This window comes from Ruditapes philippinarum, unplaced genomic scaffold, assembly GCF_026571515.1.
Source record: "Ruditapes philippinarum isolate M1 unplaced genomic scaffold, ASM2657151v2 ctg4919_1_1_1_1, whole genome shotgun sequence".
NCBI lineage: Eukaryota > Metazoa > Mollusca > Bivalvia > Venerida > Veneridae > Ruditapes > Ruditapes philippinarum.
The window spans coordinates 1-72,089 of NW_026864312.1; the positions used below are offsets into that span (position 1 = coordinate 1).

Consider the following 72,089-nt stretch of genomic DNA (forward strand, 5'->3'; position numbering starts at 1 on the left):
CCAAAAAAATTAAATGTAAAAAAAAAATTTCTTTTAAAAATCTTTTTAAAAGTTAAAAAACCCTTTTCGGGAAATTTAGATCAGATTTTAAAAGCAAAAAATGTAATGTTTTTAATTTTTTCCAAGCTCCCGGAGTGACTTCAAAAAAAGTAATCCCGGGCGAAAGCCCCCAACTACTCGCCTTTTCCGGGCAGTTTTTTAAATATTATAAAATAATACCCGGGCCCAAGCCGAAGGTAATCCCAGCGCCATTTATTACACCCCTTTTAAAAACCCATATACAACCCAAAAATAATAATAAAAGGGGCCCCATAAGGGGTTCAAACAGTACCGACACCCCCAAACCCATTTAATTTAAAATAACTCTACTTTATCAATAAAAAAATAAAATTAAATGCGTATTTTTACCATAGGAAATTTAATTACAATTTTTCCAAAAATTAATAAAAATTTTTCCCAGAAATAAAGGTTTTGGGCGCTTGGGGAAATTAAAAATATAAAAAAAAAAACTTTTTGATTCATAATTTCCCCGGGCCCCAAAAAACCTTTAAAGAATAAATGCAGACCCAAAATTTTTTCACTATCTCGTCATTTTAAGAAAAGGGAAACGTTAGGCCCATCGTGGTTATCCCTTTTAAAAAACCGGGGGCCCACAAGCGAAGTCCCGCCCCATTTGGCCCGTTTGGACCCCCCAATACCCCCAGTGCGATGAGGGACAATGCACAACGCCCCAATACGACATGGGGAGGCGAAAATTTGCGATAACGCGAGGGCAGGGGAGACAAACAGAGCGATGGGTTATCGCACTTCGCCTTTCGCACGGGCGCTTTGGGTCGTAAAACCCCGAACTGTCCGCCCCCTTTTCGCTTTTTTCTTTCCCTTTCGTCCATCGATTACGTACTGTCCCGCCATCGCACTGTTCTCGCACTCGCGTTATCGGCATTTGTTTCGACTATCGCCTTCATGGTGGACGGTTCTAAACTGCTGGCGAATAAGCTGACGGTATTAGAATATGGGATAAGTTTGACTTTTTTCCCTCCCAATAATTTTTTTCTTCTTGTTTTTTCTTAACTTTTTATTTTTTTTTGTTTGTTTATTTTCTGTATTACTAATAATGTTTTAAATCAAATCCAATAAATTAATAATTAAGCAATCATTTTATATATAAAATAACTGAATAGAGTTAAATAACTTAACAGCAGATGCCTTTACCTATAAGTTTTAATGGTCAGCATATTTGTACTAAGCCAACTGATTCCGCTCGGTGGACATAGTGAGGACAAGATGGTTTCAATGTTGAAAACACACCTACCATTAATAGTTAATCCAGAAAAATTTTCTAACTGTTTATTTTTTGTTGTTGTTGTTTTTTTTAAGGGAAACATGCAAAATTGAATTAAAACTACCTGCCGGTAAAGGTTAGTGGGAGGATTTAAGAAAACCAACTACCAGCTAGTAGGTAGTAGGTCACTATTACTTTAAAACTGAAAAAACCCCCTTTTCCAGAACACCAACTAAATTTCTAAATTGCGCCCAAGTTTTTCAAGCTTAGGATGTTTCTCCATATATTGGATAGAAAGACACCTGATTGATGTTGGCGGTCAACAAGGTCAAAGTTCAAGGGTCGCCTATTTTCCCCCAAAAACTGAAAAACATTTCCAGAGTATAACTTAAGTTTCCATTTTGGCCCAAAAATTTCCCAAATTTATGGAGGATGCGTTTGTAGGGGGTAAACTTTATTTATTTAATGTATAAATTTATTGTAAATGTCTTACAAATGCTTCAATCCTTACTAAAAAAAGCACTTTTCTGGGCATATAATTCTCCGCCTAGAGCGGTGCTCTTTTATATATGTTGTTACCTTTTAACTATATAAGACGGTTTTATCACGCCTTTTCACTCGACCTTTTGATGCCTAATAGTTAAAAACATGCCACTGTTATGCAGATATATTCGGGGTGCCAGAGAGGGGGGTACCCTCTTCTGCACGGGGTTTGAAGGGTGAACTGCCGCCCTCAAACTCCAAGAAAAATTGGACGTTGTGAGAGGCCTCAAATGGCATCAGTCGATCTTAAAGGGTAACGTGTAACTAAACGCTGAAAGAATTGCATTCTATCAGCCGACATCGGAATTTAGCAGCTTGATGGAAACATAACACGAACAGAGTGTATTATTGAAATGTCCTTCGTTGTCATGGTCAACAGGAGAATTAAGATACAATGCATATTCGCTCAGTAAACATTTTGGCCAATTTTGATCAGAATTAAAGCTTTTTTCTAGTTTCATAGTTGATTTGTTGATTGGGTTTTACGGTCGCACTCGAACACAGGTATATGGTCATATGGCGACGTTCCAGCTTTAATACTGGTGGAGGAGGATCTCAGGTGGCCTTCCGTGCATATTTTAGGCCAGCGGGTACCTGAGTAGAACACCGGAATTAGAGTTTCATAGCATAATTTGAACTTGTGTAACAGGGGGTTATTCAATCTGAAACAGCCATTTTTCAAAATGCTTATGCGGAGAATTGGGTTAACTGTCGCGACTTCTAATATTACATGTGTACCGTAAAGCACGTACGTCTAAGTCTGCTGATCCATAAAGTTAAGAAGAAAATTAGGCTTAAACATATAGCTAATTTTTTACTAAACAGTTGGCAAATAAATAAAAACTTCACTGCAAAATACAATTTTCCTCTGTTTCATACAGTTTCTCAAGGGTTGACTAAAATCACTTTGTAATTAAAACAAAAGGACACAGAATTTAGTAAATCTATTAATTTATATTTCTTTTCTTTAATTTAATCAGATTATTTACTTCCATTTAGAAATATAAAGCGCTATGTTCACACAACACCAAAAATGCTCGATCTTAATCATTGATAAAAATCTAAAGAGCGTCAATTGAATAGGATAGTTGGTAGTTGATATTCAATACCTACTACCTACTAGCTGTAGTTGGTTTTTATCTCTTAATGCCCCACTACCTACCGCAAGGTAGTTGGTAATTCGAATTTTGTCAAATTTCCCTTAAAAAACAAACAACAAGAAAACAACAAACATACAACAGTAAGAATATTTCCTGGATTAATATATAATGAAATAGGTGGTTGTTTTTCAACATTGAAACATCTTGTCTCACTTTTGTCACAGCGGATCAGTTGGCTATTAATATGCAGAAGGTTTAAACTTATGTAGGATCTGCTGTAAGGTAATCTAAATGTGAAAATTTTTGTACCACTTATATTGAGACTATATAGAACAAAATTATGTGTTGAACGTAATTTCTAATTACCATTTTTTTATTTACCATGTAAGTAAATAATAATTATAACATCTTTAGAAACAATAAAACCATGATGAGATCTATGAATATAATTTGTTTTGTAATTTTTATACAAATTATAAGCACTGATTTAATTTGTTTGCATCTTTTTAATGGTCAACATAAGATCATACTCATTGCTGAATTTCTATTAACAGTTGTAATATTTAAGTTCACAACAATTATTGATTTTCCGCCATGTATAACTGCTTATTCAGCATCTTATGATAAATGATTCTTATTATTAATTTATTGATTTCAGTCTTAAAACATTATTAAGTAAACAGAAAGAAACAAAACAAAAAGAAATAATAAAAAGGGAAAAAGAAAAAACGAGAGAAAAAAAAATATTGAAAAAGTAAAACTATCCCATATTCTATACCGTCAGCTTACTCGCCAGCATGTTTAGAACCGTCCACCAGGAAGGCGATAGTCGACAATGCGATAACGCGATGACGACAGTGCGACAGTGCGATGGCGACAGTGCGATAATGCGATGACGACAGTACGACAATGCGACAGTTTGATGACGACAATGCGACAGTGCGATGGCGACAGTGCGATAACACTATCGCTCTGTCGTCATCGTACTATCGCGTTATCGCATTGTCGCCATCGCACTGTCGCATTGTCGTCATCGCACTGTCGCATTGTCGTCATCGCACTGTCGTATTGTCACCATCGCACTGTCGCACTATCGCATTGTCGCCCTCTGTATTTTAAAGTTGTTGTTTCTAATTATCTCGATTAGGATTTTAAAATATTTCAAATATTGAACTTGTACCTATTCAACCTTTATTATGAAAAAGTTTTGTAATATATACATGTAATCACAAATGCATTCAAGAAAAAAATAAGGGGAGTCAAAATTAAGAATGCTGAGAAAGAAATAAGCCACTTACAAACGAAATTTGTTAAACAAAAGTAATTAGCGATGCTTTTTTTCATTTTTTGGGTTTACCAAAAAAAATTTTATTAACAAAACTGGGCAAATTCGCATTTGTAAACATGTAGCTTGGCTAAAATCCGCCAACAATCATCTTATCTTTTTGTCGAAACACATGAATGCCGTTTAAAATATCAAATGGCATTTTATTAAGTCTGGTTTTTTTCCATTATAATCAGCTGATGAAGATTGTTTGTTTCATCTAATACAAGAACAATTCCTTCACCAGCAATACATATATCACGTATGTTACAATCATCAAATTGTGAACTGATATGATTTCTCTTGGCATCTATTGTAGTTAGACCTGAATTTGCACTGAAGTAGATTCGCTCACTATTGTCACTTATAGCAATAGGGTTTATGCTGAACCTGGTCCGAGTTTCATGAAAATAATAGATAACTTGCTTTTGGGTACATTTTTTGTCATATTTGTAAATTGCGTCGTCACTGCTAATATAGAGTGTGTCACCGTGACAAGCAAAACTGCAACATTCATGATCTAGCGTCACTAATTGTGTTAGGTTTATATCACCTGACACATTCACGTACTGTATTGTATTGTGCCATAAACTAGCAACAGCTGTATTGTTGCCTATATAACATACAGAATAGGGTTTTTCAGTTACATCACAGTGATTTATTATCTTGTACGAACTATTCAATTTCTTCAGTCTTTTATTCCAACTATCAGCAAGCAGAACTTCACAATTAGGAAGCATACACATACTAGTGATACAACACATACCTTTATCATTGTTGCCTCTATTAATTAAAGTATTATCTATACTAACGTTATAAGATCCTTTTAAACTTTTGATGGCTAGACGACGCTTCTGTTCATCATAAAGCCTTTCAGATGTACTCTGTTGTATTCCATGACATGTGCTTTAAAAAAAGAGAAAAAAACAACATCATTTTATTGATACAAAAAATATCACAGACAAAATTATTGACCAACACTAGCAATACAATTATCTAGCATTTAGCAAAAACTTCTATGGTCTTTCACAATGGTTTAAATGATATTACTTTAATTGTAGACATTTAATAACATTGCTCATATTTCAATATAACGATTGTGTATATATGTTGTGTATAAATGGTATATATGTAAACTGTTGAAACATTGTAATTGTGTATTTTTGGAAGATCGGGAAACCGAATGTGAAAGCCTCGTTATATAAAGGCGCTACTTACTTACCTACAAACAACGGGTTAACTTCAAATAAAATCAACTATAAACAATAACTAGTTGTTTAAACGTATTAATACTATATTCATTTAAAGGGTGTGTATGTTAAGATTTGTACAAAAAAGGGAATATCCTCAAATATATTCTGACATTACAACTAAAGTTTTCTATTGATAACTTAAAATTACCAATCGAATATCATTGTTGTTTCCTGATTTATTAATGATATCTAATTATTATAATATAATATTACTATGATTTCTCCGCTTGAGCGGCATCGGTGCCTATGGAAGTATAAAGTCTATGTAAGTCAGTCCATTATTATATAATATATCCGTCATTACTGGAAGGAATAAGTGCATTCTATTCTACAATAAGAATGCATATTTAACAAAGTTTATTAAACATTAAGAGTGCGAACCATTCTTGAAGGTACATGTGTATACATGTGCCCGAAATAATACATATACTCAAGTTTGTTAGAAAGAAAGCGGTTATTGCAATTCTGTCCCGCCATTTGGCGATAAAAGACACAACTTGTCTTAGGTCCTCAGGTCATTTTGGACATCATCAGGCCTTAAGCAGCAAACATGTATTGGCCCCTAAGAAATCCGTTGACCCAAAACGATGTGCGAAATAGTCATCATGTTCAGGGAATGGTCGTCACTTTTATAAGCTGTAAGAGTTATCAGCCCTTTTATAGAAGGGCCCTTTTTGATTACTGATTCAATAATGATTAACATGCAATTAACGTTAGCATGTTTACATAATATAATGACTATGATCAGTTTCAAGAAAAAAGTATGTATTATCGCAAAACATATACCAGCAATTACAAGTTAATAAAAGAAACGCAATGTCTATATTACAATTTATTATCACACAAACTGCGGCTCATAAATGAAATAAATAGAAGATATTTGTTTAGTTCGTTACCACTAAAAGTTCATATTTCATGAGTGGCTTTTGGTGATTACTCTATCAACTCAAATATATTTCGGTCTTGCCCTAATCTAAACAATTTTTTTTGTTATATGCAAAGAAATGTTTGGAAAAGACATTTTAATCTAATACTTAATGTAAAGCGCGCCAAATAATAATGCAACATGACGTCATTTACGACGTCATGTCATTTAGTAGTGGTTTTTAGTACTGTGCACGCTGGTATTTCACTGAAACATCGTATGGGGCTTAAATTCATAGCATTGAAATTATCAATTTGAAAATGATCATTTCACTCTTTTCAATATTTCACTGAATAAATGATATATTTCTATAAACAACCGAAAAACATGTAATAAAGCAATTCATTACAATTCATGCTTTTCGGTGGTTTATAGAAATATATCAGTGATATAAAATTGATAATTTCACTGTTTAACCCATTACGCAATATACACGCCTTTTAACGCCTTTTTCACCCCACCCCCCTTTTTTGTTGTCTCAAATGGTAAAAAATGCCTTATTTAGGCCCCAAACACTTGTTTTTGTTTGAGAAATGTTGTTTAAAAAAGTGACCACTTTTTCGGCGCGGCCCCCCAACCAAAAAAAAATTTTTGGACTTGTGAGAGGATATATATGACCCTAAATTGATCATAAGGTAACGTGTAACTAACGCTGAAAAGCATTTTACTCTATCTCAATCCATTGAGAAGTTGCAGCACTTTGAAATCATTTTTGATGGAAAAAATCAACGCAAAATTGTGATTTTTGGCAATTTTGAGATTTCCCCTCGTTGCCATGGAAACAGAAAATTTAAACCTGAGCATGTTGTTTCAAGGGCAATTGTCCAGTTAACATTTGTGCCAAGTTTGATTAGTGTTGAAACAGTGTTTATAGTATCATATCAATTTGAACTTGTAACGGGAGACATTTCAATGAAAACAACCATTTTTCACAAAATGCTCATGAAGTAATGGGTTAAAACAGTGAAATTATCAATTTGATAATTTAACTGTTTTGAATTTAAGTCCCTTTAAGTTGTTTCAGTGAAAAAACAGCGTGCACAGTACTGGAAACCAACCTTATTACGTGACGTAGTAAATTGGCGCGTTTTTATTTAGAAAAGTTGTTAAGTTTAGTGTAAGATCGAAATATATTTCACCTTGTGAACACCAAAAGTTCATATTTCACTCGAGGCTGCGCCACTCGTGAAATATACCTTTTTGTGCTCACTCGGTGAAATATATTCCGATCTTACACTGCAATTAACAAAAATCCTCTATTTAATACAAACAATATTACACTTAGTTTAGTGTAATACATTGTAACACTTTGACGTGACGTCATTTGCGCTCTATTAAATATTGTCTGACTTTATTAACCTGTCAATTATGAATACATTATAGTACTCATTTAAATATTCTATCCCACTCCGGGTTTGTCTGTGTATTTTACGAGAATTTATCTGGAGTATATAACTAACATTTGAAGAACTCCAAATAGCTTAATGTAGGTTCTCGCAATATTCGCAATAGCACAGTCGGTTAAGTGATTACCTAACGTATGAGAGGTCCGAAGTTCGATCCCTTCGTTTGACATTCTTTTTATGTTTTGTTATTTTTCGTTATATTTTAGTACATTTTAATGATGAAAATTGTCAAGCGTTTGCAAAATTGTTTACACTGATATGAAACAACTAAGATACGTTAAATTGTCACTCTTTGTATTGTATTTTACGGCACTGAAATGACATTTATTTATTTTAATCCGAATGAATTTTGAATATTAATTGTTTAACAAGAAGAATCGTTTTTACCCAAAACTTGAAAAACATATTAACCATAACTTCAAAAATGTTGAAAATAGTTATGAATAAGAAAAAAAACTGGACATACACTGTCTCGATCTTACAACACTAGCGCATTTAGATATTACATACCCTTAGTTTACCCTATTTCGCTATAACGGTCAGTGTAACTAATTCATAGTAACAAGATTAATTCATAGAAGTTTATGGTGACATAAGGCTTTTATGTCTTTGTGCATTCATTTTATATTGTTTTGCGGACTTTAGTACGGCTTAAGACACAGACTTTTGTAGAATTTGTTCAGCCAATCAACAGACCATGTTTTATTACGTTGTCTGATTAACCAATCAAAATTAACAAGCCATTAGTCTTTGTTTACTTGGCGTGCGTGAAACGCTCCCTAAAAAATTTCTAATAATTTTGAAAAACCATCTCCTCCCAACGCCTCCTCCTCTAAAGTTATTGTCAAGTTTCATTTAAATTTATTTAATTTTCAATGTAATTTCTACAGTGAAGAACAATTTTGAAGCTTTCGCCTTTGTTACATACATTGGTTACAAAATTAGATGTTAACAATGAAGCCGATACTTTACAAGATTTTTTCTGATCAACATAAGAGCCGCGTCACGACAACACCAACTTAGTGCGTTTGCGAACATCATGGATCCAGACCAGCCTGCGCATCCGAGCATTCTGATCAGGATCCATGCTGTTCGCTTACAAACCCTATTACAAGTAGAGAAACTGATAGCGAACAGCATGGATCCTGATCTGCGCAGGCTGGTCTGGATCCATGCTGGTCGCAAACCCATTATGTTGGTTTTGTAATGACGCGGCTCATATGAGGATGTGTTCAAAACAATTTATTTTGTTTGAATATTGTCAAATTTATCTGTTCGTATTGAGACGGGCGGTTTTTCCTCCCAGTTATGTTCTTGTGAAAACGTTTTTTACTTGCTATGCATTTTATGGCATTTAATAAATGCCCTAATCACATCTTACTGCCTATATCTCACGGAACTTGCGAACATTTATCGGATATTAAATATTCTGAACATTGACCGTATTATCAGTATGGAATTGACAGGTTAATAAAATCAAACAATATTTAGCGTTGAAATATAAGTTTATGTCAAATTTGCATTCAGGCCAACGGCCCATACAAGTGAATACATAAAATATATATAAACACAATAGCATATTGTCATGGCAGCTTGTTAGGATAATATTACACAACATAATATACATGAGAGTTGTATAAAGTACTAAGAGGATATTTTTCGTTTGATATATTTTCAAGAAACATGTTAAAATGACACATTTTTTCACGAGCCAGGACGGCGAGTAAAAATATGTGGTATTTTAACGAAAAATGAAACTTTTTATTTCATTTTATTATCAAAGAAAGTGGTAAAACCCCTTACGCTACGCAACTGCAACTGTAGCGCGCAGTAATATTTTGTATTGACTGATTTTGCACGCGATATTGAGGCGTCACCTAAACAACTCTTTAAACGTCTGTACAGCGGTAATGAGTAATTTAAAGATATTGGTGTTCGGATTTATTTTCTTAAAATATTTCCCTTAAAAAATATGAGTTTAGACACCGCCCACTTTCATTTTTATATTTCATATTTATTTTCAACAAATATAAAATATACTTGACTGATATAGCACCATATTTCATGGTTAAAATTAAAAAGGGACATATTGTCATAGCAGCACTTTAGCCATTTTTTTTTAAAGAAAACATGTAGTTGCGAAATGAAATTTAGCAACAAACAAAGACGTTTAAGATATAAATTAATTACGCAGTCTAAATGCATAATATAAAAGCACTGATAAGTTTCGTATTGTCTTAACACTTTTGTTTGACATTGATAAGTTAAACTTATGATTATTTGGATGTTACTTATTTGGTATAAATTGTTGACATAAATGTTCAGTTCATATAAAGCGCGCTAATGTTAGCGTTACACTATAGGCGCGTCAATGAAAATGTCTCTTTTTAACTGTTTACCTTTCTTATTTTATGTATGTGACAAATATAATATTATATTCGTGTAGATTCAGTACTAAATTTATTGAACTCGTTGAATAAAACAATATTATGCTCGCCAGAGGCTCCCATATTATGTTGTTTTTTAACTCTTTCAAAAAATTTCATTTTAAACCAACACTCATCCCAAATATTCTATTTATGAGCAATAAATTGTACATTCTCAAGAAAAAAAAAAAAAAACAAATTTGAAACAATTATCATTATTATTATGTTCAAATAGATCTTATAGCTGATAATACGAATTAAGATAAAAGATTCCGATTCAAATTTGATCATAAATAATTATTCTTAATTCATATAAGAAAAGTGCCTTATCAAAGAAAATTTAGCGGCTAAAAAAATAACAGGCAAAATTTCAGATATAAATGAATTCACGGATTGCTCTGTTAACTCTTAAATAAATAAAAGAAACTATTAAAGTGCTGAAATTTGTCGATTTGAAAATGTTTTATTTTTGGTTTACGGCGTACTGGTCAACACAGTTTAGGTCATATTGCACCAAAACAGAAACGGATAATTTTGGCTAACCTCGGATGTTACAATCTTCAATGCAGCGCCAAGGATCAAACCACACCACCTTCTGAATAAAACAACTCCGGTAATTCGAAATCATTTAGTCGCTCACTGTACCTGAATCTCAGTGTATACCAAATGTAAGTTTACAAAAAGTCTTATTATTCTGCCAACAATCGAATAGTTATCAAAGGTGATGACTATATTATGTTTCATTCGTCTTACTAACCAAATAAATTTAGATTATTTCAATATGCTAAAATGAGGAATCAAAATATCGGATCAATTAAAGTTGTTTTGTCGTATGAAAGAGGTTTAACTATTGCTGACATTTTTGTTTTCATTAGTCATGTTTTATTAGATATGTCTCAATAATAAATTTCTGAGATACAAGGATCCTTTATGGCAGCTAGAAATATTTTCAATTAAAGGTATCAAAATAATGATTATTTTTAGTCAAATTTTACTTTTTTCTATTTTTTTTTCAAGTAATTTAAGAGAAATCCAACTTAAATGATTTTGATAGATAAGTTTACAGTCATTGTTAATTCGTTTGTTTAATATGATACCTTTTGTACCATATTAACCACTATAAATAACTGATTGTATGATTACCCATGTCTTGATTCCCTGCATGCTGTACATAAAAACGTGTCATGGTCAGGACAATAGAGAGTACATTGTGTATTTTGATGCTCGGCACAAGTCATAGTCCTGGTTACGTCAGTAAAATCTGAAGACAGTAGATTTACGTACATTTTTTTGTGTTAACAGAAGAAAAAATAACAACGTTTTAAATTTTTCAATAGTCTTTTGATATCTTAACGATAAAGAGCAAAATATTTTAAACTAATTTTGATTTAATCAGTCAATTAATACCTTTAATATGTACTGATAACAAATGCACCGACTGGAGCAGTATACACTGTTAAATAAAAAAATATCATATGTCATTATTATTCATGTTTTACTTACGCAGACGTTGTTTTGCTTTCTCTATGCCATTTGATGAGCAACTGGCAATTATGTCATGGGATTCAATGCCATATTGCACTTGTAGCCATCGTCTAAGCTCAAACAGTTCTTGTTGAAATTCGTTACTGGTGATGGACTTAAGAAAATCTTCCATGGCTTTCGAACTGGTGCAGTTGATTTGTATGTCTGTTGACGATTGGTCAGTGGGAGAAATATTAACGATACGGCAATTCTTTATGGTTTTGATGAAACCTACGAGGTGATAGACTGGTGTATCAGTTGAACCTTCATAAAAAGGCGAACCAGTTATATCATCGTTATTGAGAATATAGTCTTTCATTACTACATAAACTCGCTGATTCCCTTCAGCATTTTTTTCACCATTCTTAGCAATAACTTTTATCTGTAGATCAATCAAGAAGTCCTCTAAAAAGAAATCATATTAGAGAATCAAATGCACGGTTGAACGTGTATCAAAATATGCAGGTGTTATTGACTCACAAATTGTGTATAAGCGCTAGTCTTAAATAAGTTTCATTTGCGTTTCATTCTATTTTTTATAAATGTAACACAGGTTTCGTCAGGCTTTCCTGTTCATATCCGTTATACATGGCGCCATGAGTCATGTGTATTAAAAACAAAGTACATGCTTGCGTTATTATACATGTAAAAGCATGTTTCCATCTACGTTACAATTCACCTTACGTGCGCAGTTTTATTGCAAGAACAACAAGGAAAGTTTAGAAAACTGGCATTTTGACTGTGAATTATTGATATATTTCGAAAATAGCTAGTTCAACTTAAATTCTCATTTTAGTCTTCAAACAAGTACATGTATAAAATAACAATTATGTTCTTTATCTGTTTTCCTTTTGTCTTCTGTTCAATGTTAACATGTCTTTATTGAAAACAGTTGTAAATTTTCAATTATTTTTTTTCATTTAGTACCTTTAAGATTTTTTTGTTTTCCTGCAGATCTAAGATTAAGCATAAACCCAAGCTCATTTTCTTTATCTGTAAATAAAAACACAACTTGAACAATTACGGAAATTTATGTAAATGATATTCAATAATGCTAAACAGAGTATATGCGTATCCTATTTTTAAGTTATTCGGCATGTATATGAATGGGAAAAATACATCTTTAGACCAAACATTTTGCAAGATAATTTCGAAAGACCGACACTTGTGTGTTTTTACTTTTAAAACAACTACAACACTGTTTCTGTTCATAGTTACAAGCTTCTTAAAAGAAAAAGTCTGCAAACTCTGGAATGTTTTCTATTATAGATTAAATTACTATAAATATTTTTTGATTATTCTTTTACAAGCAATACTTTTTTAGAAATCTGATCTTCTTTTGATTGAATAAAGAAAATGTTTCTTGCATTACCTCATTTATATAACTTTATCATAGTGTCAAATCCTCAAACAGCTATTTCCTGATAAATGTCTATTCAAACATTATTTTCATCTCAAAATCTGATTCTCATTGTAGCTGCATTTTTTTTTAACTCTTCTTCTCTTTGTAGCTATTTATATATTTTGTACGAGTAATCAGTATAACATATGTTATAAACTTTATGCCAATTATGCATTATAATACTGTTTGTCAAATCCAACCGTTCTTTTATAAAAAGGAACCAATTTATGAATGTGTGCAATTTAAGGGAATAAATGTAATTCTTTTCAAACGGATACAGGATTTTTGAACTACACTGTTACGTATCTCGATAATACTTATGTTTGATTTTAAATCATGATCTAATGACCTGGTAGAATTTTCGTATAAGGATAAGCTCTTATTTTATCAAATTAAGATTCAAGGACAAACCTTTTATCTGTTGCTCTATCAATTGAAGTTTCAATTCATACTGAAGAAAAAAGTTTATAAAGTGTTGCATCATATAAATTATTCGAACCATTCGCTTATTGTGCATAAACATAACGAAGAAGGAACTAAAATTTAATTATATCTATTTTGGTAATATCATTTAATTCCTTATTTTCTAAAACCCAATATAATACTAACAGAACACTGGAATAGTTCGGATACCATCGTCTAAATACTACATTTGATTACCTAAGATAGAAGTCAGTAGGTAAGAACTGACCACAAAGTATATGTACGTGATAACACTTTTATGTCATTCAAAATTGTACTCTTTTCCAATAGTAACGAATGTAATGTTCAAGGAATCTAAACGAGGATATATTTTCAAGCGTGCATGATGGTTAACAGAGAGACATGTAACAATGACAGGGAAAAGGCATATGTTTTAACATCTCTTTCTCAGTAATGATTCGTATACAATAAAAAGACTAGCAACTTTAGAATCGCAGTATTTTTAAAATACCTTTTGAACTTATTATCCATTGTATTAGATTTGGAAATCAATATTGCCTTACGTTAATATTGCCTTACTCGGTCTTGAAAACTTGTTATAACAATACTCAAATGCATTAGCTATAACACTTGCCTGTTTTTGTGCTGTTTGGTATTTCTCTTCTAATCTAGACATCCCATGCTCTCTCAGCTCTCTCATCTCATGTTCAAGGTTAATCTCAATCTGATTTTGTTGCACCTGTAAGAAATTTATGATAGGACTCCGGTCCGTAAACTCATTTGACGAATTTGTCTTTTTCATACAATACACACATGTCTGAATGCATATTAGGCCCATTTTATTTCATAAGAATGGAAGGACCTTTAGTATCACTTGACATCAAAGTATGTACTACAAGAGAAGGTCAAAATGAACTTACGTTTATCCAGGTTAATTTTTTTTACAACAAACTCCCGAATTATTTTCATGTAATAGGCTTTGTTGATAATTTTTTACATTCTGTATTGTTGCAATCTTGTTAATACTCAAATATTTGACTGTGTATATGTGTGAAAAGCCTAGAATTAACGAACTCACGTTTGCAAGATGATACAGATTGATCCACTACAATGTTACAACAGATAAAGTTATTGTACTTACTATTATAGACAATAATGTTCTCACTATTATAGTCAATAAATGTGTTTCACAATTATGCAAAAGGACCTGAACGCACTATTACAAATTATACATGTATTGCAAAATAACAAGTTGTTAAGAATTTAGAAATTGCTAAAGTATATTTTGCAACAAATATTACAAAATTGATCAATATATTCTTAATTAATACATTTAGAAAGGAGACGATTTATTACATAAAGAACCAATATAATGTATCCCAATTCGGCTTATTTTGTCTTTATAAATACTGTCAAAGTATAGTTACCATATCTAGTAAATCTAAGGCATTTGCAACGCCTGGCTCCCCTTTCAGAGGTGTATTGCCATGTTTGTCCTTGATTTCTAGTACTTCTTTGAACATTTTGATAAACTTGATTAGTTGATTTTCAGATAGTTCATAGTTTGGATTGTGAAGAATATCATTCCGCGCTTCCCGTGCCTATAAAAATAAAACTTCAATATTTAAAGTCTCATTTTAATTTGTTGCTTAAACACTCCATTTATAAATTAAGCAACTTTAAAGCCAATTGGAAAAGGCTGTTCTAGAATTGCACTATAAAGGCTAAATATCAAAGAATGTTTAATTGAGATACATCCATCAATAGGTGATTACTATGGTGAAAATGTTTACCTGTGCAAACGCATCTATTTTCCCATCGATGATAACTTCTCCAAGCATCATTTCTATATAAATGTTGTTTATACACATACTAAGTAAACCAGAGCAGTCGACATCTTTAGCTGATTGCTTGCCTTTGTAGCCGGTAGTATTTATAAAGCATGTAGCAACACTCCATGGATCACTGCTCCATTTCTGGGCATCTGTGTTTGTGAATGATGGATCTTGAAAGCGATGTTTACAAATTATTTCTGTATAAACGATGCCACAAAATCCCCCATTTGGACACATTTGTCTTGACTTTCTTTTCCGAATGTTAACACATAAACATTGATGTTTTCCTTGCCGTGGGCATTGATCTTTTTTATGTGGGAGAAGACTTCTCTCTGTACAAGTGTTGCATGTGTTTCCAAGTCTTTTCATTAGATCATCATGTTGTTTGGTAACAGCCTTGTCGGAAAAACCCTCTAAACCTATTTTCAAATATTTTAACGCTAAAGCTCCTCTCATCCAATTTCTGTACAATTCGTGTGTTATCTGTTTTCTATGAATATGGTTTGTCTCCCCTAAAATTAATTTAAGAAAAAAAAATCACCAATGATATGGCATCTGGCAGTTCGGTATGAAATTGATAGCATTGTTTGCTTTTTATATTGACCAGTCTTGATCAAAACCAAATGAATAAACTCATGTTGTGAAAAGAGACTTACAAAAGGTCGAAATGTAAACCAACTCACAATTAGTATCAATATTTCCCAACCGAAAAAAACTTCCAAATATGTTCATTTTACCTTGTATTTGAACTGTTGTTTTAGATGAGACATTCCCAAAGTCAACTATATATTCACCCTCGTCGCCTAATGTTACATTCGTGATCATCAATTTATGTGTAGTTCCCTTTGCTAGCATAAAATGTCTACCAGATGATTGTAGAAGTTTCTCTTTGTGTCGCCAGACAGGTCTACTCGTTAGCAGGTTCACCTTACATTCTATATCAATGTTTCTTTTCTCAATGACCTCAATCTTGACAGGCAAATCAACGACCACACTCAATGCTTCATCTGTTGGATAAAATAAATTTGAAAGAATTTAATTGAATTCTATATCGCCATATCAGATAATTACATTCTAAAAGATCAATAGCATGTATAATAAACGCATATACATGTATATTGATAGCTAGATTTTAAATAACATTTTGTAAATAGCAAGCATTTGTCCGATTTATCTATTTAAATAATACATGAATACCTTTTATTATGTAAATATTTTTTACAGACGAGTGGCCTTCATAGTCATATTTTTATTCAATGCCTAAAAATGTAGAGCAAATTAAAGTAAATTCATTACTCATGATCTGCACGTATTAGTTATCGGTAATTGCTCTACACACATGTGAGAGTTACCACCCGTTGTTTCAGTGCGACCTTTAACCGGAAGTGATGTTTTATATACCTGTCTTAAACATTGATAGTCAATGATAACGCTATTATGCAGTGTTGCATGTAAAATGATTTGCATACATATTATGGAAGAACTTCGCTTATGTAAACCCTTTTGAAGTTCAATGTCATATGTTTGAATCACAGCCACAGACATTATTACTATTTAGTTCCAAAAAATGTAACGATCTCGACGACCCTAGCTCTTTTGCAGTATAAAAATTTCACAAATAGATGTTCAACCAGTGAGGTTAATAAATGTACTTAAGATTATCATTTACTTTAAATATCAATGTATCTATTTCTTTAAATTTATCTGATAAACCGCTTGTTTTTTTAAATGTCACTGTGCATGATTTTATGTTGTATTTTTTCATTTGATTCTTTCGAAATACTTTTCGTAAAATTATAATATTTTTATGTTTATATTATAAAAAGTTATTTTTTTAATAATTAAAATTCAGAAATATAAAAATTATCAATTAGCCAGACCCCTTACATGTTTATTACATTTAACGGATCTGACATATTTATATTTATTTACGTCAAATGTATGACAACATGCATATTATAATGGATTTTATCCAAGACATTTATTTGAAAGTTTCTAATCTGATTATCTGTTTGACTTAACGAAAGGAATAAACATGCCGCTGGCTGTTGACATCTAGCGTGTTTATCAGTCTAAATCGAACCATTTTGACTGGTCAAATCGATAATTTCATAATTGATCAAATGTTTTTTCATTGGTTAATATTTTCTTGTTTAATGGTCATTTTTTCATCGGTTCATTATCGAATCCTTTGTAACAATTATTCTTATAATAAAAAAGAAAAAGGCTTTTTATATAGAACTATTTAGACGATAGACAGACAGACACTTTACATGTAGTTGTGTCAGTTTAAAGCTTGGGCACCGCAGTTTTCTAGGTTGCAATTTAATGTACATATATTGCTGTTTTCAACCTGTTGGAATTGTTGGGAAAAACTGTATATTAAAAACGGAAAAATGGACTGAGTTTCTGATTTAATTAATCGAAGGGTTAAAAAATGTGGACATAAATAATTATTATAAGTAAACGGAGTAATTACTAAATACAGAAAACTATGACACAGAATGTAAAATAATATTATTATGACAAAGAACCACTCCCTCACCCTAAAGAACCCCCGCACCATAATTATTTTAGTTCCAAATAAGTAAGTCCTCTTACACCCGATCTTTATCTAATAAACTGTAAAGGATATCAAACGTAACTGAATCAAATCATTCTAGAACGTTTTCGATTCAAAAATACATTCTAAATCGCGCGTTTACACAGTGTGCATTTTGTACTTAATAGAGATACCGAATATTGTCTAGAGAATAAACACCAATATGATTCTTGAACATTGACGTTGATGGCAAAATATCATGTTGGTAACATTCATGAAAAAACATCATTATGCAATATAGTGGAGCTGGGTGTGGTTTACGCGGTTTTTAATTTTCTAATTACCAATGAATAAAGAAAGTATCCTTCAAGTGACATTTTGATTGGATTACAAAATAAATAAATATAAGGTATGATTGGCTTCAAAAATAACTCATGTAAAACATTAATAGTCACAGGTCATGAGTTACGTAACATGTTACGCTACATGGGATGACCAGTTTATTGCCCATTAATTGCAGCGAGATAATTGTATTTCACGATGAAAACCGTCTTTTTGTTTATACAAAGTAAAGCAAGCGGATCATTTAAATGTTTACAGATTGCTTTGGAAAGCCTATTACTGCAATGGAAGTCACTTAATGCCATGGGAAATCACTCTATGTTAAGGAAGCCGATGTTTGCTGTAGACGGTCAGTAATTTCTATGAAAATCAACGGTTGCTATGGAAAAGTAGTGGTTGCTATGGAGGCCACCGGATGATATGGAAATTCAATTGTTGCGGTTGTAGATTATGTCGCATCTTTTCTATTCGTTTTTCGAATATATCTAACAGTGATGATGTCATATGGTATATATAAAGCGTCGGTGTAAGCCGACAAGCTAAAAATTGCTTACCAGTTACCAGCATAGAGGTTTTGGAGAAGAAAAAGGCATTGATAGAAAAAAAATGTCAAAAAGGAAAAAGGCAAAAAGAAGCAGTGTACTGTCAAAGACATATAAAACTGAAAAAATAACTGAATTTTGCATGAAGATTAATCCTGATTGAATTATGAACACATTTATCTAAAAAAATCAACTTCCAAAGAGGTTTTAATACCAAACACTGAAAACCTTTTTGACTGCGAGTTTTATTTTGTACAGATAATTTCGATATTTGTGTATTTGATATTAAAGTCTAATAGGCATATATGTATTACTTGCTTATAGTTATAATGGTACTTAACGAACAAATTAATTGGAATATTTATACTAGATGTAAATATTTGAGTTACAATATTGTAGTAAATGCACACATTTTATAATGTTTTTTTTAACGACCTGTATATTCGCTAAGTAATATGTCCGTACCACCTGTCCGAATTTTCAGAACTGTATCCGTATTTAACAGTTTCTACATGGAGCATAGAAATATTAATACCGCAAAGTTTTGGTCCAGAAACCCATTGATTTAAAACGATAATGACTGAGGAATATATTTTACAAATAGTAACATCAACGAATAACAGATAACTTAACTATTCTGCCTATCAGAAAGCCTCTAAGGAACGTCATTTAGAATATGTCCGTATTTACTTGGATTTACCTATTTACTCAAATAACTGAATGGCTATGTTCCAAATCGGCGGCATTATTGAAAAATCGTGATCAGTTACAGCACTTTAAAGAAATTCCTGTACATAATCTTCGTGTACGACATAACCTTTTGAAACGCCCCAAACAATACAATACAGTGTATTTTTTATGCATTTATTTTGGGAAATATAACTGAAAGGTAAACAGACTAAGTTAGGGATATTTTATGTCATCAGTAAAAATGGCTACATGTACGTAATTACCGATCGCATTACGGAAAGAACGTCTTTCTAAATTACTTTCCAGTATTTCATGCATAATCATGGCCGAATACCATCAAACATTCTGATAAAACATTAACACAAGTAGTGTTATTGGTGACTTGTTTATAATTTGGTACCTATAACAGTTAGATCAGCAGATGTTGAAATATGGCCAAATACACACGAATAAGTTCCCGTGTCTTCCAATGATGCTTGAGTTATCGCTAACCAGTGGGTGCAATGGTTGCTCATGAAAACCATATTGTCTGTAATTTTGATCAGCTTGCTATCTTTTCTCCACTCAACATTATCACCCACTGGAGTGTTGAGTTTACATCTTAAAACGACCGAATCATTGACATAGACATTCTTGTTCTGAAGTTCTTCAATGAAGATTTGGTCTGAAGTATATTTGTATTTTGTTTATTTAATCATAATTCATTTGAATCAAGTAATTGTACGCTGTGCGTGTAATTGTCAATACCATTTGATATTTCATTTTAAATTATCACTCTTATCAAACCATTCAAGCCATTTGAATTTAAACTCTGAATGAAAAAGACAACATTGATAATTCAATGCACAAATAAATACAAGAGATTATGGCACTGAGTCGCTCACCAGAAACAACGGCTTAACAGTGTTGGAAATTATTTTTTAAAAGAATTTGCTGAAAGGCAAGTCCAGCTCTTTCGGCAAGTTCAGCTCAACTTTAACTTGCCCCTCTAGTAATATACTTTCACAACACTGATTGTTTTAGCTTTTTTTCTTCATAATAACAAAAGGGTCACTAAGATGGCCCTAGATCACTCATCTAACCCATCATTTCATTATTCACAATAAAAATTGAAATATTTTGCCCTAATATTTTGGAAAAGCTTTGTTAAAAATATGTATGTTGCAAGTGTGTTCCTATGAGACTATGTAGAATAAATGCAGAATAAATGACCACTGGAGCAGGATTAATTTTGACTAAACAATTTTTCTATAACTTTTTTGAACGAAAACACAAAATGTCACATGCAAAACATGTAAGGTGTAGATGTTTGAGGACAACAAATTTTTAATACATTCTGTATGGTAACATAACTGTACCTCAAAAAAAGACAATAGATCAAACATTGTAAAAAATATGAAAAGTAGGCCAGTTGATATCAAAATTCAATTCAGCATCAGAAATTACAACTCTAGTCCAAATTTTAAGTATGTATGTCAAAAAACACAAGAATTAAGGTCAAATTATATCAAAAATATCAAAAGTAGGTCAGTTGGTATCCAAATTCATTCGGCATCAGAATTTACAAATGTCAAAATACAAGAAAGTAGGTCAAATGGTGTCAATAATACCTAAAGTAGGTCAGCTGGTATCAAAATTGAATTCAACATTAAAAATTACACAAATTACACCCCTGGTTCAAATTTCAAGCCTGTACATAAAAGACAAAAAAAGTAGGTAAAGCGATATCAAATATATCAAAAGTAAGCCAGATCATATCAAAATTTAATTCAGGATTAGAAATTAAACCCCTTGTCCAAATTTCCAGCAGGTACATCAAAAAACGACAAACTAGGACAAACAATATCAAATAATAATATCAAAAGTAGTCAGTTGATATCTTAATTCGATTCACCTCAGAAATTGCATTCCTGGTCCAAATTTCAAGTTTCTGTACATCATTCCAAATTTCAAGTCTCTGTACATCAAAAACAAGAAAGTATGTGCAATGGTTTCAAAAATATCAAAAACAGTTCCACTGATACCAAAATTCAATTATGCAAATGAAACTCAGGTTCAACAGTCTGTCCCAAAATTTATTGAAATGTGCTTTTTCTAAGTTAAAATCCAATTCAAGAAAAAAATGAAAAAAATGCAATTTTTTAACAAAATTCAATAACAAAATTGAGCATACAAACTCATCTTTGTTAGTCAGGTACAGGAGAAACAAATTTAATGTTTCCTTAGGCCTATTTCTTTCCTGGTTAATGACCTACATCTGACCTTACAATGATGCAATATGAAGGCCGATTTCTAGTGCTGTATCATAAACAGGTCATGACATTAAAACTTTCTCCAAGCAATTGAACCTCTTTTGGAAAAGATTTTTAAATGACACTTATAATCATTATATTTATATTGTGACGAGTTTAAAACATAACATATCTTCTTTGTGTGAAGTCAAAACACGTTTATTTTATATTTATAAAAAGACTGTGTATCCATTGACAATATTTTTCAATATTACATTTGAGCATAGAATATCTTTAAACTATAATTTGAAGATATGCCCTGACCTGGAGAATTAAAGCTTTAGCTTAAACAGGGTAAATCAAATTAATATGACTAATGAGCAAACTTGTTATAAGACTACCTAAGAATGCTACAGACAAAGTTTGGTGATCATCCATCAAATATTTCAGTAGGAGATGATGTTCAAAGGTTTTTCTATATTTAGCTTTAACGGCCCCTTAAAGGGGTCATTCAAATTAATATGAGCAAACTTGATAAAAGACTACCTAAGAATGCTACAGACAAAGTTTGGTGATCATCCACCAATTAGTGCTGTAGAAGAAGACATTTAAAGGTATTTCTATTTTTAGCTTTAGAGATCCCTTAAAGGGGCCAATCAAATAAATATGAGCAAACTTGATGAAAGACTACCCAAGAATGCTACCGACAAAGTTTAGTGATCATCCATCTATTAGTTCTGTAGAATGAGATGTTAAAAGATTTTTCTATTTTTAGCTTATTTAAGCAGCCCCTAAAAGGGGCCAATCAAATTAATATGAGCAAACTTGATAAAAGACTACCTAAGAATGCTACAGACAAAGTTTGCTGATCATCCACCAATTAGTTCTGTAGAAGAAGATGTCTAAAGGTGTTTCTATTTTTAGCCCTAGAGACCCCTAAATGGGGCCATTCAAATTAATATGAGCAAACTTGATAAAAGACTACCTAAGAATGCTACAGACAAAGTTTGGTGATCATCCACCAATTAGTGCTGTAGAAGAAGACATTTAAAGGTTTTTCTATTTTAAGCTTAAGAGATCCCTTAAAGGGGCCAATCAAATAAATATGAGCAAACTTGATAACAGATTACATAAGAATGCTACAGACAAAGTTTGGTGATCATCCATCATTTAGTTCTATAGAAACAGACGTTTAAAGGTATTTCTATTTTTAGCTATAGCGGCCCCTAAAAGGGGCCAATCAAATTAATATGAGCAAACGTGATAAAAGACTACCCAAGAATGCTACAGACAAAGTTTAGTGATCATACATCTATTAGTTCTGTAGAAGGAGATGTTGAAATGTTTTTTTCTATTTTTAGCTTAAGCAGCCCCTAAAAGGGGCCAATCAAATTAATATGAGCAAACTTGATAAAAGACTACCTTAGAATGCTACAGACAAAGTTTGCTGATCATCCACCAATTAGTTCTGTAGAAGAAGATGTCTAAAGGTTTTTCTTTTTTTAGCCATAGAGACCCCTTAAAGGAGCCATTCAAATTAATATGAGCAAACTTGATAAAAGACTACCTAAGAATGCTACAGACAAAGTTTTGTGATCATCCACCAATTAGTGCTTTAGAAGAAGACATTTAAATGTATTTCTATTTTTAGCTTTAGAGATCCCTTAAAGGGGCCAATCAAATAAATAAGAGCAAACTTGATAAAAGACTACGTAAGAATGCTACAGACAAAGTTTGGTGATCATCCATCAATTAGTTCTATAGAAACAGACGTTTAAAGGTATTTCTATCTTAAGCTATAGCGGCCCCTAAAAGGGGCCAATCAAATTAATATGAGCAAACTTGATAAAAGACTACACAAGAATGCTACAGACAAAGTTTAGTGATCATCCATCTATTAGTTCTGTAGAAGAAGATGTCTAAATGTTTTCCTATTTTCAGCCCTAGAGACCCCTAAAAGGGGTCAATCAAATTAATATGAGCAAATTTGATAAAAGACTTCCAACGAATGCTACAGACAAAGTTTGGTGATCATCCATCAATCAGTTCTATAGAAACAGACGTTTACAGGTATTTCTATTTTAGCTATAGCGGCCCCTAAAAGGGGCCAATGAAATTCATATGAGCAAACTTGATAAAAGACTACCCAAAAATGCTACAGACAAGGGTTGGTGATCATCCATCCATTAGTTCTGTAGAAGAAGATGTTTAAAGGTTTTTCTATTTTTAGCCCTAGAGACCCCTAAAAGGGGCCAATCAAATTAATATGAGCACACTTGATAAAATACTACCCAAGAATGCTACAGACAAAGTTTGGTGATCATCCAATACTTAGTTCTGTAGAAGAAGATGTTTAAAGGTTTTTCTATTTTTAGCTCTGCTGACCCCTACAAGGGGCCAATTGGAATGACATGAGCAAATTCAAGTGTGAATGTCACAAGGATGCTACAGACCAAATTTGAAGTAAATCTGCCCAGTAGTTTCAGAGAAGAAGACGATTGTTGACGCATGACGCCAGAGCATCCCCCTTTGATACTAATAGCTCACCCTGAGCCTTCGGCTCTGGTGAGCTAATAAGACAACAAGAAAAAATAATTCGTAGATACTCCAGATCAATTTATAGAAGATTCAGTATATTGTTTGATTGTCTATGAATCTTATCAGTTCGGATCATACCAAATAGAAATTTAAAATATAAAATATTAAGTATTTTGATATTCGATGCAGACATAACTCAAACTTACAATTTTGCAAAAGCGTAAGATATATGCATATTGACAAGTTACAGATGAAGTTATGTAATTGGATGCATTACAAACATATGAATAAATGTTCATGCTTACCATTTGCCTGAAGCACTTGTGTGTTCTCCTCACCAGTACATGTATTCTGTGTCACGAAATTTACTTCAATAGCAACTTGAAGATGAGTTTTGGCATCTTGTGTACTTGTTAGTTTGTATATCAGCCTTTCGCTTAAATTCATCGATTCAGGTTGAAACGAATACATCACACATATACAATTATGTTTAGCGTTTCGGTCTATGGACGTTATCAACTGGAGTAAATGATGGTGCAATAGATGTTGTTTTTTGTTGTAGGTTTTGAATGTTAGGGAGGCACATTTGGTGTACTGTTCAAGATCTTGTCTCTGATCGTATATACATTGAATGGCTTTAACTTCTGGTTCAGTTAGATCAGATTTAAACAAAACTAATGTCACAGCACATAATTGAAGTGTGCCCCACGTATCAATATCGTCATTGACATTATCTTCTTGAAATAATTGAAAATACTCTGTTTCGTACTGTGCTTTGATTGTATGTCTATTCTCATTTAACAAATCACGTATACCGTTACCACATTTTTCCTCTTCTCGTTTTATAATGTTCTTCAATGCGATGGGCGAAGCTTGTTCCAATAATGATATATGACTAAGGTAATATTCATGTCCCCTAGTTATCTCATATTTCTTCTGTAACGTGAATAATAATATATTGTTTTTAAATAATATTTAGGATTCTGTTTGAAAATTTTGGCGACTTTGGTTGCATAATGAATTTGATTTAGTCATTTTTCTATATTTTATAAAAGCAACATCACATCAAAGTATCGAACTTATATTCTTTTCATGGTAATTCTGACATGCGTCAACTCGAAGTGTTTATTATAAAGTTATCACAATGCAGTTCATACCATAAATGTAAGAAAAACATATATAAAGATGTTAGTGTATAAAGATATAAAAGATATAGCGAAGTTTGTAATCATACGATTTTCTATATAATCTGAGAACTATTTAAAATTAAAATATATATTAACAGAAATCAAGTTTACCGGTGACGGCTTCTCCATTGTTTAATTTTATCCTGCTTTTAATTGTCAGTCATACAGAACCCTTGAAGAAAGAAAATACAATGATATACACGTCCGTCCTTTAATAAGAACTTTATAAATATTTTTGTGATATTTAACAATTTTGTACACAAATACAGAATTTTCAGTTAAATAAGTGAAAAGCAGAAAAGGTATTGTTATCCATAATGTGAAATTCCAATTAAAAAGGGTCCTCATCATAATATCATTCTTCATCAAAATCATTCAGTTGGAATTTTCTTAACTGAAAAGCATAATCATTCTATTGCTCCTTATCATCTATCACCTTTGTCTAAAATATCATTATTATAATTTCATTAATATTCTCATCATTATTTCAATCATCAATATATGTATCGCAATCATTGTTTCAATCATCAATCATAATCAAAACCACCGAAGTCGTCATTATTATTACTATCAAAGTCATTGTCATGTAAATCATTATCCGAATCAACATTAATCATCGTCATCCTCAACCTCATCATTATAATTAACCAAAATCGCGATATTCCCCATACTGTACAGGCACTTCTTATTTATAGTCGTTTCTTTTCTTTAAATGTTCACTATATTGTAGGGAAGTACATATAGGACAACTATCTCCCCTTATGTAAAATTGAATGAATGTAAACTTGTCAATGATGATAATGAATAAAATGAAATTAATTATATAATATACGTCAATTTCTTATGAAAATTTTAACTATTTAACTGCTTGTTTCTAATATTTGTTAATTATTTTGTTAATATCCTTTTTCAATATCTACCAAGCAAATTGAGTACACACCGCATTGGCTATTGTTGGTCAGTGGACTTAAGCAAACAGCGGGGGCATATTAATGAGCATATTAAACATATAAATCAGCGCAGTGTGAAATTGTAGACTTTGATATCTGGAATATAATTCTGTAAATGTTTTTACAAAGACATGTTCTATAAGAAAAAAACAAAAATCAATTTTCTTAAAAAAAAAAAAAAAAAATTTAAGAATGCTTAAACAAAATGTGTTGATATAATTAAACATGTATTTGCGAATATTTTTATGTAATATGTTATGTATATACTCTTATATAATATGGAGTTTGTATGAGGATCATGTAAGACAATCAGGCGATCGTGTCGATGTACATTTACTCTATTCACTGTGGAGTATGTATTAGAGGATCACTTAAGACTATCAGGGGGACATAAGATATACATGGACTCTTATTTCTTACGGAAAAGGATATGTTGGGATCAGATTAAATAACCCAAGAATCTGATGTATAATTATGATAGCATACCCTATTATTATGAAACATATATGAAGGGATCACGTTAGATGACTAAGTTATAATTTCCATGTACATCTATCTACAAAAACCACGTAAATGAGTCATATATCAAGGGATTATAAGTAATGTCCAATGTTTCATTTTTATAAAGATATTTTAGTTCTTTTCATTAATGTACATGTATAAGGGGATTACATAAGACGGCCAGGTGATCAAGTAAATATACTCTATATTTCGTTGAACTTGTATAAAAGGAGCACGTAAGAGGACTAGGGATCCCTTACATGTAAATATATTCTATTTATTTTGGAACATTCATGATGCCACCATGTAATATGACCGGAGGATCGTCTAAGTAAGGTGGCACAAAGGTGACATGTGTGTGTTTTTATTTATCTCGTGCACACGAGATACTATGTAGTGGCCACCAGTTACTAAGTCGTGGCAACGAGATACTATGTCGTGGTCATGCGTTCCTAAGTAGGGCCACGAGATAGCTAAGTCGTGGCCACGAGATAGCTATGTCGTGGCCACGAGATACTATGTCGTGTCCAAGTGTTACTAAGTCGTGGCCACGAGATATTTAAGTCGTGCGCACGAGATAATTAACCAACCAAAAATACACTATATATTATGAATTTTTTAAACTTTAAAACTTACTTTTACATGCAACATTAATATTTGAAAATACTCAAGATATTCACTTTGAACTTGTCTTTAGGATCATATTAGAAAATTAATTCTGGAAAAAAAGTGATCCCTCCGAAGCATTAATCACAACAAAATTACAAGAGAATGTCATCTTCCAAGGCCCACTAGACATTAATTTTGGCTTTAGCCTTTTTGTGATCGAATAGGTCAATTTGTACGTACTACGGCCTGTTAACTATGTTTATGAGATAGCATGAGAATGAATAATTCCTGGTTTATTTTATTTGGAAAGGGACATTGCCCATGGACAGAAGATAGCCTATAAGGATGTTTGAGGTCAAGGATTAATGTTACCAGGACACTTCATGTAAAATCCTTTTCTGATGAATAATTAAGAAGGGATAAGCCATGGTTTATATAACCCAGAAAGATCATTGCTCCTGATCAGTAGATGCCATCTTATAATTTCGAAGTCATTGGGTCAAAAATCAGAGTCACAATGACGCTAAATGTAAAATAATTGATTAGTCAATAAGTTGTATTAATGGCACATTTACAGGCTGGTGAAGTAGGGGCATCCTTGTACTATCGCATATATCTAGTCAATTAGGGAAATTCATATAAGTGGTGTAATCTGATTTGTTATTTATCTCGTGGCCACGACTTAGTATCTCGTGGCCACGACATAGTATCTCGTGGCCACGACGTAGTATCCCGTGGCCACGACATAGTATCTCGTGACCACGACTTAGCTATCTCGTGGCCACCACTTACTAACTCGTGGCCACGACAAAGTATCTCGTGGCCACGACTTAGCTTTCTCGTGGCCAAGACAAGTAAGTCGTTGCCACGACATAGTATCTCGTCCGCACGAGATAAATGTCGCCTTTGTGCCACCGTATCTAGGTGTACATGTACTCTTCCTCTTGAACAGATGTAACGATGTAACTAGTAAGATGATCAGGGAACAATCTTGATGTACATAACCTCTATACAGTAATGGACATGTATGAGGTAATCACTTAAAATGAACATATGATTATAAAAATGTGTCTGTACTCTAGTTTTATAGAACATTGATGGTGGGATCACATAGCTGATTAGGGATCAGATTCTGTTCAAACATGTATGAATAGATCACGTTAGATTTCTAGCGGATCATCTCAGTGTACAAATACTCAAGAATTAAATAACGTGTATATAGGAATCATAATAGATGACCAGCGGCTTATTTAGATGTACATGCTCGATTAATTTTTAAATTATGTATGAGGAGTTCTTGGTAGACTCGAACGTTGTTTATATACTTTAGTTCACATTGAACTTATTTAGGGTATCACGTTAGATGACCAGTGGATCATGCTCTTTTTTATTTTGAATATGTGTGCATGGTTCATGCAAGCTGATATAGCTGTTCATAACTTTAGTTCTTAAGTAATATAATAAATCTAGGAGATTATTTTTTTCAGAGTGATCATCGAAAACTACCTTATCCCCTTATCTAACCTTAAGGCCCTGTCACACTAGACGGCGCTTTTACTGCGTTTGCACGGCGTTGTTAAATTCAACAAAGCGCTGCAAGATCGCAAGAAAAATCTGATATCATGATAACATGGAAACTTCACGGCGCCTTCACGGCGTCCTTATGGCGATCATAGCGTTGCTACGGCGTTGTAGTGCGTTCTTACGGCATTTTGATTGGCGATTGTCTGCTTTCGTACTGCGCTTCTTCTGCGTTCTTTGCGCTTCCACTGTGCTCACATGACACTGTCACGGCGCTCTCATTGCGCTGTAATCTTGCTTAATATACTAGCGATTACTTTTTCTGAAGGGTCCTGTACCTCCTACAAGGACACAAGCAATATTCCAGCTTGTTGCAGTTCATCATTCATGTTGAAAATTCATTTACTTGCAAACAAATTTATATATACAGTGAAAACCCTCTGTTACGACCACCAAAGTGATTAGACTTAAGTGGTCTTAATTTCGGGTTGTCTTTATTGTGGATATAATTATCAAGGAACATATATTTCATGACCACTCTTTTTGAATTATTATGTATACACATGTTTAAATAGTTATGTTTCCATTAACATAAAGAACAGAAAATGACGTTATTTTAAGAATTAGTCTAAATATAGGTATGGCCTTTATCTCGGGATGGTCTTAAGTAGGGATTCTACTGTACAGTATTCTGCAATTTCAGTCGTCGCCATAACAGTACCATGACCTCGCAGTAAGAGCGTTTCAGAAAAATAAAGCGCCGTAAAAGCGCCATATACACGCAGTATAAGCGGGGTAGAGACGCCGCACAATCTTCGTACAAGCACCGTGACTAACCACGGTCGTTCTGCGCTTACATGGCGCTCCTGTTGCGTTGTCGAAGATGCTTCCGAGTTGTTACGGTTTCTTTACTGCAATCCCACAACGCTCTTAACACAACATCGAATGACCTCGTTTGTTTTGAGCATGCTCAAAAAGCGCGCCGTTAGTCAGCGTTCTTTGCGATGCCATTTCGATGCTGCGACGATGCATATGCATTATTTACAAGTGACATTCAGAGGGACACTGATCACTTCCACTACACTATTGCCACGTTTAAAAATATTGCTTTATCAGAAATTCGTACTTTATGTATAGGTGGGGCCTAATATGCTAAGTGTTAGAAAATTGTGATTCTATCCCATGATTAAAATTATCGAATAAATATGTTTCAGTATCCAATAAATATTTTTTAACACAATATATATTTCAAATATAGAACATTCATATAAAAAAAACTATCTTTTATGATCAACAAGTATTCAGTAGGATAGAATAAATATTATGGTATAGAATATGAAATTAGAGTTATACAATATAAATATTTGATATACACCATAGAATAGATTTATTGAATTTTGCAATGTTTAACATGCCATATTCTTTAAAGAAATATACCATAAAAGATAAAGCATATTAAAATATGTCAATTTAATGATTCAGAAAGGAACACATGAAGTTGCAATCAGTAATCATTGTGCATGATAGTATTCAGCGGAACGTAGGTTTCCATTGTCATAAAGAAGTATGGAAGCAAGCATAATGTCAGTCTAGATATCATCAAGTAAGATGGGATAAATGCACTTATTCTGTTCCATATAAACGTACATATTGTACAATTGTTATGTGTAAATGTTTTTAAAGTTTCATAAGAAAACAGAATAACATCTTATGGCATTGACGCGCATTTAAAACGAAATTATTTACCACTTATCACTTTGGTCAACCTAACTTCAGGCTGTAGCGACCCTCAAACATAACAACAGAAAATAAAATATTTTTGTAAAACTGTGTTGATTGACAGTAGAATCTCGTAGAAAAACTTAGTTTATAAGGATCCTTTAGATAAATTTTCTAAATCACCGTAATCGTAAAACCATGTTCGTTATGAAAGCATATTGAGGTATATATACTCAGTAATATACCTTGTTTTTAATTGAGTCGAGTCTTCGTGAAGAAACATTTGCTTATAACTCAGGTTTGAAAAGCTCATTTTGTATGAATGTAAGTTATGGCAAAACAAATTCCACTATGAAACATACCATGCAATGAAATACAAAAAAATGGAAAAAGTTTCCACTTTTCATTAATTAATAAAAATAATGACAACAATGCATTAATCTAATCATATAGACTGACATATATAAATCCGTTTTTTTAAACTTGATTTTGATGCCGAGCAAACAGTCTATACGAGGATTTAACAGTGATTTTCCGTATGTTACGTATGTAAGTAAATAATTTTTTATGAATAAAAAAGAGAATACAGAATCCCTAAAGAAAGCCCAACACGACAAAATTGAAAATGTTGCAGGCTCGGTTTGATTGAGCCTGTTCATGGACGGTATCATTCACTTATGTCCAATTATTGTAACACACTACACTGTGCGTTTATTTTCAAAAAAACGTATCATACCTGTACATAATTACACTTTCTTGATAACGCCACGAAATAACTATTAATCTCGTTCATTAGGCATATCTAAGTATCTAAATGGTAGTCACTATCATAATTAACGCCGTGTGCATCATGCACGGTCGGATGATTTTCGCGACATTGTTCTTTAAATTCATCCGTCTAAGTTTAAAATATGGTACAACAATCATCGCTGCTTTTTGTGATCGAGTATGTATAATGGAAAATAAACCAGTGATAACAAAATTCATTTGTACCTGAAACTTTTAGCTTGTCGCAATGCTATGTACTTCAAAATAACGATATATATAGACATTTAGTTTTAAAATTCCCATCTTTAAACTACTAACTAGCTAAGATTATGATTTTTTATTTAATTAATAACATTATTTATCAGAAACTAAAATACTTAGTGACGAAAACAGGCTAAAATATCACGAACTCATGGCGGATTAAATACAATCATTCTGATTGCAGGACATCTCATAATAAGACTACTCGAAAAAGCTTGAAACTCGTATAAACATAGAAAATAACACTTATGAAATAATAACAATTTGCTATGTCAATATAATCATTTTAATTATCCTTTTATTTTTATCTATTTACTATTTTTACAATATTTTTATAATAAATTTATTATTTCATATTAATTTTTATTTATTTATTTATTTTATTTATATGTTTTTGTAATTATTATCTGGGTCAGTAATTTATACCCGATCTTGACAGAGATTTTCTACAAAACATATTTGTCAATGTTTTATTATCAGATGTATGAAGTTGGTGGCCCAGGCCTTTTAGCTTAAATTTGGCGACCTAGCAGCCTTAAATAAAGCGACGGGAAGTAAGCGGTCAAGGGCTAGCGGCGTGATGTTGGCGGTCCAGGAGACTAAACATTTAGAAACATATAACAAAATGAAAAACAAAACACAAAACAAAGACAACAACAACAGTTAGAATGGAATGAAGTCTCTATACAGATTTTGCCATTTACAACAGAAAAAAGTCAAGTCCAGAAAGATAAAGTTTCTGATATAATTATTTGTGTTACATTGTCGACTTAGCAGCCCATCGGCTTTGCAACCTAAACTTTTAAGGTAGCAGAAATTTTGTATAAACAGTTTGAATTAAAACTCAAGTTCAAAATTTTTTAAATATTTCCCAACGATTTTATTATTAGCGAAGAGATTTTCGTGTTTGTTTGCATTATTTGCTTTTTACAATATTCCTTTTTTCTCGTATCTGCTATTTAAGGCTTGGTTTATATCGTTTCTGTGTCAATTATAAACCATGCTCGTACGTGGCTACGAACGTTTTCGAAAATGAACCAACAACGTCCGATTTAAATATATAAGGGCAAACATGCTTTGAAATAATTTTAATTTTTATAATTAGGTTAATTATAAAACCGGTCATGTATAAAAATCACTTTGAGAAAACTTTAATGGTTTCTCTTTTCAAATTGGAAAATACCTTTAGATAGCAATTACGATAAAGGAAAAAAATATTTTTGTCATAGTTATGAAAAGCCTATGACTTTTTGACATTTAATGATTTGTATAATTAAAATGATAAGATTAAAGAGTAGACACATAATAAATGTGTTAATGTGAAATGTAAAAGTATAAAATATTCATCACATACCTGTAATCAAATGTTCGAACGAGTCTTGTATGGTATCTCAAGTCGCACAATGATCAAATGTACAACTGTTTAGGAGCTAGTCTGCTTTATTTCATAAATCCTTACATCATTTCCCATGCAAAATCCAATGATAAGCGTCTTTCTTTGAAAAGACTAGTCAAAGTTTTTTGTTTTTGTTTGTTTTGGGTTTTACGTCACACCGACACAGAAGTTTAATTGTCCCTATATGTAGTATAACATTTGAATAAACAGGAAATTTTATCTTTACAAATATCTCTTTTTCATATCGCTTTTTGTAGTAGTTAAGTTTTCCTTGTAGACCTTTTGTGATCCTCGTCGCCCTTTGTTGTTTCCCATTTTTCGTTTTTGTATATTTTATGAAAAGCTTGTCAAATCATCACAAACAGTAGAAAAAAAAAACGCTTTTGAAATGAAATCAGTATGCACATCTCTAAAGCTACAATGTGTGCAATTCATACAAAATCGTAAGATTGCACTTAGGAGCGTTTCACAAAACTCTCTATTAACTATTTTAAAAATAGAAATAGTCATAACATTTTACTTTATACAAAATCCGAATGTAGTTTGAAAACAAAATCATAAGTCTCTTATTTATTCCGCAATCAGTCATCGTCGTATGATTCAGTATTTGTCACATGTATGTCTTACACAACTAACGTTACGCGTAAGACAAACTGGATTGACAGAGAGGTTTTCTTTGTTGCTAACCCATTATAAGAAACGGAAGTGTTTGAAACCCGAGAAAGAGTGGTATATATAAAAAACGTTGATTTAAAAGAATTTGTTCGACTATGAAATCTTATAAAAAAATCAAATGAATGTTTTTTCATCTTTTTCATAGAGTACCAATATAGAATATTGCATAATGTTAAACTCATATGCTGATTTAAAATTTCAAATATTGTTAAGAAATTGAGAGTCTTAAATTTCCTTTAGATATGCTTTCATACTGTTTTTAAAAGCTTTTTGATTCAAAATGTAATCATGTCTCAGTATCAAAAATAGGAACGCAAGTTTTATAATTATGTCCCTTTCTCTTTTTACCTTACTAAGAACAGATATATGTATACCGTAATGTAGTTGTTTTGATATGTGAAATATGAGAATAATAACAGAAAATCTAGGAAAAAATGTATATGGCATTAAAAATAAACTATTTTAGCCTATTTTTATTAAATATCAAATCATCATATTAAGTATTTTACCCCATCAACTAGTAATAAGCTATCCTACCAAACAAATATAAATAATATAGACTTTAATCTCATAGACTCTCCCATTCTCACACTTAATGTAGATATATTACGCTAAACCACAATGATATCAAAATAGAAAGAGCTTCAACATTACTTAATTACACTATAATAATTAAAAAAATGTTTTGAATAATTTCCTCCTAACTAAAAAAATGTATTTATAATTTACCAATGATATGTATATTACTTATTTTCCATTCATCTTTGTGATTTGTCTAATTTAAATTCTTACAAATGGTTCAGTAATTTTGAACCATTCAGCTTTGATCAAACATAATGTCTATGACAGCTGAATCTTTGAACTCGGGACTTGTGCTCTATATTTCTTTTTTTATAATCAAGATTTGATACATTCTATAGAATTAAAGCTAATACATGTTACTCTGAACATTTAAATTATTGACTATGGGTTTCTGCTATTTTAATTGATGCCACTTTAAATATAAATACATGTTCAATTTATTAAGATTATTAAGATTATACATATTTTCCTTTTTGATCCTTGGAAAGATTATCATTTGTAATTAACAATCATCAAATCAATTGTGTACTGTATGATATATCCACTATTTAATAGTATTCCATAATTATCTCATGTTTGAACTGGTACATTTTAAAGTTTCTTAAGTAATAAAAGGTTAATTTATCTTTGTATGAAATAAACTATTTATGCATTATGGCAACATAATGCTTAATTTCATAGCTTTCATTTGTTTACTTGTTGACTACCTTTTGAGTGCTAACCCGTCCTTCTGACACCATTCGAGTGCCCTTGTCCTTTTGTACGTCTTTAAATTAATTTTGCTCTTAGGTTAAATTGTAGGTTTCTCTGATTTACATTTTGAATGATTTGTGGTGGGTCCCCTCCCTTATGTTTTTAGCAAGGGTGTCCAGTCCTATTCGTGTATCTTGCCGATGGTCCTATGTTGGGGATGCGGTTTTTGAGTACCACCCTTCCTTAATGATCTTGTTTATTTATATATACCATACTTTTATTTATCAATCGGAGAAAAATAACCTGACATTTGAATGATACAGAAACTATTGTTCGTGTTTAAGTTAGATGAGATGGATGATATTATTACATTTTGAATTCATTACAAAATTAAAATATGTTTATACTCTTGGTTTCTTAACTGATCTAGATAAAAGAAGTCATATGACCTGGAGTAATATACATTCCCACTCTCCAGCGTTTATGTTTTGATTCAAATATAGTATTGCTACAAATGTCTTAGCAGGGACTTTACTGACAAATAGTTTTCAATGCAAGAATTCCCTACATAACATTTACTACAAAAAGTGAATTATTATTTTACTTACACTTTAGAATAAATAACACTACATTTTATACACATCGGTGGCAGTATAATTGCTGTACCCGGTACATAACAACGTGACATTTTTAAATCAGGTGTCATGTAAAAGGTTAATATTAATTTTATATAGTTACATTTAAATAAGACCATTTTATCTTTTGACATAATTAGACAATCACCACTTTTAAATTACAAGCAATACGATTACAATTTATTCAGGGTCATCCCTAATAATAAATTTAAGGTAAACAGGAAAATTGCAGTCTCTGTATAAAATGGGATATCCGCCGGTGTGTGCATATTGATGTATGGCAATTGCATATTGCTTTTTATTTAATTTGTTTCTGAAATCAGCATTTCTCCGTGCCGTTGAGATTATTATCTCAGCTTGTTGCAAACGTCTTGAAGCTTTTGTAACTCGATGTATGTTTTTAATCTTAAAGGAAAAGGCATATTCGGTTGTTAATGAATTGTGTATAACCTTGCAGTATTGATGCTAAGTTCTTACTACTTTTGATGTGGTTCTTTGTGACTATATACCGTTCAATACAATTAGCGTTTTTAAATATCAATAATTTCCTTTCGGTAATTTCGACGTGGAATTTTTATCTAAAAATCTTTTTAAGTACACGATTTAATTTGGTACTTATGTTTTGCTCGCAGTTATTTTTAATGCTTATAAATGATATTTGAAGATATCAGTTAGCATTAAGCAATAGCAAACGTAAAACAAACCGAATGTATCTGTTACTCATATAACGCTGGGAACCATTTTTTCGCAGTTTCCGTAAAAATGTTTAATCCTGCACGGTGTATTGACAAAAAACAACAACACCCCCCCCCCCCCCCAAAAAAAAAAAAAAAACAGGCAAACTAGTGCAATCCAAAAATCTGGAAACAAAGACGGACAACAGAACAGGACACAAAATTGAATTGCTGTTTCAAAAGATATTTCGTTGAGAAATTTGCACTTTCCTCCCAACATAAGTACTCCAGGGACCTACATTTTAACTGTCCGACTACTATTTTCGTCGTCATCACGTACCTTCGTAAACTCGTAACAATAAAATCTTCTTCTTGTATTCTATAAATCTAAAAGTAGCAAGGGCTTACGCTGGCCAATGCAAATAATTTATCAGCTACATTAATTATATACTTGGTTTTCTGTATTTATTTCATCATTAAATAGTTACAAGGTAAAACCTGACCTTTTCAAAAAGTCACAGAGGTACATGTTGACCTAATTAAGTACTGTCGTGAATAATTCTACTTTACCGCGCTAATTTGTATGTAAATGGCGCTTTCTGATATGTCTGTGAGATCATTATTGTTGTTGTTATTGTTTGACGTACATACCTGTAGTAATTTTTGAAGAAGACACTGCGTTGTAGTACTTTACCAACTAATGTACGATATTTGTGCCCTGACTCAAAACAGATTAACCTACAAACGTTAAATTTAGTACGTAGCGGCAACAGAAACATTATTTCAAAGCTTTTGGTCAAAAACAAAGAAGCGAAGGAGAAATAAGACAAACTAGAATTCAGAGCTATTCTAGTGGCCTGCAAATCGAATACAAATTACTTTAGATGCACGCGATGAGAAGATTCTTTCTTAATGTGGAGGATATCGAAGAAGAACTCGTTACTACTGAAGAATAAGAATATAAGCTAAAACTGGAAACTTAGAGCGTATCATCAAATGAACTAACAGACGGACGGTCGGACGTACGAGCAAAAATACCAATAATCACAAGGAATAAGTCATATAAGAGCAGACGATATGCGGGAGAATTCTATAGATGGAGCAGACGGCGGAGAGACCATAAGTTTTATCAACGTTCATCTTCCTAGATGAAATACTCACTTTGCTTTTCAAAGAGCAGCCTAGGTTACAATTATTATTTTATGTCGGCTTGTTAACAGTACCATAGGTTACCTAAACTTGCATTACCAAGGTTTAATGGTGACATTTTTAAAAAGTCAGCTTGAAGACGAAGAGAATCGGATTTTTAATCGTTTTGCACTTATTAATGCAAACTATGCCTGCGCGACTGAACTGTTGAAAGAGAGAGTGGTCAAAAGTATAAAATAATACATGAAACAATTTAATCACTGCTTCAACTCCCAGCCCCCAAAATACAAAAATATATATGGGAAGTCTATAATAAAATGGAGATATCCATTCATGCACTGTAGTATTTGGGCCAGCAAAAAAAGTGATACGACGATTTATTCGTGCCTATTGTACATGTACTTGACAGCTTTCTTGGAGAAATGATAAATATCTCGTGAGTGGATACGGTGACATGAATTGTTTGCTATTTGATTTAAGTAGAGCAAATAAATACTATGGAAGCCAGATCATACGACTCGATTCAACCGGAATAGGAAACATACGGATCTACTGCATCATTATTCACTAAGGCAAGATGTATCAGTAGTTCGCACATTTTGCATATGACAAGAATTGGAATTAATTATGTGCTTTGCAAGGAATCCCAGAGAATGTCGGAAGTATCCTGACGTAGCGTCAAAGTTAAATGTTGTTAAAGACAAACAACTGTGTTAAACTTGTTAGATAAACATAATTATTTATGTATATGTCCACTAAAAGATGCTAAAATTGTAACAAAAAGCATCACACAACTATTTGAAGTCTTAAAGCGTTCGTAAATCGAGAGAACAGATTCTATAAAGCAATTATGTGAAGCTATAGTGATGTATATTTTCTCGCATTGATGTAGATCCGGGTATAGCTTAAGACATCAATGGCTGAAGTTTGTTGCAAAGGTATAAGAAGCCCAGCAACCATACTTCTTGACGGAGGAGCACAAAGAAGTTTTATCACAAATTCTAGCAGACGAACTACAATAACAGAGGGAAAATCCAAAACAATCCGATTATCTGCGTTTTGGAGCAGAAGAAATCAGATGCAAAACATTGACCAAGCTACATTGTATTTAGTTAAAGACAGACGTACTGATTGTACCAATTTTAGCGACACCTATAGATAATACACACAGCTCAGATATTTCAAGTTTGCTGTACCTCAAAAGATTTAAATTGGCACACCCAGAAACGTATGACAAAAAGACACTAGGTCTACAATGGGAGTTGTCAACAGATGTAGTGACCTATGTTAAGAGAAATTTCCTTGTTTCTACTTATGTAACAAAGACAGTGATATAACAAGATTGCATTTGAGAAAAATGCTATGCCACCGCATTAATACAACAATAGATAGTAGTGTAGGAACATTTTTTTTTTATTTTATACAATTGAAGATTGTCATAATGCATAGATCCCTGACCTATCTAATTTTTATTATCAGATTAGTGGTTAAATCTATTGTTAATCCAATAAAAAATCAGAGTAGGAATATTTCAATGCACTTGAGTCTAGTGAATTTGGTGGTGAAGGTCATATTTCACACAGCCTAAATTTCATGACTACATCAAAGGACAACACAGTAAGACACTCAAATTCTAGGTCAGCTGATATCAAAGTTCACTTTACATCTTAATCTGTGCACATGGTTCAAATTTCATATCATCAAAATCTAGGAGCGGAACCAATTTTGAACCCAGGCCTTTAATTTGAACAATCTTGGTAGAGGTTCACTTCGCAAAGTCTCATGCTATATATTTACCCTCTAGCCTTTGTCAATTCAGAGAAGAAGATTGTTTCAAGATTTACTTTATACATATAAGGAAAGCTATCGCTTCTGGGGCAGGTAAATTTAACACTAGGCGCATAATTAAAACAACTTTAGTGGAGGACCAATAGATGATATTATATACCAAATATCAAAGCTCTAAGCCTTGTACCTTCAGACAAGAAGATTTTTAAATTTTTTTAGTATATGTACATAATGAAAATCAATGACACCTGGGGTGGGGCCAATTTTTATCCCAGGGCTATAACTTGCACAATTTTGCTAGAGGTTTACAACACAATGTTTCTTGCAATATAACTTAACTCTAGCCTTTGTAAATTTAAAGAAGATGATTTTTGTTTATGTTTTTACTATATACATATAAGGAAACACATATGGCCCCTGGGTCGGGGCTAATTTTGACACTAGATGGAAAATTTGAACAACTTTGGTAGAGTACCTATAGATGATATCATTTAAAAAATATTAAAAGCTCTAAGCCTTGAAACATCAGACAATAAGATTTTTTGATTTTATACTATATGTATATATTGAAAAGCCATGGCCCCCGGTGCGGGGACAATTTTGACCCAAGGGCTATTATTTGAACAATCTTGCTAGAGGTTCACTACACAATGTTTCATGCAAAATTTCTAACCTCTAGCATATGTCAATTGCTAGAAGAAGTGTTTTTTTAAGTTTTTACTATAAGTTTTTACTATATACATAAAAGGAAAACCAATGACCCCCGGGGCGGGGCCGATTTTGACCCCAGGGCTATAATTTGAACAATCTGGGTAGAGGTCTACCAGACAATGCCTTATGTAAATATCTAAGCTCTAGGCCTTTTGGGTCTTTACAAGAAGGTGTTTTAAGTTTTTACTATATGTATTTATAGTGAAAATCAATGACCCCCTCGGCGGGGCCGATTTTGACCCCCGGGCTATAATTTGATTAAACTTGGTAAGGATCTACCAGACAATGCCTCACGCAAAATATTTAAGCTCTAGGCCTTTTTGGTCTTTACAAGGAAGTATCATAAATTTTAACTATATGTACATATAGTGAAAATCAATGACCCCAGGGGCGGGGCCGATTTTGACCCCAGGGCTATAATTTGAACAGTCTTGGTAGGGATCTTCAAGACAATGCCTTATGCAAACTATCTAAGCTCTAGGCCTTTTGGGTCTTTATTTTTAAAATTTATTCTTATAATTCCTTATGGTAACCATGATTTCTCCTTGGAATGAAATTCTTTGAACAACTATTAAAGCCCTTTACCCAAGGATCAATCCTGCCAAGTTTGGTTGAAATTGGGCTTGTGGTTTTTCACAAGAAGGTTTTTGAAATTTACTATATAATCTATATAACACACATACATACATACATACATACATACATACATACATACATACATACATACATACATACATACATACATACATACATACATACATACATACATACATACATACATACATACATACATACATACATACATACATACATACATACATACATACATACATACATACATACATACATACATACATACATACATACATACATACAAACATACATACATACATACATACATACATACATACATACATACATACATACATACATACATACATAACAAAAAACAACATAATAAACATACATAACATAACATACATACATACATACATACATACATACATACATACATACATACATACATACATACATACATACATACATACATACATACATACATACATACATACATACATACATACATACATACATACATACATACATACATACATACATACATACATACATACATACATACATACATACATACATACATACATACATACATACATACATACATACATACATACATACATACATACATACATACATACATACATACATACATACATACATACATACATACATACATACATACATACATACATACATACATACATACATACATACATACATACATACATACATACATACATACATACATATATACATTACATATATACATACATACATACATACTTTTAAAATGGACAGAAATCTGAATAAATAAGGTTACATAGATGTTACAATGTTATTACAAGTGTTACAGCATTAGCCTTTAAAATGGGCAGAATTGTTTTCAAAACATATATAAGTATGGATCATAAGGGTACAGCCTTGGACATAAGGGTACAACCTTTATATATGTTACATTAATGTTACGTACATGTTACTTAGAGTCATTCTTGTAACATATTACAAGTGTTTCATTAAATTGCGCACATTTTGTGCCCTATCAGACATTACACTGTGGTTCGATAGTCAAATTGTATATAATTGGCTGTCTACAAAAAGTCACTAAAAAGATTCATCAATAATCGTGTAAAAGAATTATTTGACGTGACAAGCCTATACATTTGGTAATATTGTCCAACAAGCGAAACAAAGCCACTCAAAAGAGGTATTACCGTCGAAAACTTCATGAAGAACGATTTTTGGATGAAGGGACCGATATGGTTATGTGAAAAGGCAAGAAGGCCGATATGGGATGTCACAGGTTGCACGTGCAGACGATAATTTAAGAGCAAGCTACCACACGTCAACAAGCAGAGATAGACGAGCAAACGAAACCTGGAGTTCCCAATAGTAACATACATAATATTATAATTGTAATTCAGCAATCTTATTCGGCTACTTCGAGTTATAGCGTGCATTCGCTAACTTATTCAAATCTGCAAGATCGACCAATCCAATCTCTACTAACTTCAGCATGCAGTACAGCGTTGCATACATTATTGTCAAGTCAATGTATACAGTACAGAGATACAGGAGTTAGAGAGAAACCAAGTAAAACACTATTAATTAAGCAGCTTAATTATTTCTGGACAAAACGGGATGTATCCGTTGCGGCAGAAGACTTAACGCACCTGTGGATGATGTCACAAAGTATCCGAATCTCCTATCACAGAAGTCTACTTTACTAATTCATATTATACAATGCGCATAATTTACTTGGCCATAGTGGTTTGAATACTACAGTTACCAGCATCAGACAGTCATTTTGGATACCAGGGATACGACAATGCGTGAGTGCCGTAATCACTGTTTCACATGTCGTTTGGTGCACGGACTTCCATACAAGTCACCTGAAGGTCTCCCATCGCCGAAATTTAGAGTAGAAGAAGCCCCGCCTTTCATCATTACCAGAGTAGATTTTACTGGTACATTGTATGTTAAAGGACTACTTAGGGAAGATAAAAAAATCATACATATATTTATTAACAGGTGCTGTAACTAGAGCCGTGTACCTTGTTTGTCAACAGACTGTTTCCTACAAGCTGTATGACGATTCTATAGCCGAAAGTCGCAACCTACACTCATAGTGTCAGACAACACTATAACCTTTCAGACGGCGTCTTCTTATTTGGAAGCCATGTTCAAATCCCGAGTCGTCAAAGTTTCCATACAAAATACCGGCATTGATTGGCAATTTATACATGAAAGTAAGCCCCATTGTACGGCGGTTGGTGGGAGCGACTGATAAGTCTTACAAAACAAATTCTCTAGAAGATCCTTGGTCTTTTGATGTTTTATCCAGCCGGGATGACCCTAAGCCATTGACAACAAACCTGTTATACCGGGAACGACGTAACAAACTCGGAAATAATTATAAACGATCAGTAAACAGAAGTTGTGATTGTCCATGAGGATTTGCTAAGAACTTGTTGGGAGCTAGCGGTAGTCAAAAACATTATAACCGGAAGGTATGGCTTGATTCGAGCAGCTAGACTTTGTTTAAGAAATGGATTATACGCTACCAGACCGACTGTGAGATCTTATTCACTCGAAGTAATAGATAATAGATACTGTGATTAGCTAATAGTACCGAGATGAAAGACTTCATGAATTGTGAAAACGATTTGAGATGTCATAGAGACTTTAAAATAGTTCACTTTCTTGAAGAGTTTCGTAGATTTGCATTTAAATGTTCCGCGGTAATGTGTGCGTAATTGACGTTTTCTTATACGTCGACGTCTGTGACGTCATTATTATTGTTGTTATGGTTTGAGGAACATAACTGTAGTAAACTTAGAAAAGAAGACTTAACGTTGTAAGACTTTGTCAACTAATATACGATAAGTGCAAGCTGAAAACATTATTATTCATTCGTTTTTGCATGCTATAAAGACACATCCTAATTATAAAATCCAGCTTTTATCCAAATTTTGATAAATAATTTCTCAAAATAAAACGCCACAATTTCTAATATATAAGATTGTACAGGCTGTCAGGACTAAAACACCAGACCCTTTGAATACTGTTTCGCTGACCTAATGCAGATTATCTTCCCTCTGAAGGAACAGTTCTGATTAATTCTACACATTTGCACACTTGCTCACTAAATACAGGTTCTTCTCAAATTTTCTTATAGGTAAAGTCTTGGTCTGTGGTGTTTGAAATACAATTATGGACTTGTAATCTCTAAAACTTCTCACTGATAGAGGGTGATCAAATTTTGCCTAGCTAGTGACGTGCATTGATGTAGCGGAAACATTCAGTAAATCTTGCAATGCTTCCTCAACACAAATTATGTTGTCATTCACATTTACAGAACTTGACAGATGTAGCATAAAACTTAAAATTTCTCCGACCTGACAAACAAACCTGTTGTTCTGTTGTTTTCTAAGCTTCTGCAATATACAACAACTTGCAACGACACAGATCTTATATTTGCAAGACTTGTTCTTAAAGACTAAAATAATACGGATACACTCTGACACAATTGAAATTTAAAATGTGTCTCATAATTCCAGTAATACAGGCATACAGTAAATATACATTCAGTAAACTAGTTAAGAATCAGAGTCAACAGAAAACATTAAATTTTCTTAACCAGAGTCACCATCTTTGGGCATTTTTGAATAACAGTCAACGCCGTCCAAAGTCAAAAATTGGTCAATCCTGCCCCTCATTATTTTTAGTTGGTCATTGCGAACCCAAATCGGTCCCAAACTAGATTTTCAAAATATCCTTTATTAAATCAAATTATTATTTTTCCGTTTATATTGTGTTTATCAATGATAAATACATTTTGTATATTTCACAAATGAAATTTCAAAGTACAACTGAAGATTATGCATTATAGACTAAAGATAATTTCTCGGTAAATTTACTTGCACAAGTTAAGACTTTAATATACAATAGTGATAATGAATGATAATATAAATACCGTTAGTTATGTGAACGTATGCATTTATTTAAATGTGATTAACAAACATTTACGCTGTACATAACACAAGACTGTTTGTCGCAAAATTTGGCAAAAGCTGCTCGAGTTGATGGGTTACCACTCAAATACAAGTAAAGGGAAGTTTATATTTTGTATTTCAGACAGATTTTGACACAGAAAATGCATTTTTGGCTTCATTTAGTAGTAAATATCAAAATTGTTCGCAAATGTCAAACAATACGTCAATTTAACAAAAAGTATTTAATTAAATTTGAAGAAAATAAATACTACTCTTAAACCGAGATATCCGACTTCACAAATTGTTTAGTTTGGAAAAATATATTAAGTTATGATAGGGAAATAAGTTGAAACATAAATTTAGGTGAACTCGACGTACACCTTTTTACTATGGTCGTTTTCGATATTTTGAGGGGCTATTTCCGGTGGATGTTGTACAACAGTGAGTTAAGAGCAATCAGTAATCAAACAAATATTAATTGTAATTATTGAAATTAGTTTCAACATATTTATTGTATATAATATAAATTCAGAATACTACATAAAAAAACATTTTAACAACCATTTCGATATATTATCTTAATGTACGCAATGTATTTTGACAGCAACACTAGGTTGTTATTTAAGCCAATATCCACGATAAGTTAAATAACTGTTACAACAAAGGTAATACATGGCTGGTACATGTACATGTAAAACACATATAATCATATTACAAAGTGTGTACCACAGATACCTTTGTTGATCGTTTATCAAAATTCTTTGAAAACATAAAAAAGCCAACACAAATCTAGATTTCGTAGTAAGGCACTTGTAACATTAGTAATAATGTAGTTAATATATTAACTGAAACGAAAACAAAAGAAAAGAAGAAAGAATGCAATAATTTGATGACACAAACGATAAAAGATTTGAAAATAAATGATAAATATTCGAGAATATAAACAGTTATCAACTTTTTACTATCTTTTTACTATGTGCAATGTATAAGTTAAGTTGTAGATTGTACTGCAATCATCAGACAAGTATCCCAATTTTCATTTCATATGGACAGCCGGAAATAAGCCTTCGTTAGGAAAGAGAAACATCCCCGAATACAAGAGTATTAAGAGAGACATAATGATTGATCTGACGCGCTAAAGTGAGAAGGAATATACGATTGTAAAAGTGAAATCCGAATTTTTTTTTTATTATTTTCAGTTTTATCATAATGACAAAGGGGCGATGTGACTTTATTACGAATAGAAATTTGATGATTTAATTTGTTACAATTCATGCGAATCATAGCATGTAAGACAAATGCTATTCGTGATCCGGGGTAAAAAATAGGGCATATAGTCACATACTGGTATAACACTTAAAAGCTTTAAAAGAAGTTGCACTTCGTAAGTCCGGTATGGTTGAAGGTTGTTATAATCACGAACTGCCATGTGTAAGAAGGAAATGTAGTATTTATTTGTTTGAGAATGCACAGGTCGAGGAAGAACTGAATTTTGAACATTTTGATCCATTATTTGAGGATGGAAACCATGTGCAAGACCATTTATAATCTCAAAGAACATTTTCAGCATGTAAATTCTCTCTCTTTTCTAGCGATGGCCAAATCAAATCCTTAGAAAGATTATCGAGAGAGACAAGTTTGTTTTGTCCTCTTGATATTGCCAAGCATGTCCTTTTTATCTAAGGATCAATTATTTCGAATAACACCAGCATATACTTAAATGAGTAGGATGAAAAGGGTGCATATTACTTCAAGAAATTCCTATCAAGAGTGATCTTTAACCTGCGCATGATGTAAACCCATTCCTATGCTTTATTTACCGTATTATTGTTAATGTGTTTATATTCATTCATTTAAAAGAGTGATACCCAGATTGTGATGTTCTTCTTTCGATATAATTTGGCCATGCATATTTAGATATGGATAGTTCTGTTGGTGCGTTTTTCTAATAAGCAATAGGCGTTCGGACTATGATATCCACTTACCACATATCAGCCCATTCAGTAGTGTTTGAAGGACATCATATTGCAGTAGTTCTGGAGCAACATATAGATTTTCTACAATAATATATAAACTGGTGTCCTCAGCAAAAAGCCGCATAGGACTATAATTTATAAAAGCAAGAAATAATAGGGGCCAACAAATTAAGGCCTTGGTTAGTTCAGCCCATGTTGATGAGAATCTGGAAGCATACCGCTTTGACGTCTTCCGAAGATATAACTGGAAAACCAGTACTTTTCCTTTTATCTTACTTGTGTCAATGAAGGCCATTCTTAATTCTTAATAATTATCACCGCTTTACAATAGGTATTGTATAAAAGTGTTAGTTGATATCCTATTGAGTCATGTCAAAATCCTCAAATGAAAGGGGACGTAACTCTGGTGACCTTTGAATTATTAAAAAATGAATGTGGAGACATATCTTTAAAAACCTTTTTTTCTATGCAATCAATTAATGAAATAGGTCTGTAGTTGGCAGGAAGACAAGTGTCACCATTATTTTCAATGCTAAAAAACATTTGCCTCTTTCCAAGTTTCAAGGACAATACATAAAGGGAGAGGGTGAATGAGAAAGATTCTAACACGACCCACATTTTCCCTATTGAACATAGAAGTACCAAAAGTGTGTGTTAATATGCAACAGAATCACAGTTTGACGTTATATATTTAGACATGTGACGTAATCATTATACACGTGACGTAACCACTAAAAATTCGACGCGCGGAAAATAAGTACGGAAACAAATCAGGCGCAATTTTGCTTAACTATAAGATACGACAACATTTATTTGTTGATGTCGTCTCGACATAATGATGTCGAAATAATATATCTAAATCAGTGATTTTATCGCTTGATAACATCACTGTTTGTCGTTCAGATGAGCATCATTATATCACTCGGGCTACGCCCTCGTGATATAATTCCTTGAATTCGAACTCCAAACAGTGATGTTATTGAGCGATAAAATCACTGTTTGGAATATATTATTTCTTAAACAACGAAGGATTGACAATTGAGAGTAAACGGTTGTTTTTATTCCATCTGAGCTTGATATTTTTCATGACGAAAGTTTGCTAAATGCGTCTTCTTTTGCGGAATAAGAACAAGAGATGTTAAGAGATGGTGTCAGTTGGAGGAGTTGCTTGAGGGAATTGCTTACCATAGTTATTCAGTAAAGTATGGCTATAAAAATAGTTGTTCAGTAGTTCAGCTTTTTCGAAATCAATAATCGTGACAAATAGTGTTAGTAATTTAGGCTTTTTAAAGAGGTTTAGTGTTGTTAATGTTTCTGAGAAATAAAACCCTAAAGAGTAGATCACAAAGACATAGGTAAGAAAGGTTTGGATTTAGAATAATTTGTCATCTTTTGTTAGTGTTCATGTACGCATATTTACATTTTTGAAAGTTTTTCACACTGATGAAGTCGTTCATAGTACATCAATGGGGCGTTTTTTAAAAGTTTTGAAGGGTACATTTTCTGCTGATTTCTAAAATCATTTCTATAACATTGGCTGCATGTGTATTGACGTTCTCATGGTTACATGAGTGCCAGTCAAACTAGTAATCTATATACCAGACAATGATACATTTTCAGTGATGGATAAAGATATTAGATCTAAATATCAGTTTGAGTTTTCAGAAAAATGTGTCGATTGTAAACAATTATCATTTAATATTGACGTAACGCGCACTTCTAAAAAACGTATTTGTTAGGGCCCTAAATGATTGCATGATACTGAAATCTAGTGTGGTGTAGATAGTATAATAGCCTTTTGTTACATTGAAACAGTTACTTTGTTGTGCTTGTTTTATCGTCATTCAGATTTTTTCGATTTTCCTTATATATCTCATGTTTAAATATGATGAAATAAAAGATAGAAATAAATATATTTAAAGTAATACTAGTTTTCTTGATTGTATCTCCTGTTTAGGTATGTTGAAAAGAAAATACAACAAAAGACAAGAAGCTTGTTAAACATCAAATTACAATAGAGACACCTGGCTATGTTTTTGGTATCTTCATGGTAAATGAAATAATTGAATACAATGGTTTATTTCTGTGCTCATGTTACATTTCATTCAAATTTCTCTTACATTCAAACCTTCAATACTTAATATTATTTTTACAACTTCGTATTCTCAAAATGATCCATAACACGCCCCTGTGTAGGTATTTGCCTTAGTGATGCTATTCAAGAATATATCCGAAAGAGAACAATAAAGTTATTTTTAAAGTCAGTCTGGAAACATTAGCATGCTCAATCTTTCAATGAAGGGAAAACATGAGAAAAATGTAATAATTAATTGCCTTGCATAAGATGTTCAAGGGCTTTGGTTAACATGTCGGATTAGTTATGTAAGTATTGCTGACTGGTGGGTTTAAATCCCGTCAAGGGCAAGCAGTTGTTTCTTTGAGCAAGAAGCTCTACACTCATTGCCTTGTAGTGGTTGGTTCCACACCCAAAAACTATGCCACTTTGGGTAAGATAAGTACATGTTGGTAGGTAAACTATGTTTTGTATGTAAAATGTTTGTTTTTTTGTAACTTAACTTTTATAAATTTATATATCTCAGGTAATTATATGCATTTCAAAAGCACAGTAAATGAATTTGTTTTAAGTCCTAAAGTTTTATGCAATGAATATATAATATATATAATATATTATAATAATTATATTTGTTTTTTTTTGTTTTTTTTTATTTGTTTTTTTTTTTAAATAAAAAAACACCAAAAAACAATACTTCGTTTGTTTTGTTTATCTTGATTTTATTTTACAATAATCTTCTTAGGTAGCATTTTTCTGGTGGTGAAAAGATGTTTAAATAAACATTATTTATAGGTCTTACATAGAAATTGACAGATATTGTTTTTGACATAATTTTATAATAATAAACTCAGCTGTCAAAAAGAGAACACTGTGCGCAAAAATATCTGATAACATCTCATCGGATGTTTACGTGCGTATTCAAGACACACTGTACGCAAGCAATAAAAAACTAAGTAAGTAGACTATTTTCAGGAAAAAGTCTCAAGTGCGCATTAACCCAAAATACCATTATTGTTCGTCCAATGATATATAATTCTTTCTTTATAAAGAAACAGTCACTGTTTGGAAACGAAATTATTTTACAAGGAAAGACCAAGTAGTTAAGAAGAAATGTTCATTTTACGGAAAAGAGAGGGGTTTTTTTATTTCCTTTAAAAGGCACGTTCATCATATTCGTAGTCCAATATCCTCATATTTACATTTTCAGAAGCAATTTTAATTAAAATTGTATTTATTGATATGGTTCCTTTTCAAAACAATGAACTTTTGCATTGATTTATACGCAACTTTAAGATTGACAGCCATTTTTTATAAATATTGTAACGCACCAGCGGCCCAGTCCGAATTTTCGTAATGAACTTATTATTAAGCGTATAAACATACTTCTTTCTAAATAAAATAAACACTTAAAAATCGGGGAAAGTATTGTATGTCGTAATGATAACGTTACCTAAATATATGACGTCCTTGGATGTTGGTGTTTTAATTAACAACACTTTTTGCTGTCATAGCATCATCGGAAATGATGTCAGAAGAAAAGATGAAAACCAGGGCAATTATACAATTTTTTAAGGGTCTTGGGATACCACCGATTGGCACTTATAAAATGCTGCAAAAAAGTCGTGGGAAGACATCTGTTAGCCGCACTCTTGTTTTTAAATGGCATAAATGTTTCTCTGAAGGTCGAGAAAGTATTCAGAACGACACAAGATCAGGGAGGAAGTTGAGAATATTTTGTTTCTTGGTTCTTTTTAAATAAATTCATTGCATCTAGTTGAGCTTGCTCAGTGAAGTTCGTTAACACTCTTGTGGGCACTTTTTGCCACAATTGTCACCAAACTTTGTCAGAAGATTTGTCATTATAATTGCATGCACAGATTTAAACATGGGTTATCTCAAATAAAAAACTTGCTCACAGAGTCTTCAATAACAAAAAACTTGTTAACAATTAAGTGGCTTCCGTTTCGGTTCAAAACTTGTTAAGATGATTTCAAGTCAAAGTTTGAATATACATCAAGGCTCACCAGCCAAAATATGGAATACCTTGTTAACACTCATGGGGCTACTGCTTATATATAGGAAATTGGTCAGAAAGTCTGTTAAGAGGATTGCAGTTCAAGTTTCAAAATGTGTCAGCTGGGGACAAAAACTAGGTCAGAAATATGGAAAAACCTTGTAACACTCAAGACATTAATGCTTCAGTCCAAAGTCCTTAAAATTAACCAAAAAGGTTGTTACGATGATGTGTAGACAAAGTTTGAATATAGGGCTACTGGGATTTATATTAGGCATCGGTTCTCAAATGAACACTATAGAGACATTATTTTCAGCACAAAAGTCCTGGATATTGGTCAGAAAAGTTGGCATGTAAATTTCTAGCTCAACTTTGAAAATGGGGTTCCACAAAGTCCTTATATTGAAAACCTTGTAAACATTATACTAAAATACTTTTAGACCAAATGTCTCGGAAACAAGGTTGTTCAAATAATTTCTAAGTAAAGTTTGAATATGGGTTATCTGGGACAAAAAAAACTAGGAGACATCCAATAAACGGAAACAACCTTGTTTACATTTACACTATTTTGCTCTTTTTCAGGTACACGTATGGAGTTATAACATCACTTTAAGATTATGATATTTAATCCGCATTTTATTCATTGCTAACTATATCAAGAGCTTTGATAATCAGTGAGCTTTATAAGGACCACCATGGCCTACGTGTTTATCTATTTATCAGTCAACAGTTTATTTAGTCTCACAACTTGTAACAATACGGTAATCAAATGTGATAACAATAGTAAGAGGTGCTGAAGAAGCCTGCATATTATTTATGTAAAAATACCTCATGAATAAGTGCATTGATTTGTAACAACCGATTAGCAATTTCGTTCATCGATGAAAATGTAAGCTATGTTATAACCTGAAACAAATGTTAACCATTAAAAAACGTTGTCATTTGGATTACAACAGTTTAGATAAAATCAATTTGTATATAAGGACGATTTAGAGTTTTAAAGGGGCTACACTGAGGTCTGACAGGTAATTTGGTGTCCAAAAAAAATGTAAACAAATTTCCTCACAAATCACAATATTATGACTAAAATAACAATAACTTACACTTTAACCAACCCTCTTACAACAATTATGCTAGAAAATGCATTTTCACATTAGCTTTTGATGCAAAAATGAAAGTTGGTTTTCCCAGACATGTACAGAAGTTACCCACAATTCATCGGGTATAACTAAAATACGCAACAGACATTTTTGGAACAACAGAGTAAACGGGGGTAAAAAAGTCTATTGATTTTTTCTCAACACTCTAACCTATCATGTTTATATAACTTGAGTATAACGAAGAAAAACTGTATAAAAGATAATCAAGGTAACAATTTCGTTGTCTTGAAAAATCAAACGCCAGCGAAGCGGACATTTTCTATACAAAACGGAAAGATATTATATACATGTACAATTATTTTCATTGACATTTCAGTTTCAATTTCAATATTCTAAGGCAAACAATGCATCGGTGATATTTATACTATAACGAGCACAGTGTTATCACACTAATAAAAGTATTTAACGCTATCTATAACGTATTTAAATCAAATACAGTTAATGACATGTCTCATTTGATTTGATTGTTTGTTTTTGGGATGGAGTGGGGGTTACGTCACACAAAACTGTGTAGGTCATTTTGGCGACTCTTCAGTTTTACTGGTGGAGTAAGCACTCAGGTGCCCCCTTTGCAAAATTGTTTCTGGCACAAACGGGCATCTGTGTATGTAATGACTGACGTTTCGTAGGCTATCTTGATAGGATCGTACATTCACGTTCCACACACAATTACATCATATTCATACCATAGGCAAAATTAAATGCAATTAAGTTCCCTGTTGTAACAATATGAAACCCCAGAAAAAAGCCTATGAACCAGCGTCTGAGTGTGGCATTTCTATTGTTATTCCACAAAAAGCACCCCCCACAAACAAAAAAAGAAAAAAGAAAAAAAAGAATGAGTACATCAATGGGTATGCTCTGGAGTGTTGGGAACAATTACCTGCACTCCAGTTACGCACTGTGCATGTATATGAATTCGATTTAACTCTGACACGTTTTCATCAGAAAAGTCTTCAAACTATGATACAATAAATGTTTATGATTCTATTAGAAACATGTTTAGAATTAAATGATTTTTTCGGTGAAAACGATATAGTTTACTTGTACTACAGATAAGATCAAAGTGCTGAAGGCACTGAAGAAAAAACCGGATAAACTAACACATTTTCACTCCAGTTTCACAGGTAAATTAATTTTATATGTCGCGGTTTACATCTTAATATCAGCTAATCTTTGCTTTTTGAGACTTTTGGTTTTGAAAATAATCTAAACGAGTAAAATAAACCCTCTTTTATGGGCAAATAATTTAATAAGTAGCATCCCTGATTTCTCTTTCATAAATTGGCTTTAGCAAATTCTTTTCTAATCAAATATTAAGAACTTTCTGTCAGTGACGTGTCTTCTACTTGAAATCTTCCTGGTGTGTTTTTTTCGGTAATAGGAAGAAAATGACAGTCTGTTCATTTGATCATGACTGTGAAAAATCATGTTTTGTTAACCAATTTATCCTGCAAATAAAGATTTTGTAAGCAATCTGGTGGTTTATGTTCTAGTGCTTACACTTAGTATTTAATTCCAAAGAACATCTCTTAGGAGACCTTTAACGTTTGATTACGGTATAATCACTACAACCGAAATACTTAGGAATTAATTTTAATTCCTGTTACTATGAATTTTTTCGTTCATGTGTTTAAAATACTTAAGTAGCTCTATAAATTTTGAAAACGATATCCAGTATTTCCGAAACAATTTACAAAGGCTTTTAATACACCATCTTATAAATCTTAAAGTATTACGAGAACCACCCACCTAATCTCCAGAACATACATACGAAAAACAAGATAAATCAAAAGGCAGCAAGCTCTGTGGTACTTTCTGATCTTTGCAATCTAAATCGCACTGTATAACTGTATTATTTTCCTGTATAAGTTTATTTTTATGTACTATAATTCTTCTTGCTTGGTACCAGAGTTTGATACATATGGAATTTTGCATGACTAGAGTTGCATCAAAAAATCTTTTATGTTCATTTTTATGACAGCCACACTTTATCCTTGCATATCGTGGCTATTTCCTTAACAAAGAAACTTTATAAAAATAATTGCCTTGAATTGGATTTAAACCCCAGACCACAGGAACTTGAAATTCTATCAAATAACCAATATTAAATATTATTCTCCTCGAATCAAAATCCAGTGACGTCACGGAATGGAGTCGGCGACCAACTCAGATCGCGGGAAATAATCAGAAAATGATGAATTATTCCTATACAGCTACGCGATTTTGAAAAGTTATCGGTGGTATTTGATGCATTTATGTATTGTTTATCGAAATGGCAAGATAGAATATTTTGATCCGTTATTTTGTTGATTTGTTCGGCGTAAATTATGTTCGGCGTAAATTATGTTTGGGTGGGGAAAAGGCGTTTCATTCCTTGTGTTTATTTATAGTATATAGGAGGTATATTTGGATATTATCATTATTATTGGTTATTTGATAGAATTTGAAGTTCCTGTGCCCAGACACACTAAACGAGCGCGTTACCCTTGCACCACGGAGAAGATATACGAACAATGCCTGAATAAAATCAAGTAATACTAAATTTAGATTTCCTATTGCATTTCGGGTTAATTTCGACGTTTTTTGTTCAAGATAAACCTGTTGTTTAACATTGATGTAAATAATTTAACAAAAATCTTTGCCAAAAAAGTCCCACATGTTATATTCCACTATTTGTGAAAAACGTCTCGACAAATTGCTTAAAAAAGCATTTTCAAATTGGGTTAAAATGGGTATTTCCGAAAAATTTGTTAATGTGATTTAAAAGACAAATTTTTAACCCAAAGCTACTTTTAAACTTTTAAAGCGTTTTAATTTGTTGGAAAACTTTTTAAAAAAAATGAAAATATTTTTTCTTTTAAATCGCTTTTGTTTTCAAACTGTTTTTTAAAAACTGCTTGTTTTTTGGTTTTTCGTGGAAATTTAAAAAGTTAGCTTTGTATTTTCCTGATCCCTTTGAAAAGGGAAAGGTAAAAAATGGGCAACGCCCACACGACCCGGCAAAAAAGGACCACAGCTAAAATTTCAATTTAAAAAATTTTAATTTTAGGCTTTCAAGTGGTTAAAAAAGACTTAAAAAAAAAAATGAAAAAAGGAAGGAAAGAAAGACAAAAGTAGAGAAAAGTAAAGGTTTTAGTGCTATAAAGCAAGAAAAGCAGGGCTCTCTTCCTAACTTATTTATGCAATGAAATGCATCCGATCAATATTTAGCCATTGCAGTTTTTGAAACCAGTCACTCGTGTTTTCAAAATAGTCGGGAAATGAACCTGACCTTTTTTATCAAAATATTTACAAAACCATTAACAATGAGTATACCATGATAAACAGGCTATAAGGAGTAAAAACAATGGTTAAGATATGCATTGTCCTTTCCCAAGTTTGTATACCGTCTTTGAGTTGGAAGTATTATAAAACATAGTTTAAGCAATGGTTGTTGTATGAGGTGAGGTTAATAATATCTTACTGAATTCTTAAAGTTACTTTTACTTACCTGCGGCTTCACATTTGTATTCAAGTAAAACTGTTTTCATGCTTTTGTTTGTTTCGTTTAAATTTGAAAGAAAAGTTAGGGTTTTAAAGAAACAACCAACTATAATAATCAGTTTTTAAGTTTTTTTCACTAGTCACGCAATAACCCTGTGTGGAAGCTTGACTGTGTTTCGGGGGCTGCGTCCTGTGGAACTTTGCCGTCGCCTTGATTGTCATTATTCATTTTCCCCTTTTTTTACTCTTATAACGCTCCTCAATTCTTTTTCCACCCGGGAAGCTTTTCAAATGGTATTGGTAACATTAAAGCAAGCTCAATTACCATCACTTAGTACGGAGGCTTCCAATAAGAAAGCAATTTAATCAGGATATCTGCTAAATCAATAATGATAATAACAAATATTAAATGAGAGCCAGTTTGTAACTCTTTTCCGGGGACCTTCTTGATAATGTTTACCATGTGCATGAAACAGGTATCAATTACCTATAGTTTTGAATGTCTAAATCAAAACGTAGTAATCTTCTCATCAACATAGTTTACATCCAATGCAGATAAATATGCAATTATGTATGTAAAATGATAAATATTAAATTTCAGATCTATCTAGCAAAGGAGAGTGATTTTTTCTTATAGAATTTTAATTATATGCACTAGACCATAAGAAATATTAACTAATAAAGTTGAAGCCTAAATGTCCTATAATGAGGCGGGATTCATTCTCTATTTAGCCAGTGCTTTCAGTGCTTTGATCAGAGTTAAAGAGAAATCTCTGGAATAACATTCTGTGTGTGCGTGTGATTTATTATGCTTACAATACTCAAGTTCACGTTCGTTGTATAAAAGGTATTTCCAAGTTTTTTTCCTGAACGGGTGTCAGATAAACCAAAGTGACCTTTGAAATAGGACCCATTACACTGACTGACAAAATAAATTTTATTAGCCTAGATATCATGATATTTTAACCATTACTAATATTTATACATAATATTTAATAATTACACGAAAGCTCTCAAATTAACATAGAATATTTGTAAATTTTGTGTATGTCAGTTTCCAACTCCGTACGTTTAGCTAAATTCATCATTGTAATGGAGAAAAACATAATTACAACAATGAAATGCTTTAAATATATTGAAATTGCTTTTGAAAGATTTTTCTCACAAGAACATAATTATGTGAACAACAAGAAATTTAACAAACAAACCCATAATTTTCTTTTAAATTTATGGATTGTTGGTATATTCCACTTTCGCACTTTCGTTGCTGCCGATACACAAAAAAATTCTCCGTTTCGCTTTTTAGTCATCCCGAGAATCATCACGTGACTGTTGTTTTTATTCAGATTTGCAAACTGAAAGGTGTTTAAACGCTTTTCCCACAAAATTGGAGAAAATATGTATTTCAAACGACTTGCCAATCCAAAGAACACATATCAATGTATCACTGATTCTGTTTGAATGCCCCTAACACGCAGGTAACAAAAAATTATCGGTTCGTGAAATTTTACTTTTTTTTGTGACATTCGGTCGTACCTTAGTGGAGTACCTTTAAGATGGTATTATGCGAATCCAAGTAAAAATGGTCCATGAAAAAGGTAAAATAAGCATTTGACATTTTGACATAAAAGTTCAATAGAAGTCAGCTTGTTGGTAATTTCTGGACAATGAGTAGAGTGGAAAAATGAGATAGTGCAAAAAAACTAGGTGACGTTGAAGGATTACTTATAAACCCAATTGATCAAGATCACTAGCAATTATTAGAAATAAAAAATGGTTGCAGGAAAATAACTTAGAGTAAGAAAGGATATATTATCAAACTTGGTAAAAACAAGCTTATATGAAGACACCATTGGGCTAAGGTCACTAGCAATACTAGAACATTGAAAAAGAATGGTTTCCAGAAAATAAGTAGAATAAGAAATGAGATATTGTAACTAAGCTTGGTATTTATCAACAATAAAAAGACCGCTTAGGGTAAAGATCAAGTTTACAACATTTCAAAAGCTAATAAAGAATGATGTCTTTGATGATAACGAGTGAGAAATAAGATAGTGAAATAAAACTGTGTATACAACAAGCTAATAAGATGACCCCGGTTGGAATTGCTGTTGATACTTTGCTACAAAACAATTATTGTTATCAAACTTATACATAGCGATCCCCGAACTGCATTATGAAACTCTGGTGAAGGTCACTGTTTCTTTGATCTTTATAGATCTAACTTGTAATTGTTGTTGGATAACCTAGGTTTAAGGTCAAGATCTCTGGGCGTTGTCGTTGTCTCAAGGGCAAGAAGCTTGGTGATTTTGATGACATTAATTTTTGGTGTTGATAGTGTCAATTATTGAATGTATTGTCATCGATGCTAATATGGAAGTTTTAAATAGAGGAAAATGTGCTGGTCTCCACTAACGAGAAAGCCATTGTTTATAAATATATTTTGCCACATGATAGTTTAGATTATTTTACTGATTTAAATGTTGCACGTACTAAAAAATGTATAAGTGATGTTTATAATGTATCTTCATTATCTCCAGCTACAGCACTTGATCACTCATTAACTCTCACTGAACATTGTATTCAATTATGATACAAGTGTAAAGGGACGTTAAAAATAAAAACATTAAAAAGTCAATGGTGGTCGGAAATATTAGGTTACTCATGGCATGACATGAATGTAGTAAATCGGGATGCCTTTAGTGTTATTTAAGAAATGAAAAGAAACGTTTAAAAATAAACGTACATTGTTTGTAACAAAGGTTCAACGATTTTACTGCACACTACAAAAGGGTTTGTTGAACATACTATCGTTGAGAAATATTTTACATAGATTCGATATCGTAACAAATCATGACATTCATTCCATTTTACGATAAATTGTACACATTTTAGAAAGAATGGCAAACAAGACAAAGCATTTTATTGTAACAAAGCATATTTTTGGATATGTATCACTTTATTTGAATAATAGAGAATTAAAGATAATGCATCTGAAAGTAAAACCAAATAAGAACCTAAATCATTAATATGGTTTATTCCTTTATACATGATCACTGCACTACTTTTCTTGTAAAACAGTTATCATATTACGATAATACATTACACGGATTTATATTACAGGGATCGGACACTCCCAGTTAACCCTATATGAATATCTTGTCGCGCACCCGGTAAAGGTATATCGATCGATTTTTTATCGACGCTAAATGTAAATGCCCGTTCGCAATTGATAATACCATATAGCTTTTCCATTTACTGGTATAATCCGACTTTGGAAATTTTAAGTTTATTTTGAAGAAAAAAATACTTGTTTAATATAAATATCTGTTTTAGTTTATTTTTTAATTACAGCCTATCTGTCCACAACGACAATTAGAAAAAAAATAACTTGACGAAATCGCGGTAAATTTACATTTTTTTATATAAAAACAGTTGCTTGAAATTTATTATTACGGTTACATCATAAGTTCAATTTCAAGATAAAATAGAAGCCTATAAACGCTATTCACAGATGATCAAAGATGCAATATTTAAGATTTATTTAGTCAAATTTATTGACGCACAATTGTTTTACAGGTGATATTACGGGCTTTTCAATTCGCTCAACACGTGAAGCAAATCTATTCAATGTTATTAGTACGAAATATTACTGAGATTGTCAATATTGTCATATTCATAAAGTATTTAAAATTCATTCATCATTTTTATTATAATTATTTTATTATTATTATTTTTATTATCATTATTATATGTTTTATTATTTTAAATCTTAATCCATGTACAGATGTACATAAGTATCCAACAGAGTATAAGCCTATGCTTTTTGAAGATTCGAATCATGAATTCATAAAGGCTACCTCTGGTTGTATTAGTAATGGAAAGGAAGTGACATTTAACTTGATAAAAAGTCGTTTGTTTGTTCCTTTACTTATTATTAGTATCAGTTATCTTAAAGACAAACATGTACAAACTTTTGTTTTGATTATAAACTTCCTTCTCAAGCTTACTAATATAACATATTAATAGAAATAAAAATAAAAGTCCGTTTTATTCTTTTTAAATATAAATTAAACCAATGCCTACAGTCGGATTATATTCCGTAGAGAAATCCTGTTAATGTATATTAGTCTGCCGATAATGCACTGTTACTTTGAACTTTACACATTTAACTAAACAGACATGCAAAGACGATTTCACAATGGATCAGATGACAACTGATACATAAAATTTGAGTTTAAATCTATGATACATTTGTTAGTGACCCTGTAGTGATTTATTACATAAAATGCCCTTGTCTTGTCTGGTTCTATGTAAAAAAGAAGAGGAGGGAGGGAAAATAAAATAACAAGAACCGATCGATTGTGCAATGAATCTTTTTGAATTCATAAATGAAATAAAACTATTTTCAGATGGACATAATACTAAAGTCTTATTTATTCTATTTAAGCTACATGTATTTCTTATGAAACAATTATGATAATGATTATATTTTCACATTACATATTTTTTATCTCTCAGCAGTTCATGCTTTAATAATGCATTTGATTGTTACTTTCAATGTCATTATACGTATCATATCAATTATACTTTACATTCCAGTTCACTGTGCTTATTTATTTTAACCGAATAAGGCATTCACGGAATGTGTCAAAATCTTAAATATCGATGAACATTAACTCTCTTTTTTCTTTTTACTATTCATTTTAGGAATTGTTGTTTAATTCGAATAAGTTTCAACTAATACAACTCTAAAACATTACAAAAAAATAATTAAACGATTTCATTTGCAGATGTAGAAAATGTCAAAAGCTACATCTTACATGCTACCGTGGCTGTAGCTGTTGTCATAACATTCATTATTGCGATTCCTGCTACATATAATTTCATAAAACATCATATAATAAAGTGAGTTGGATAGCGTAAAGATTTTCGACTGTTTCAAAAATCTTAAGAAAACTTATTCAAAGCGATCAGTATTTGATAGTGACAAATTTCACACTGAGTATGCTTTTTGGTATTTAAAATTCAGTCAACATTTTAAATAAAGGCTCCGTTAGGTTGACATAATTTTATCTGTTCTGAATGTTTTTTCATTACAATTAAACCATTACTGTGTTAATTAACAAAGAATAACAAGACCGTACTGATATCATGTGGTAAAATCGATTCAATAAGAGTTCATGATAGATGTTTTCCACATTATATGTCGTGCATTTCAAGTTTACAACTATTTATTCCGATTTTATTCTCTTTATAAGAATAAACACGTATCAATACATAAAACAAAACATGATGAAGGGAACCTGACTGACGGTGACTGTTGACGATGTCCTGATATAGAAAATACATGAATGATGTCGGGATGGAAGAGGTTATCCAGTGAGCGAAAAGGTGTACTTAGCGAGCTTCAGTGAGCCAAATTCTCATTTGTAGTGAATCAGGTAAAGCACAAGACAAAAACCATATATTCAATTTATCCTGCTTTATTCTCGTTTTAACATGTTTTTAACTTAAATACACAGTCTCTTTCTGTATTTTTCATTTTGATTAAACTGATTTCAGTTTGGTTGAATTCCGCTATGTTTTATGTAAATAATCCTTTTAGTGTCAAGTTTATTTCTTCAAACGCGTCAATGCCGTACACGCAGTATGTATGCATAAAATCTAAATGTATATATGTGGGGACCAAAACCTAGATAGTGGGGGGGGGGGAGTAACGATCGCATATCAGTGCTAATAAATATTTTCATTACCCCCGAGCTCATTATTTCAGCAGCTTATCGGTTTTTTCTCTTATATACTTTAATGGTATTAAAGAATTATTGATAATTATCATTTATATAATTGTTACTTTTGTTATTTACCGCTAAATTCATTCATAATGCCTTTATTAGTTCACAATCCAGTGGCGTACCTACTGTTAATCCAATACGCACGGACGTATAAAAAGAACAGAGTTAAATAAAAAAAAATGAAATCCATTATTTGGGAATGGATCGATCAACATATTTGTAGCCGCTAATTGATTCTATAAGTATGCGTAGGATGTTACCTTATTCGAATATGTGTTACCTATTTTGATAATGTATATACACAAACAATCAAACAAAGGTTATGAGAAAGGGGAGTAAGCACAAATGAGCAAATAATTACACGGCTTGGGTATATCAAAGGGATGCAGTTTTAGAAAGAATTATTCTATCGTTGTTTCAGCCTGGAATTCAAGTGATCAAAGATTTTAAGACAGTATGGTTTAAAAATGTAAACTTAAAACAAAAATGTTCGGCCTTTCTACAGATCAACGGAGTGACGTTCACAATGTAATTATATGATAATTATAAACACTATCTTTGGCATTCTCTTTTTTTCAGATAGAGTTATGCTTTGAATAATCAATGTCATAATGCTAATAAACCTCGTCAAAACCCAAATAGATAAGAAAATGTCCAAGTTTTTACAATCATCTTTCCAGCAGAACCAAAATCAGTGAAAACTAAACATCTTTTTTAACATTTATATACAACTTCAACGTGGCGTTCGTAGCTCAATGGAACGGAGCTGATCATATGGAATTATTCCTATTTATATTTAACCTTGAACTTCAATTTATTATTTTTATTATTTCTAAGTTAGCAACCAACATTCATTCATCAAAAATTTATTATTTTAAATTTATGCAGAATTATTTGGGCCCTATGAATCAGATTTTTGCAGCAAACCATTACCCACATCTATCATCACAAACCGTACTCAACTTTATAGATTACAGGGCCGTAAAAGGAATATGTACAAAATAAAAAGGTTTTATTACTGTCTTATTGTATAGAGTAAAGAAATAAATTGCATACATCTGCAAACAATGATATATACATGTATTTTTTATTATACACAGACCCATATATACATATAAAACATAGATAAATATACAACGAAAATAAATGTAACTTTTCTTTGTTATTTTCGCCGCCTTTAGATATAATGAGTTGGCCAGTGTTTCTTGTATGTGCGTGACAATGAACAAACTTAAATATTTCGAATGAAAATTGAAAGAGTAGAGTTGAGACGAAAAACTGAAAGACAATTATTATTTTCTTTAACATTGACATAAAACGCATTCAAAAATATTTTTCAGGGACCTAATTGATCGCGAGATACTAGATAACTTATCGTTACACAAAAAATATTTAAGCTGATGTTTTTGTACTATCGTCCGACAGATCATTTTGAAGCGATATTTTCCTTGATTATATCTCAGTTTCAGTGATGATGAAACAAAAGAACAATAACAATGTTAAAAGCTTGTTAGAGGAAGGAAAAGAAATCCATCTTGATTACAATATAGACACCAGGCTATTTTTTGTTTTTCTTATAGTAAATATATTTTGAATTATTTAACACAGTGTACACGTTAGACGTCGTGACTTTGTGCAATTTCTCTTACATTCAATACATGTACGTGATGCTATTTTCATAACTTTAGATAAAGACAATAGAAGTAGAATTAAATGTCAGATACACCCAAACACAGAGCTACATTCAACATAAGACTCTGGCGATCCTAAAGACCTGAGCTCGGCATATACTAAAAAGGCAAGGTACGCCCCTGCAATCCAGAAAAGAATTGTGATTTTTTAGTTACTTCCTAGTGTATGTCCGCCATTATATTCATTCTACATCACCGATGATTACGTATTATCTGACGATATTGTCATATAAAAACATGCAATTTGTAATTTTCGGGGGAATAACATTGATGGGAGTATTTCGCGTAAATTCGCTTACCAACAAAAGAAAACAATTTTATTGGTAATTCATAACCACTTGCCTCATAAATTGTCAATTTTTAAAGACGGATTAGGTTGATTATGTTTAATTTAGCATACTTAATGCCTCATTTTTGTGTCGACTGTTACTAAGTAGCGGCGACAAATAGGGATCAATTCTTCGTCCGTCTATGCGTCCGTTCGTCCGCCACAAAATTTGTCCTAAACTACTTTCGGCATTTTCCGGTTAAATATTTTTTGTCATAGTTACGGCCCTTCAATGATATTTATGTTTAAAGTATGACCATACTTCAACTCTTATACCACTGATTCAATTTCAATGAAATGTTCATGACTCGGTAGCTCATGTCATTGTGCATAATACACAGGTTATCAGCTTGAATTATTTTAGATAAGTTATGGTCCTTGAGTAAAAATGCATTTTGGCCTATTATTGATTTTTGTATTACCATTATTTTAAACATAGGTACGCTATAGATATTGAAATGAATATATGTGTTTGGTTTGTTTGTTTGTTTGTTTTTTTTTTTTTTTTTTTTTTTTTTTTTTTTTTTTTTGCTTTTTTTTGCTTTCTTTTCGTTGTTATTGTTTATTATTCTATAGACGAAAATTTTAAAGTAGTCTAAGAACGCTTGAATGCACTTAAAAATAAAAATCTTTGTCAACGTAACAGCAAGTTCACTGAAGCCCGCGTTTAGATCCGTTCATTTGATAAACATAAACAATTATAAATCTTTTGGATAGATCTTGTTTCAAAATATCCTTTCATCATTAGACATCATTCGATATGTTAAAGTGATAACGTGGCTTAGAGAGAGGACATTTTAAGCATGACCTTTGACATTTGATTGTATGATAAATTTACCAAATGTCGGAAATTGGTACGTCAATATTTTTATCATTAGACGGCGCGTGCAATTAGACGGCGCGTGCACGCGCCGTCTAGTAGAATTGCATTTGTCCGTATAGCAATGGGGAAAATATTAAACTTATTTTAACAAAATCAATTTTTTTTCAAATTTTCTAATAAAAATAGCTTTCCTGATGTACAACATGTCACAGAGCTTTAAAGGATTAATAAAAACGATTAACTGAAGTGATAGTGTCATGTTTGAATATCATATTCTTTTTATAATTATCTTATTTATTCGACCTAATAAATAACGTGCCAATGAGCCAGTCTATAGTCGATCGTTCTAAAACCCGTTGATACCCGTCTATAATCTAATCAATTTAATCATAACTATTATTTGATATTACAGACATATTTTCGCTTTTTGCAAAATAACAGATAATTCGTCCTCAAAATCATTCGATCATTATGCAATTCGCACCAATATTTAAATGGATATATTCTCGGCACATGTTGTCTTGAATTTATTTTAAGTTTACCAATAATTTCAATTCTACTTGTTATCCAATTTATTTTGCTTTGACCAGACGTTTCAATCTTTGTCGCAACAAACAAACATTTCAGAATTTCAGACACATACCAAGAACATGGAGAAAAAGTTAATATGTGCTTCTGATATTCAACTGTAATTGAGAACGATTTTCAACTCTGATTTTGTACATTACCTGTGATTGTTCACATCATTTGGCGGCGTCTTTGATGTGTAGCATCAACATTTAACTTGTACACTGCTTAAGTGAAGACATTTTGTTATCTGTAATATGACATTTGCAAAAAAACAATATTATCTGTGTTAAGCACTAATGCACCAACAAAAGTCAGGGTTTGTAGATTTTAAAGGTTATAAACATGTTATTAAATTGTGTTGTCAATGATTGATATAGAGAACATACTTGTTTACAATGTATAAATCTAGAAGAAAGATGTTTTGAAAATCAATATCTTGGAAGATTTTGATTTGTAAATAAAACAATCATTCTAAATCTTGAAGTTTAGTTACATAGGCCCAAAAATTAGGCACCTATGTATACCAAGTTGCTGAGTACTTGTTTGCAAGTGTAGCTGAAGACATGAAAGGAATCATAAAATATAACTTGTCAAGGTCATTAGTTTACCAATTAACAGAAAGACTTACTTTACTGCAACTGGTGCAGCATAACTCTTAAGAAGAAATGTAAATGGTTGAAAAATGTGAATTATAATACATTCTAACACGACCCGCATGTTTCACTATTAAATAAAAAAGAACCGAAAGTGTGTGTTATTATGCAATAGAGTCACAGTTGACTTTCTATATTTAGATATGTGACGTAATCATAAGATATGTTACATAACCACTAAAAGAATCCGACGCGCTTTAAAAAAGTACAGAAACAAATCAGGCGCAATTTTGCTTAATATCAGGTTCGGCAGCATTTATTTGTTGATGTCATGTTAGAATAGAAATTATATAATTATCCATATCGGTGATTTTATCGCTTGATAACATCACTGTTTGTTGTTCGGATGCAATCATTATATCGGGCTACGCCCTCGTGATATAATTCCTCGCATCCGAACTCCAAACAGTGATGTTATTGAGCGATAAAATCACTGTTTGTGATACATTATTTCTTAATTAATAAGGACATAAATTGTTTACATATCTTTTCCTAGAATGCGTGCAACCCATATATGTTTTACAGTCCACCAGACATAAAGGTAAAACTATCTGCATTTAATTATTGTAAACGAGTTTAAGAATCGATAATTTGACTAATGTTAGCTTTTCATTTGAATTATTGCATTTGTGCACGGTATGTATTCTAGGTGCGACTGGCTTCTCGGGGAGAATAATTGAATAGTAAAAGCTACATATAAAATCAAGATTGAGACTTCGATTAACTTAACCACATTTTGTTTCTGCACATCGAGCTATTCCTGATACAACAATTTTGTTCTTTATAGAAAACTAACAGAGCGATACATATGCATGCAAAGGTCGCGCAGTATGATGTTTAAATGATAACTTGACGGTTTACTTAATCAAAATACTGAAACGCCGTTTTTACGTTTAAAGAGAGAACAAAATATGTCAAAATAGTAATTTGTAACAAATTTTATGCAATATGGCTGAAAGAGTTATCCGCCTAAACAGTATGTAGAAACTTAGCGCTTATAATATATTTATTATCACTACCATCACCAAAAACTGTGTGGATGGTTTAAATTTTCTCAAAAATCCTAAATAATAGAATACATGGAAGCGATTTTTACAAGGAATTTATTATTATAAACTTGTTTAAACTAAAAATAAAACTTAACAACAAAAATGAATATTCAACATATTGAAGATAAACCTGAAAAATAGGTCCATATAAGAATTTGGAAATATAATTTGGAAAACAGATATCAAAAAAGAAAAGAAAGAAGAACAGAAATAAGAAACAACTGTATGAACAAGTTTGTCGTAATACTGTGTCTTATTAAATTTACTTTTACGGTTTTTGATGTTTAAAGTGACTCTTTTGATTTAAGCAATTTACAAGTTTCTTTCAGTAACATGTATGATATTTTACATGGATTTATTAGAAATACGAAGACAACTACTAATGCCGCGCACCTCAATACACATGATCTTTTCCACTGGGATTTTCAATCCGGTTTCCTTTTCATATTGATGGTTCCCATAAGGTCTTGTTGAAATCAATCTAGAAGGTGCAAATAAATAGCAATATTTCTTGAAATACAGACAACAGTTGTTGATAAATAGCACGGAAACGATTATTGCTCTATATACATACTGCATTGGAATTCAACAAAGATCTCACGGGTTACTGAAGTTCTTTACTAAAATAATTTTGAAAATGTAGAATACCATCTTAAATCACGATCAAATGCAATTTTTCTACTATATTCTTGAAAAAGTAAAGAAACATTCCTTATCATTTTATACTTTCTTGTCGGGTTGTGCAGGTGTTGGAAGTCAGTTGTAACTAGATACATATATCATGGTTTAATGAAGTATCCTAATCACAAATGACAATCTAGATTCATTTAAGCTTCTACTTTACTTACGTACTTAGGTTGTCCCCGGCCATTTGGCAATGTGACAAATCTTGCAATTAGAGAACTATATCAATTAAAACCAGTTACGGACTCCTGGATCTTTTCTCAGAAGGACACTTCATAACAAATTACCTGTCTAGCTCTATATCTTGTAGTATAACGATTTGTATAAAGAAAATATTCCAATAGTTTGAAAACCTGTTTTAGAAACTAAACGTATGATCGCATTCTTTACTTCGAAACATTATTTGTTTCCCTTGTGTTTTACAGCTGCAAAAACCAAACATTATGAAAGTATCTGTGCTGCATTTTGACAAACAAATAGAAGGGTTTGAATTAGTAATACAAGTATTTTAAATCTTGGAAAACCAACTTGGAATTGAAACTTTTGAGAACCAGTTTTGAAACGATATCGTAGAAATTGAATATTGGTAATGAAAACGAACAATTAAATAAAATGTTAAGTTACAATGACTTGGTTGAAATAATTTAAATCTCTCTGAATATGAATATTATTGTAACTGAATAAAGCTTAACTTGGAACATGACAGCAAAGAAGTATTTTATTAATAAGTACTTAAATGTTTGAATTTCATCAAAGCATATCAGTAGGCGTGAGTAATTGAAGCTATGTGTATAAGCTCATTGTGTAAAATGTTACAAGTTTAAAGTTAGTAATAAAGCTCTGATTTTTCTGGGATAGAGAGTAAATAATATACATATAACAAAAGAAAGTAGGAAATTGAAAATGTTTACAAGATTTTCAAATAAGTATTTGTATTCACTTTACATGAATCTGCGGAACTAATTTTGCAATTTCTTTCAATTTATTAAAATAAATAATTATATAAAATAACAGATAGCACATGTCAAATTTGAAACGTCACTTGTATAGGAAACGGACTTAAATCAGTTATTACATACATTATGATCTGATTGTTTGAAGTGCTTTTTGTTTATCATCAATACAATATTTTGCACAACTTAAGGTAGACCATGGGTAATGGGAAGCGGTCAAATTTCAAGAGTGCAGAATCAAATAACCAAATAGTGAGAAGCTCAGACGCTCGGCATGATTAAAATGGCAAGTATAAATTGCTATTTTCAGCGAAAAGCAGATATCGCAATAACAATATTGACTTAAATTTTTCCCATGCAGACGTCAAAACGCACGTGCACCACATGATTTTGTCGTATACAAACCTGAATTCTAAAAGAAAAAAGGTTTAAAAACGTTGTATTTGGACGTCGCCCTGGTATGAAGTTAAATAAAAGGCTTATAGCCATCGGTATGTTCAACGATGACTCAACCATTAACCACGTCACACACCATTTTCAAGTGCATGAGTGGACAATTTACGTCTCCAGTCCAGGTACAGACAAAAAAAACAGTGTTCATGATAGACTGCATTCTGGAAAACCAGAGAAAACAACGCAGCGTGAAGACAGGTACCTGGTGACGTCTTTGCAACGTTATAGTTTTTTAACGAGGACTGAACTGTTTAGTCGCTAACATACTACAACAGGAGTTTCGTTCGGGACCGTTAGTAGCCGTCTCAAAGATGCAGGATTACGGCCCAGACGTCCATTGGTTAGGGTGCCGTTTACGCAACGTCATCACCGTGCGTGTTTGAACTGAGCCCAACATACCTCGCTTGGACAAGACAGCAATGGGCAAAGTTGGTGTTCATTGGGCCAGTTGTTTTTGCCACTCACCTCATTATCTACCTCAGGGCAACGTCCTGCAGCATAGGATCCCCGGACCATCTTGTACGTCACAGAATGATTTCAACAACATGAGGGATCTGGAAAGAGCGTTACAAGTCATGAGGAATGATGGAATGATTTTAAATCGCACTCGAAGTCATGAAACGGCTGATGAACAGCATGAGGAGGCGCTGTTGGGCAGTCATATACAAAGGAGAACACACCCGCTACTGACACTCTTCAGAATTTCACTTTTCACCCTAGATGGCAACAATTACTTTTATCTACTAATAATTGATTGAATTTTGTTGTAATATGGATAAATAGAGAATAACAGGTTACTGTTTTTTGAGAAAGGGTTTCTCAGACGAGGTTAGATATTGTCCTGGAAGGGGTGAGGCTTTGTTATTCTTTTTATCATGCCACTATTATGATATTGCATCTCATTATTTTTATACGAACGCTTATTTCTGAAAGTACGGTAACACCACTTTGTACAAGAGGGTTATACGCCCAAAAAGTAGTCCGAGGGTTTTTACCAATAATTTTATAACACAACACAATTTTAGGTACAGTTTGCTTTAACAATTTATTTGCTGTGTATTATCATAAATATTCAGCAAAGTCAATTAAACAATACCAACAATAAATACCACCAGTGCTGATCTGGCTTAGGAACATATTACGATCTCAAACAAATTTAGCAAATGGCCGCCGGCTGAAACAGACATCAACTGGAAAATTTAATTGTGCTTAAACAGGATACAAGTGTAATTTTTAAAGCTTTTAAGGAGATTAATATAAAAAGAACAATGTTTTACAAACTGTTAGCCAGGTATTTCACATTTACATTGTGAAAGTTGTCCGACAAAAAGTCGGAGGTGCTTGAAAATCTGATGTACTCTGACTTTTCCATAGGTTTCAGCATGGAGAAGTGTTCTCAAGTCACTGACTAAGAAAGGTTGCTGTTCTCAGACAGGCTTTATCAGGCAGTTGTCATAGTAATGGCATGATGAAATTATAGGAGATACTTTGCTAATTTTGAAAAATGTTTTCTTGTTTATTTCGTCAGAGCTTTTATGAAGTAGTCCTATCATATTTGCCTACTGACTGAAAATACATGTATTGTATTGTTATACACGAAATAAAAAATATTTTCATGATATCAGGAACTGAATTTCTTACATCATAAATGTATACACAATAACCCATTGTATAGTAACACTATTATAAATTGGTGTAAGCACAAATAGCAACATTTACAGCGTTACAGAGTGTAAAAAAATGAACACTTATTATAAATAACTTGTAGTAATACCGGTATATCAAAATTGTATTCTTACATCAGGTTATGAGATACAAATATGATTAACATCTTAATCATTAGTTTGCCTAGGAATACGAAATTCTCCTTTACTCCAGATTATTAAAAGGACTGGTTAATTGAACGCAAATTTTCAACAAATATGCTCTAAAACATGACGTAATGTATTACCTATCCTGTTACAAAACCTAATCGTCAAACATCTTTTACCGTGGCATAGCTTTGTCAATAGCTGTTGATAATCAAATATCGATACGAATTTGATTATATGCTTGGTGTATGCCTCGACATCCGCCAAATGATGTGTATTTGATAGAATATGTGTAACGAAAAAAAAAGCAATAATTATGTATCTAGAAAAAATTAAATAAAAATTAAAATTGAATGCCTCCAAACAGGTAGAATTTCCATACACATTTTTGAGCGACGTTAATGAAATTAAATCTCACTACATATCATCTCAACGTAATTACGGAATGTTGATGTCCTCAGTGCGTCTAGTTTTGGTTTGCTTACTTAGCAAAAGTTGTCACCTATTCAATTAGCGAAAGTTGTCACCTATTCCAATAATTATAACCACAAGTCCTTCAAAACATATTGTACTAGCCTGAAAAAATTAGATAAACATTCAATAGACAACAATTCATAGTAGATTAAATTAGAATAATTTGAAATTCACATGCTATCTTTGACATTTTATCCCAAAAATACCGCTAGCACACGCTCAATTTTTTAAATAGGTGCTAAAATTACTTATGGATTTTGAGTCAGTCAATGGGCCAAATATAAATATGTTTTTGGATATATCAAATTTTAGCGATTAAACTGTATATTATTTAATACAAAAGCAAGAACAACAAATTAACTTTCATGATTTATCTAAGGTTTGGCCAAATTTTGCCAAAGGCTGTTGAAAAGAAATATCGATACGAATCTAAATATATATTTCATTTCATGTATGCCCCGAACTGGCCACATAATTTTATGATAGACTATGCCAAAAAGAATTAAGCAAACCGGAGAGAATGAATCTTCCACCGGAAAAGTGTTCTATCATAATACCCCACTACGGATAAATTTCCTCCGTATGTCGAATATCCGTTTAGTAAACATATAGATATTATATTATGTCCAAATAATTTTAAAATAAAGAGTAAACTGTTTAATTGGTATTTCAACTTGATTGAAACAATGGTATTAACTATCTCAGATTGTGAATGAAGTAGAATTTAATATCGATACAAAGTCAAACCAATTAAGCATAGTCAAGCCCTAGGCCCTACATATTGAAATCCACTTGTATCCCAAAATATTTTAAATCCATTACATCAGTATATAGATATCTAACTGCTTAATATCATAGCTAGATTGTGGTCCCAAATTTTCACATTCCGTTTTACAAAACCTGCCTTTTTGTTAAGTTACAAAACAACAAAAACACCAAGGATAAAGGAAAGGAGGGACCTATCCTGCTTAGCGTCACGCCCTGGTTCGTTTAAAATGAACATTTATTAACAATGTGTATGTTTATCAAAGTATCGGACTTTGATAATGTCATCTGAAATCGTTCGTTATATTGGAATATGTAACGGCGCCGATTCTTTCTATAATGCAACTTCTTATTCTTATAATGGACCTTTCAATAAGCGCATGCCAAATTATTGGCATTTTCCCTTCAGAAAAGTGTATCCAAAAGCGAAGACTGTAAAAAACAAAAATCCCTTTGTTTCCTGGGTTATCTAAACTATGGTTTTAGTTATGTATAACTGTCTCCAATGTATTATTAGCATATTTGAGAAGGGTCACTCATAGTGGATGAACCAATGAACAGTAACATCATTGATAAGTAACTGATTCAAAATGAAATCGTTACAAGCGAAGT

General features: G+C 32.1%; 1 protein-coding gene across 1 annotated transcript; it reads right to left on the minus strand.

Moving 5' to 3' along the window:
• Window positions 1-4,416: 4,416 nt before the first annotated feature.
• Window positions 4,417-25,644, minus strand: LOC132725157 (uncharacterized). Its single transcript, XM_060710245.1, has 11 exons — window positions 25,627-25,644; window positions 24,634-25,264; window positions 19,960-20,223; window positions 16,181-16,450; window positions 15,402-15,955; window positions 15,036-15,209; window positions 14,188-14,347; window positions 12,711-12,776; window positions 11,763-12,188; window positions 11,403-11,520; window positions 4,417-5,155 (listed from the first exon to the last, which is right to left on the minus strand). Exons 1-11 carry the CDS (start codon window positions 25,642-25,644, stop codon window positions 4,417-4,419), a joined length of 3,420 nt encoding a protein of 1,139 aa, XP_060566228.1.
• Between the last annotated feature and the right edge of the window lie 46,445 nt (window positions 25,645-72,089).

Bases quoted from the DNA above. Each gene is read 5' to 3' on its own strand.
- LOC132725157 (XM_060710245.1), bottom strand. The intron at 20,224-24,633 runs GTAAGCATGAAC...AATATACTTCAG, and splicing joins ACAAGTGCTTCAGGCAAATG to ACCAAATCTTCATTGAAGAA. The intron at 12,189-12,710 runs GTACTAAATGAA...ATTTCTTTTTAG, and splicing joins AAAACAAAAAAATCTTAAAG to AGGACTTCTTGATTGATCTA.